Source organism: Malus sylvestris, chromosome 16, assembly GCF_916048215.2.
Source record: "Malus sylvestris chromosome 16, drMalSylv7.2, whole genome shotgun sequence".
Classification (NCBI taxonomy): domain Eukaryota; kingdom Viridiplantae; phylum Streptophyta; class Magnoliopsida; order Rosales; family Rosaceae; genus Malus; species Malus sylvestris.
Window position 1 is genome coordinate 36,974,775 of NC_062275.1, and position 72,089 is coordinate 37,046,863.

Here is a 72,089-nt window from a genome sequence, read left to right on the forward strand (position 1 = left end):
AAGATCACTCTCAGTTGGACTATAGTTTATTTTGAATAAACACAAGTCCGAATACTCTGCAAAAGGTTTCAAAGAATTCAAGAAATGTAAGTTGATGAGTAAGACGTCTAAAGTATTTGCCTCCTTAGATTTGATCCAAGGAAAGATAACACTTTAGAACAGTTTCCTTGAAAAATATCAAGGGAAGAAGCATCAAAAGATAATGGATTTCTCCATTAGGAGAAGAACGAACTTGAATAAAATTTAGTTCGTTGGATGTTATCAATTACCCATATATAGGATATATGCTTTTAAGACAATATGATTGTCAATTAGAAGATCTTCCAAAATTTTCATGACTCCATAAGATGTAGTTGGAAAGAAAGACAAATCTTAATCATGTTAAGATTTGGGGTTGTGTGCTAATAAGCAATATTTGTTTGAGAATTATCTTGTGGGTATCCTTAAATTAACATTTGGATTTCACTTCTATAAACCAACTAACAAATGTTGTTTGTTGGGTAGTTCATTGTAATCCTACACCAGGATTTGCCTAAGATAGAGCAAATGAACGAGAGATAGAACTCAAAGAATGGGTTCTTTGAGAGACAAGATAGTAATCAACAAATATAACAACCTAGTTCCTATACCACAAGCTCTAAGGTAGTCGAGAAGGATTTATAAACCGTCTCAGTTGAATGGTTTGAACTTTATGACTATGTCATAGAATTGCACCTCCTAATTCGAAAGAAATAAGAATGAAAATCCTTATTAATACATTGAGTGTATATACGATATATACTCAAGGAAATGGTAAAGTACCATTTGACCCGAAATAATGAAACCTCCATAGCTAATTGGTAGCTTAAGATGACTACAATTAAAGAGATTGGTTGACTTGGAAGAAACCATCTTTAACGTAGTCTTGGTTTCAATTAATTCGAAGATTGCTAGCTACAACTAAATGGTGATTCAATGTTTGGACATAATATGGGTTTCCGAAAACATTATTAAGATAGTCTTGATAATATATGTCTAAAACTATGAATCACAAGACATGTAAGTTGTAGAGATCCATCCATCATGGATCTTAGCAAGCTAGTGGGAGCTATAAGCGTCTTATGAGAGAAAGATCAAATCGTTTGATTTCTCATAAAGATGTAAATGAATCTTTTGTTTACTAGGTTTACAAAAGATTAATGGGAGTTAATCATGTTCCTAAAATTTAAATATATATGATCTATTAATTTTGGAAATGAAAAGAATACTTCTTCATTAAAGTTATGACTTTAAAACATTATATGAAGATAGAATGTATATGGGAGACATAGTCTATATACATGGGATGGAAATCTATATTGATAGATTTTAGGATATAATTGGATTATATCAAACCCTAAATATAGACAAAAGATGATAGGAAGTTTCTCATATGATGATGAACTTCAAACAAAAAGGACAACTCTAGTGAGACTAAGAAGTTGCTCTTCTCAAAGAGAACGTACTCTTTGACTCCCAAAGAAATAATGCGTAAATAGAATCCTTTATGCATACGCAGAAAGGTGATTTATGTATTTCATATTGTATGAAAAACATTGATATGAGTTGTACCTAGAACGGTACAAGACGATATTAGTGCAAGCCCAGGATCAGAACCATGGCAACTGTCAAGTGAGTCCTTAAGTATTTAAGAAATACTAAAGGATAAATTCCTCAAAGATCGAGGAAGAATTAGAGTAACGTAATGGAAGCATAAATGTATTAGATTATGAATCTAATCCATCATTGGATGTTTCTTCATTATGAATGAAGAGATAAACAGATATCTCTTTATTATAACTAAAGAGATATTTGGATGGAAACATTAAAGTAATGACTTTAGTGTGTTCCATTATGAATGCAAAATATATTCCCATATAGAAGTTTACAACAATGTTGTTTGGATGGGAAAGTTCATTTATGAACTCTCTATTCGGTTCCAACCAGAAAGTGTCTGACACTAATGGGGCGATAGCTCAAGCCAGGGAATCAAGGTCTCATCACGATCCGAACTCAAATGAGAGACTGAACCACATGATTAAGAATCATGTATAATGGTGACGTCGTTATTCTCAAGGTTGCTTCTATGGATAACATATAGATATCCATTGTCTAGGCCTACTACTTAGCCATTTATGAAATGACTACATAAAAGGTATCATCACTGATGACCAAGCTGATTGGCTCTAGTGCAAGTGGGAGATTGTTGGAAATGTGCCCTAAAACCAATCATATGATGATACTTTACGAACATTTCACATGTTAAACTAATCTAGTTTAATATCAAGGGCAAAGATTATTGTTTGAGCCGTCTCATATAAATGTTATACGCTTAAACGATAAGTCCAAGGAATATGTGATTGGGAGAATGCGATCTAAAGAAGTTAGATTCATGAGACCATTCTTTCGTAGACACATCCTAAATGTTCCTGATCATAGGATTGCCAATTGGGCATTGACAGTCCGTTAGGATCAGTACGTGTTGTGTCTTCTCTCATGGAGAGTGATTAGTCTCGAGTCATTGGTGTGTGTGACATCAAGACAAGTACGTAGGTGCCCAATGGAGAATGAGTTCACTGAACACGATCAACAAAGAGTTCTCATATTCATGTCACATGAGAACTCATGGTTGGGATAATGCAAAGTAGTCATTTGACCTGAGGCATCATAGTTGTCTTGTGGTTAGATACTTGATCTTTGATTATGTCAAAGTCACCCCATCCACGGGTGTCCACGGCATCGTCGGGGTTAAGCCACTTAGCCATGGAGGCAAGTGAATGCGCAACAAGGGATCTCTAACCTTCAAACCGTTTGGGGGAGAATACTCTATGATATGATTAAGAATCTCTGGCCAGAGTAGAATGAGATTTAGGAAGTCGTTCCAAATCACATTCAAGGTCATCATATAAGCACACGAATCACATTGGATAGTAGACATGAATAAACTATCAAACCAAACAATGTGGTCAAGAGTATTGTATTAGAGAAAGACCGTATTGCATTTGTAATCCTAAACTGAATAGGTTCTCCACCTCTTCTGATTAGCTTGAGTAACCATGATATGCTGCTAGGTGTCACTCATGGTTTGTGGAAGCCCTAAACGTGTATAATCACTAAAGGGAGAATTGAAAGTAAGTTTCAATTCACAATAGATTTGAAATGGTTTTAATCGCCCACTGCCTCGCTAAAAGGAACCTAATGGATCGTACACCGTGTAAGGTGGAGATTGAAGAAACAATGGAGATGAGTAAGAATAATTAAATGGTTTAATTATTTATGGCAAGGATTAATTAATATGTTAATTAATCAAACGAATAAGTTCGTTAAAGACCTCGGGATAGTTTTGGACCTTAAGGCCCAATGGGCTTCGAACGTCAAGCCCATTGAATTAAGTTGTATGACAACTTAATGAATAATGATTCACAAAGGCCCAATTAGCCCAATAATACCCTAAGGCCGGCCATTTAGAGATGGAGTGAGTTTTGGACTTATTTACATGTTTGCCACTCCAATGAATTAAGGTATAAATATGACTTTATAGCCAAAATTCATTTAGGGTTTTCTTTTGGGGAAAGGATGAGAACATAAGCTCTCCTTTCTCTCTAAAGTGGCCGGCCTCCTTGGAAGGTTTAGCTAGCAATCCTACTACTCCAAGGTCACTCATTTCTTCTCCAATCTAACCTTGGTAAAGAGACTTAGAGGTTCTCAATTTTGGGAACTTGGAGAACCATTTCATCCATCCAAATCCATAGATCTAAGATGCAAGGAATGAAGGCCCTCTCTTTGGGTGATTAGCCTTTGCTTATGCAAAGAGGAATCTACAAAGGTATAATTTCTCAACTAACAAATGTTGTTTTAAGTTGAGTCAAGGTTCACCAATCTACTAGGCTTTGAATTTCATGGGTAATGTTTTGTTTTTTAGTGCATACAAGCATGATTCCGCCTTTAAATTTGTTAATTGCATGCTATTGATGTTGCTCAAATGAACATGTTTTTCACAAAATTTCCTTCACTTATTGTATTTCGACTCCCTGATTTCAAATCCGCACTTAGTTTTCTCAAATTTAATCATTTTAGTTAAGTTTTATTAATGGGCCCCAATATTATGCTTAGGTGCGATTATTATCGGAGACTCTGGCTTCCCTCGTCCAATCGGCTACAACTTCGCAATTATTTGTGAGTGGGTCTTTTCTTTTATATATGTGTATATATATATATATATATATATATATATATATATATATATTGTTGAGTTTCCATATATACATCTAATAACAAATTTTCTAAGTGATGCCGTAATTAAATTAACGATTAGATGAGATGTCGTAATGATGCCTTAATTAGTTTTGCGGCCATGAATAGTGTTATGGTTGTTTAGAATTATTGATTTACTGTTATAGGATCATAATTATATTATATGCTCATCGTGTGCTACACTGGTGTTGTACTAACCCGGGTCAAGGTCAGTCTTTCACATCTATGTTCACATTGTACCGTACGCTCACTTTGGATCCATTATAGGTGCCAGTCCTGCCCTAGTTTGACATAGACAATTAGGACTCGTATATGATGCACATAGCGCCAGTCTTCACATGATTGTAGTACTAGAGCGTAAATCATTATTACACCATGTCTTGTTCATGTCAAAATATTACTACATGAACTCATGTGTCAGCATGTGTCGATGAGCACTCGATGTGATATGTTTATGTAACAACTCGTTCCAGATTTTACGGTTTTTATAATTTTAAAGTGTGAAATTACAAAAATGCCCCTTGAGGCCAAACATCAATTTTTGTTGACCCTAGTGTCGTGTCGTGTAAGATTTTTTTTCTTAGGGTATCCCTGTATGACTTGTCGTTACAAATGCGTGGACATTTGTGGAATCAAAATTGGAGCTAACACAAAGATTTTACAGAATTCGAAACATAAGGGCATTTTGGTAATTTTCCAAGTAAAGACATTTTCCACCTTGGATCATTCCTAGGCTGACATGTGGCAGTTTCTCTCCCATTTTATGGGGTGTACTTTTTAGCCTGTGTGTCCCTCTATGGTGACATCTCTCTCTCTAGAACTCTCTCCCTCTTTTTCCTTCAGTCCCTCTCATCTCTCCCTCAGCTATGTGTCATTTCCTCCTTCCCCCGAGTACACCCACATGCCACCGTGATCATCACCATCGTGGCTTACTCTCTAGCGAACCACTAAACCACCTACATTCTTCTTGCTCATGTCAAACACTCTCGGATTTGATACTGTGCTTGATACACAGATGCAGCAATGACAATCACCATCATCATACTTCCTAGCGAGATTTCATGATTTTTCGATCAAGGTAGGTCTTGGGAATCCCTCTCTCTCTTCCTTTCTCATCATTTTTGAAAGATTTTGAAGTTATAAGCCTGTGTTGCTAAAATGTAAAGACATAAATCATGCAGGGATGTTTTCCCAGTTTTTCCGGCGAGAGGAGTCTGAGAGTCTGAGATTGTCTCTCTGACTTATTTTCTTATCCTATATTTCCTCCTAAATAGTCTCCTGATTTGATGAAGATTACTTTCCTACAGAAACCCTCAAGATCTCTATGTACACATATCTGGGTATTTATCAAGAACGGTCACTTAATTCACCACAAGACTTCTACAAACATATTCTCTTTATGCCTAACATAGGCTCATACACCGCTGTTTACGCATAGACACACATGGAGAACTCATCTCCTTAACGCCCCGCTTTTGGTTATTCGTCAAGGATGGACCACACCATTCTTTCTTAAAACTACACCCATGGTTTGATTCTCTTCCCCGGAGATATGTAAGCAATTCACATCCCAATCAACCTCAATCTCCCCTCATCGGCGATCATAGGCTGACTGGATTTCAACTCTGTCCGTGGATGTACGCAAATTTAGTTCTGGGTTGCAAAGAAATTGAAAACCCCTAAAAACAAATTCTCATTTCACTATGATTGTGAGATCAATAACGACAAGTTTTGAATTGAAAAATAGCTCCAACAAGACTAACTCGTAAAGCTGTACAATTTTCTCTATGCTAAGATGCAACGACAACGGCAGGAAGATGACAAAAGAAGACAACTACAAGATGACAACAGGAAGATGAAGGAGTCAGAGGGAAATCCGTTGAGATTTTGGTCTGAATAAAAAACCCGACAAAGAAATTGACTAATTCGGTGACTGGAGAAGGGAAGCAGCCTTTACTGATGATGTGCGAATGAGAATGAGAAAGCGGATTAGAGGGCACCTTAGTAATCCTACACAGACGAAATTCCTCATCACCATTGTATTCTTCTTCCTCATCAACAAAGTTTGCAACTTTGGGTTTCGAGTTGTGGTGTGATTTTGGATAAATTTAATTTTTGGTGAAATTGATTCAATGGTGGGCGTGATTTGTGTTGGGACTTGAGAGAGACCATAGTTTTGTAAGGAAGAAGCCTATAATATAGGGGTGTGATATCCACACACAATTTTTTACTTCTCACACACCCTTCTAATTTTGGATCGTCAAATCAGATCAATTAAAGAAGATCAAATGACAGAAATTAATAAAGGGTGTGTGAGAAGTAAAAAGGGGTATATGGATAGCACACCCCATAATATATGGATTAGATTGGATTGCTGGTTGTATATAACTATTCTAAAAGATTAGCTAATCAAATGACAGTGGCGTAGTTTGCTTGGCTAGGGTCGGGGTTGGGATGAGAGTGGGTAAAGGCTAAATGAGGTCGACAAAATTCTGGAGGCTGAAGTTTTAAATCTTTTTTTTTATTAGTATTATTATTTTTTAAATGATTTTTAGCCACGTAATACAAATTTGGATTCTAGATCTGCAAAATATGGGTTCTTCATTTGCCATGTCATCACTTAACGGCCAATTTAACGGAATGACTAACGGTTATATGATATTGAAATGAAATAATAAGTAATGTCTTAGATTGAAATGTTTGAAAGATGTTGTATGAGATTGCAATTGCAGACAAACCTGAAGACACAAATTGTAATTTACCCTTTATAATAATAAGAATATTTCATGTTTCTATGTATCTTAGTTGACAAAAATTTCTCTCTTTTGATGTTCCATTTCTCTCCCTTTGGGAGACTTTCTCTCTACTTGAGGGTGTTTTTCACTATTTGTGTGAGTGATTACAATTTCGTTCAATTCTGATAGCGCCGACCCTAGTTTCGGCTAGGGTCAGTGGTCGTTCCCTTTTTTCTTTCTTCACCTCTTCTTTCCTCCTTTCTGTATTTTGTCCCCTTGATCTCCATCTCAATTTTCCCTCTTCTTCTTATCCCGCATGCATCCCTCCTCCTGTTCATCTAAGCTCTGATTTGTAGTCACAATCAAGGTTCTAAAAAACGCTAGGCGCTAGTCGAACAGTGGGCTAGGGCCTAGCGGCTAGGCGGATTTAAGTAAATTTAATATATTTCATGTAAATAAGTGTCTATTTATACTTAAAATATATGTAATTTCATCAAAAACTACAAAATAAAATGACATATATATTATGAAGTATTGGAACATAATGAAAACATAGGGAACAAGCATATAATGTGTGTTTATTTAAGTATTCAACAAGTCTCTTACAATTTTTTGAAAAAAAAAATAACATGCAAATGAAAGTTATCTATTTTCTTCTAAGTGAGTCGCAACCTAAGCGAGTGCCTGGGCGGGTCTAGGCGGGTGCCTAGGCAGTCTAGGTAGGTGCCTCAGTAGGTCTAGGCACCATTTCTTAATTTTCAAACACATGGGCATTAATCAAGGCGGTGACCAATCGTCTAAGGCCTAGGGGCCTAAGCAATGCTAGACGGGAATTTTTAAAACAATGGCCACAATTCCCTGCTATTTGTTGTGGTCCGCAAGATAGTGCATAGAGCTTCGGTGCTTCCACTGACTCGGGGTATTCTCAACACCACTACCTTTTCTCTGTCTGCCTATACTGGCAGTGTTGCTAATGGAATCTCATAGGCTTATTTCACTTGGTTGCTGGCCTTGTTGGAAGTATGCCCACAAAGCCACTCATTTGATGTAATAGCTTTTGGAATACTTAGGGGGCGTTTGTTGCGCCGGACTATCTCGGACTGGACTAGCTTTAAGGACTAAGCTGGACTGGCTTAGACTAGACTAAGCTGGACTAACTTAGTGAAGCGTTTGGTGCAGTGTTGGACTAAGAAGCTGGATAATAACAAATTCTAATATTATATTATTTAATATATAAATTATTAATATTTTATTATGATCTAGGTGACCGGAGATGACGAGGAGTCTATCAAGAGTGGTTGTTGAGTATGACGAGGACGAGAGGAGATAGTCTTAGCTAGTCCCATGGTTATTGGGGGGTCTCGCTAAGACCTCTTAGTGAAGGGTTTTGTCCATGCTAGTCCCCTTTAGTCTCATTAATGTTAGTCCCAGCATGGAACAAACACCTTATTGGACTAACAGCTAGTCCAGTCCAGTCCAGTCCCACTTAGTGAGGGCAAACAAACACCCACTTAATGTATTAAACTTTTATATGTTTAATGAAGGGCAAAGCTTATTGTTAATCACTATTTATTATATCATGTGTTTAAGCAATAAGGGAATCCAAGGGATGTATTTGATCTAAGAGACAAGTGATCTAAGTGAGTTAGATTATCGAGACCATTCTCTTATGTTCATTCCTAAAACGTTCCTAGCCATAGTATTGCCAATTGGGCATTAACAATCCGCTAAGGTTAGTATGTGTTATGTTGACTCAAGCGTGAGTATGACTAGTCTCAAGTCATTTAGTGTTGTACACTAAGACAAACACATAGGTGCTCGAAAGAGTAATCGAGTACACTGAACAACGATCAAAAGAGAGTTCGAACATACATGTCATGTATGAACTCTAAAGTTGCAATATGCAAAGTAGTCCTTTGACCTGAGGCATCATAGATGTCTAATGGTTAGGTCCTTGATCTTTGATTATGTCAACGGCATTCCATCGGAGTGTCCATGGCATTGTTGGGGTCAAGCTATCTAGTCGTGTAGGCATATGAATGCACAACAAGGAATCTCTAACCTTCCATGGTGGAAGGAGAATACTCTAAGATATGATTCTAAAGTCTTTGGCCAAAGCATATGAATATGACTTAGGAAGTTTGTTCCAAATCATATTCAAGGGAATCATATAGATATGTGTCACATTGGATAGTAGACATGAAACAAACTATCACTTAAACAATGTGATTAAGAGTATTGTATTAGAGAAGGACCGTATTGCATTGTAGTTGTAATTGGATAGGTTCTCCAACCAATTCTACTTAGCTTGGGTAACCATGATATACTGCTAGGTGTCACTCATGGTTTGTGGAAGCCCTAATGACTAGCAAACACTAATCATAAAGGGAGAATTGAAATGTGGTTTCAATTCACAATCGATCGTTAAGAGTAACAATCGCCCACTACCTCGCTAAATGGAACCTAATGGATCGTACACCGAGTAAGGGTGATAGTGAAGAAATTAAATGAAATGGATATGCAATTAAATGGTTTAATTGAAGAATGGTCAAGATTAATTAATTAGTTAATTAATTTTACGAAAGGTTCGTATTGAGCTTTTAAGTTGGTTTTGGGTTTCGGGGCCCAAAAGCGTTTTGGTCCACAAGGCCCATTATATTTAAGTTGTATGACAACTAAAACAAAATGGGCAATAAGCCCAATCACTTACAAGGGGCCGGCCATAAGGGGTGAGTGTGAGACTTTGCTTAATTGCAAGTTTGCCACTCACCAAATGTAATGAAGTATAAAAGCAACTTTATAGCATTATTTTCATTAGGGTTTTCTTTGAGGCAAAGAGGTGAAACATTTTCTCTCTTTCTCTCTACAAAGAGGCCGGCCACTTAGGGAAGATTTAGCTAGCAATCTTTTCTTCTCTAAGTCATCCATTTCATCTTCACACCTCACCCTTGGTGTGGAGACTTAGAGACACCAAACCTTTGGTGTTTTTGGAGATCCTTTCCTCACATCATCAAGGAGCAAAGGAGCACTAAAAGGGAAAAATCACAAGCAAGATTCAAGGAGCTTGGAGGTGACTTGAAGGCCCTCCACTTGGGTGAATCCCTTGTGTAAACAAGGATGAGCTTCAAGGGTAAAGAAACTCTAAATCTTTACTTCTCTTTAATGTTGTTAAAGAGTCTTTTGGTTCACCATATACTAGGCTTTGAAAGTCATGGGTTTTATGAATTGTTTTTGGATGCATGCCTACTTTAAAGTGTTTATAGCTTGCATATGTATTCAAATGTTCATACTTGTTCTTAGCTAGGACAAAAATTTTCCTTCAGGCCTTTCCACTTTATGGATGTGCTTGGAGAGGTGCTCGGGGTTGGATGTTGCAATCGGTGAGGCGATGTCCGGTTGGGGGCGCAAATTTGCGCGATTCAAGATCTACTGTTGCGATGGCAATTATAGCAAAATTCTCTGTTTTCTTTAGCTTTGTTTCTGTTTTGGGCCTCAACTTATAGTTAGGCTCTTGTTTGGTTGGTTTGGTTGGCCTATTTTTACTTGTTTGTGTTTCATATCTTTGGGCCTTTGGTTTGTAAGTTTGTAGTTGGTAATGATTTTACCTTTGTCTAAAAAAAAAAAATAGTGCTCTCTTTTGTTTTTTTAGGAAAAATTAGTATCCGGTCCTTAGTTCTTACTGTTCATTGACTAAGACCTTATTAGTTCTTAAATTTTGATTCAAGTCCCTAGCAATAATGTGATAATGAATTTACATGTTTATTATATAATTTTTTAATATAAAAATTAGTAATTAATTTAGGGTTTAATACTCACACCTCTATTAAACTTCTAATTAATTTTCAATTCAAACATTTCCAAAATAATAAAAAATTAAATTAAATTAAGTTTGTACCTATTAGTTTTTTTTTATACATAAAAAGATTCTCAATTTTTTAATCTTAAATGTACCCATTCATATAATTTTTCAATTTTTTTAATCTTAAATGTACACATTCTCAAATATATCAATTTGTTATATGTAAAATGTACCCCTTTTTTTTAATATAAAATCCATTCAAATTTTTTAATCCATGTTTAAACTTATATGGATACATTCTTTTTCGTTAATTTGAGAATGTATCCATGTTTTGGTACAATAACTTTTTTTGTTAATTTTGGTTAATGTACCCATACATATATGTATACACACACACACACACAATATAATAGAGAGTATAATTTATATTTTATTATTTTTAATCCCATAAATTATGGGTTTTATTTAAAATCTCATTAATATAAACAATTACAATTTTCAATTTTTAATTTTTAATTTTTAATTTAAAAAATATAGTAACTTACATTATTACATTAATGTCAGGGACCTCAATAAAAAAACTAAAAACTAACAAGTTTTCAATCAAAGAATATTGATAGTTAGGGACCGCATCCAAAGTGTCCCTTTTTTTTTATTACAGTTAGTTAATACATTTTCATTTTGTAGTGGGATTTAATTAGTTTATAGAAAAATGCTCTAATCTATTAATAAATTTTGCTTGGTATTTCATTCAAAAATTCGGCGGCTCATAAGTTGGAATCTTGCATTTCTCTCATTTGAATGAGAAAGAGACTGCAATCTCATACGGAGGTTTAACAAAATATACTACTACTTATAAATGAATGGTTCCACTATTAATAACATGTCGAGTTGCGTTATGAGTAAATTGAGACAATAAGAGTATATGATTCATAGAAAACCACTGACTTAACTATAAATCATAGAATAAATTTGGTTATAAATTATGAAACTAATATATATAAGAAGGATATTCTTCGAGAGATAAAGATTATATCGGGCTCACATCATCACTGAAATTGAAAAGAGAAAAATATACAAGAAACCTGCTCACATGTTTTAGGGCCCTTCAAATTGAAAATTAAGCCTAAAAGGATTAGAAGAAAGTAAGGAGAAAGAGTGGGTGATGCAGCTGAGCAGCTCAACGCACATTTAGTATGCTAACTAACAAGATATGTCCCTATTGAGTAAATTGACTTGTCTTATGTGATATAAGATATATATTTAGATGAAAGAGAGCAAAGTGAGGGAGGGAACATGGTTATGATTGCCATCGATCAAATCTCGTTCTCTACATGGCATCTCATTGTGTGTGGCAACGAAAAATAAAGGCTTTTTAGATTTTTCTATGTATTCAAAACACAAGATCATACACTACTTGTTATAATATAAGAAATTTTAAAAAATATTATTTAGTAGTAAAACATATCAGTTCTATTATCCAATTGTACCATAACACGTAATGTACAACTTCTGTTCCAGAGTCCAAATTTGCTCTGTCTCTCTCTCTCCAATCATTCATCATTTTTTTGACAAATGCCAAAAAACAATGTGCATGATCAATTCAGTATAATAGATTGTTGAGTTCGTTAAAAAAAAATGGAAAACTAACCAAAACACCCTCAAAACTTTACTTTTAATCATCAGGACAGATTTTTTCAAAAATGTCGATCCTACCCTTCACACATATGTACAAGATTGGGTCAGTTTTATGCAAAGTTCATGTGGATACATCCAAAAGAAGAAAAAGGAGATTGACATTTTCAGAAAGCATTTGCATGCAAAAGGATATGTGGCAAACATTGCAACAACCAAGACAATATAGATTCACATGCAAAAGAAAATGTGGCAAACACTGCAGCAACCAAGACAACATAAATTCACATGACATTCAAGTAAAGACAAGACAACCAACTTTCAGAAACAGTGCTGACAGTTTTCAAAAACAGTGTGCTGTCACTATTCAAAAAATTGTAAATAGATGAAATATTATTTTGTCTTTGAAGAATTAGATTTTGTATATAATGGAACCTTTCCTCCCATACAGAACACACCTGAATACCACACAACTCTCTCAACATCTGAAAACACCATACTCACTTCATACACTCTAGCATTCGTAGCCTTCATAGCATCCTTGTAAACAGTTCTTTGTAATCACTTTCTTGTAAACAACTATCTCTGTAAACATTTCATATATCAATAAAAGTTCAAGTGTACATATTCAAGCAATCTCCAAGTCTTAAGTAAGTTTTCTTTTCCTTACTTAGTGTGTTTGTTTAATTAGACTTCTAGTCCAAAACAGGGAAACACTATTGTGGTTATATTATTAACCTACTAAACTGACGATCATACTTTGTTCGAGCACTCTGTTATAGTTGAATGTTTGCCATGCAAATAACTAGACATTAACCAGGGTACCTCTGAGTTCTTTGTACCTCTGAGTTCAGCCTTTAAGGCCTTATACTTGTACTGTGAGTGGCCGTCATGCTGAAACATGTCGAGTTCCATGTGCAAGGTTCTATGTCTAGTTGTTATAATGGTCATCCGACTATTTAACCGAGCACGCGTTTCAAATTTGGTATCAGAGCCAAGTTTAGCATTTTAATAATATAAGCATAATAGTAAAGTACCTTGAGGATAGAAGTCATTGATACAACTGATATCATATTTGTTTATTGTGTATGACCAACAGATATTATTGTCCCTGTAGACCCTATCAACCACAATTACCAGGTATTTATTGTCCCAGACATCCAACTATAACTAGCATAAAGAGAAGATTAGCATATATATCCAAAAGAATTATCAGTACTTTGAAGAAGCAAAAGTTTTATCTTGGCTATCTTGAACATCCTTCATTTATTCGTAAATATAATAACACAAAAGTGCAGCATAAAGTTTTAGAAGCAAAAAGAACAACAGATCAAGCTTTAGAGACCTTGAGAGAAGAAAGAGAGTTTTTAAGAAACCAGTTAATTGTAACTCTAGAGAATGGTAGACTGTAGTTTATGATAGATTATCTTGATTTAGAAATTAGTGAACCTCAAAAAAGAAAAATAACTTTAGACCAAAATAGTTTAGTTTGTTATTTTCCATCAAGAAAGCATAATCATATTTTGCACAGTGAAGAAAATCTACAAGCCAATAGTATTGTAGATCTTATTATTAGTCAAGCAGAAAATATAAAATTAGAAAATAATAAGCATAATCATTTGTTAAACCAGTTGTTAGAACATTTTCAGAAAAATTCCATAAAGATAATTAGACAAAATTTAGATTATATTACATCTCAGTTAGAAGATAATAATAAAAATATTCAAATGTTTCCTAGCAAAAGAGAGATAAAAGAGCTTGTTGACCTCATAGATAGTAAGCCAAAGCAAGTAGAACTTAGGTCATTAGAAATAGTTGAACAACTAAAATTAGAAGTTCAAAAAATTCAATTCGTACAAAAGGAGTTGAGTGAACAAGTAGATAAGTTGCATAATAAAATAAATAAATTATTAGTTTAATGACAGATTCTAAAACTAGCAGAAAATATATTCAAGCTTTGATAGAAATTAGTAAATTAGATAAAGAACCAGTAGGATTAACAGATTTTTCAACACAAGTATCCAGTAGTAATATACCCATTAGGAAAAATAATTTGATTATCCAATTAGTTTTAAGTTTAGCTAAAAAATTAGATCAAGTTGAAGAACAAATAGCAGAAATAAACCAAGTTTTACATAACGCATCTTCATCACTTCCACCATCCTTGCTAAATAAATTAGAAAATTTAACTTTGAGTGCAAATAATAATAGAACACCTAAGCTAAATCCTTTTGATAATAGAAATGGAACTCTTTAGTAAAAAAAGGAAAAGAAGTAGTTAAAGCGGAAGATATTTATCCAAATGAAGAAGAAGCACAAGAATTTATTCGAAGAGGTTTTGAGAGAACACAGAAAAATAAATATAACTTGTATTAATTAGGTTTATTTGAAAACAGAAGTAGAATTGTAAGCAGCATCAGTCAACACGAAGTTAGTTGTATTGATAAAGAAGTCACATTTAATCTAATTAGTAAAGAAGCAGTTACTCATTTGAGAAAATCACATTTTAGTCAGATTCATATAAGAACAATATTAATTGGAATAGCAGGATTAACCAGAGCACAAGTAGGTACAAAAGCTTTAGTATACATATATGATGATAGATGGGATAATCACCAACAATCAGTAATAGCAACAGCTGAAGTAGACTTAAGTTCAAACTTAGCAGTCATAGGTTGTATTCCAAATTATGTTATGACGATTAATGAATTTAGTAAATATATTAAAGTGAGCATAAGAACAAAAAATTATAATATGAAAGGAGAGTATAAAAATTTGTGTATTAACTTAATGTATATAGGTAAAGTGTCTGATAGATATAATCATAAGTTTAATTTAGAGTTTCAAAATTTAGTTCAAACATTTGGCAGTAAACATGTAAATATGATAGAAGCAAAACCCGTAGATAATAGCTTTTTAGAAGGAACTCAGTGGACATTGCCAAATTTACAAGTAGCACAAAATAGGCAACCAGATAAAGTACAAATATATGAAACTAGTACAGGTCAAGCAACAATTAGGTTTAGTAATTATAAGCAACTAGAAAAAATAGAAGAAGATGAGAGTGAAATTGAAAATGAAAGTATACATATGACTTTTGATAATTTAGATATTAATTTAGTTGAACAAAATTTTGATCATATTGTAGATAAACTTAAAGAAGATATTGATCATTTAGATGAAGAACAATATTTGGAAAAATATAAGACATATGATTTAGGACTACATAAAATTTCAGATGAAGAAATGAAAATTTTAATCTTAGAAATAGGAGTAGAACACATTTTAGGATCAAAGGAATATAATAATTTATTAGAATTGAAAGCAGAATGTAATCCAGCAGAAGAAAGTAGTACATCAGGAGTAGAAAATCCAGGACACGCAAGCAGAACCGATCAACAATTTTTGAGACCAACAAATGAACAATATAATGAAAAAGCAAAAGTAGACTATATAGAAGAAAGTATGTTAAAACCTAGAAAAAATAGGATTCCATATTTGAGAGGGTTAGAACAAATTAATATAGTTGGTAATATATTAAATTTAGATAATGTAGATCCACAAAATTGGGAAAGAACGATTGAGAGATGGGAAAAAGGCTGCGTACATGCAGCATTAATGCTAGATTTTAGAAATTCACAAAACATGTTAGATTACTTTGAACATACTTTGGATGGTTTAGTTTTTGATTATTTCCAATCATGGAAAGTCCAAAATCCAGAACAGCATCAGGCAGCTAAAACACATTTCAATATTGATGGTTTTGTTACTTTGATTAAACAAGAGTTTTTAGATCATAATAGGTTAGATGGCAGAAGTGAACAAGAACAAATAAGAGCAATTAGAAATTTTGAACAATTACAAATTTGCGATTTACAGTATATAGCTAAGTATACAACAAATTTCTTTAAATATTTAGGAAGAACAGGTAGAATTAGTGATATTAATTTATTAGATACTTATATGACAAAAATAAAAGGACCAATAGGTGAAAAAATTTGGAATGAATGGCAAAAGCATTCGAAGAAAAATGATATTGCTATAGGACCTAGAATTCAACATGTATATGATATACTTAGACAAGAGTGTAGTCAAATAAAGGCTAAGAGACAAATTAGGAAACAATTTTACATGAGTTGTAAAAATATAGATTTACCACAACAGTATGGTTGCCATAAGAAAATATACAAAAAAAAAAATATAAGTCATATAAACCCTACAAACAACATAAGAATTTCAGTATAAGACCTTCAAAAACATATAGGAAAAGAAAATATATTCCAAAACAATTTAGAAAAAGAAGTGGCAGACCTTGGATTAGGAAATATAAAGCACCAAAAGATAAGAGTAGTTGTAAATATTATTCATGTGGAGAAGCTGGACATATTAGACCTAAATGTCCAAAATTAGGTAAACAGTCGAAAGAAAAAGTACATTTGATGAAGTTGTTTAAGTTAGAAGAAGATGAAGATATTCAGTCAATATACAGTTTAGATAATTTAAGTGATAATGAGAGTATTTATAGTATAGAGAGTATTAACATGATAGATTCAGACTCGAAAGATTCAAGTAGCACAAATAGTGATCTAGAAGAGTATATGTGTGCATTAATGGAAGAACAGCATGAAGAAGAATATAAATACATTAATTTAGGTTGGCCAGAAAAATGTCATAAGTGTAATAAATTAATTGCAAATAAATACTACAATACATACTCAATATTATGTGAAAAATGTTATAGTAATAGGTTATTAGAAGTTAATTCAGCAGAATCTGAAATATTAGGAAATATTGTTCATAGTATAGAAAAACCAAAAAATAGTTCTTTAATCACTATAAATTGTGAAATAGAATTAGCAAAAGAATATAAGATACAAACCGTAGCTATGATAGATACAGGGAGTACAAAGAGTGTTATAAGAGAAGAATTAGTACCAGAAAAATATAGACAAAAATTAGCAAAACCAGTAAAAATAACACAATTTGATGAAAGACCAGTTTACTTAACACATTGTATAAATAATGAGTTTATTAAAGTAGACAAACAACAATTTAATTTACCATTAACATTTGTTTCACCAGTAGGATCATATCCATTTATTTTAGAATTAAACTTTTTGAAAAGTTTGCAAGGTTTTTTATTTATGAACCCTAACATAACATTTTTCAAAAGAGACATTACAATAACTGACCAAAGTAATACTGTAGAAGCATACAAAAACATAAGTATAGAAGAGCCAAGTGGCCAAGATAGTTATCATTTAGAAAACTCAAAAGAAAATTATGAGCATAATGACGTAGAAGAGTTTGATGAAGACATTTTTGAACATGAATACCCGATTTTAGAAGAAGGAACCTGTATAGAAATATTACAGTTAGATAGACCAAAGAGTTTAGAAGAATTGTTACAATTAGCAGAACAAACTAGGATTATAGGAGAAGACCCACAGTTACATTGGAGTAAAAATAAAATACTAGCAAAATTAGATATAATTAACCCAGATTTAACCATTAAGACGGCTGATATGCCTTGTAATCTAATAGATAAACAAGAGTTTGAGCAGCCAATAAAAGAGTTGTTAAATTTAAAAGTAATTAGACCATCTAAGTCTAGACATAGATCAGCAACATTTATTGTAAGAAAACATTCGAAACTAAAAAGAGGTAAGGCTAGAATAGTTTATAATTACAAGAGATTAAATGATAATACATACGAAGATAGTTATAAATTACCAAATAAGGATAAGCTTATAAATAAAATTCAAGAGAGTAAATATTTTAGCAAATTTGATTGTAAATCAGGTTTTTGTCAAATAAGATTAGCAGAAGAATCAATTGAGTGGACAGCTTTTACTTGTCTAGAAGGACATTTTGAGTGGCTCGTTATGCCATTTGGACTTAAAAATGCTCAATCGATCTTTCAAAGAAAGATGGACCAAATTTTCAAGAAATATGATAATTTTTGTAGTGTTTATGTAGATGATATTTTTGTACATAGTAAAAATAAAAATGAACATAGGAAGCATTTAGAGATAGTATTACAAGAATTTATCAATAATGGAATTGTGATTAGCAAAAATAAAATAGCATTAGAAAAGCAAGATATAGAATTTTTAGGAATGTATATCAAGTCAGGTACAATACAATTACAAGATCATATAGCTAAAAAGGTGTTAGATTTTCCAGATAAATTAGAAGATAAGAAACAATTACAAGCGTTTTTAGGATTGCTAAATTATGCAAGAAATTTTATCCCTAATTTAGGAAGAAAAATAGCAGTATTATATAGTAAAACTAGCAAAACAGGACAAAGATATTTTAATAGTGAAGATATTAAATTAGTTCAAAAAATAAAACAAGAAATTACTAAACTTAAGCCATTAACATTACCACTAGATAATAGTTACAAGATAGTTGAAACAGATGCTTCATCATTAGGATGGGCAGGTATACTATACCAAAAAAAGCATAGGGAGTCTCCAAAGTCTAACGAACAAGTTTGTAGATATTCCTCAGAAAAATTTAGTGATATCCAGTCAAGATTACCATCAACAGATTTGGAAATTCTAGGGATAATTAATTCACTTGAAGCATTTTCTTTATTTTTACATAATGAAGTATTTACGATTAGAACAGATTGTCAAAATATAGTTTCTCATTATAACAATATACATGCTAATAAACAGGCAGCTCGAAAATGGGTTAATTTTGTTGATTCAATTACAGGAAATGGTTTTAAACCAATTTTTGAACATATAAAAGGTAATGACAATACATTAGCTGATATCTTATCAAGATTAATTTGTTGAACAGGTATGGAATATCGTGGACCATCATCAGCAAATAGCACAAGGCTGCAAGGCAGAAGAGTTTCTTTCAATGACATGATTATGCACCATCAACCTCCACCATTCAGTGGATTTCAAAATAGCATGAACAGACCAGCATCACCACCAGTACCTACGTTCAGCTTTAATGGCAATATTGTTGAAGGAATCAGAAATCCAACTCTAAGATATAGGTCAAGGGTACCAAGGCTTTCTGATAAGCAGCAGGTTCTCTTAGATAATTTCTGGAATATCCAAATTAAGCAGCCACATGAGGTTAGGTCATGAAAAAATAATTAAAGCCTTGGAACAAGAGTTTGATAGCTTTAATTTTAATTTCCATCAAAACCAGCAACATATTCATTCTCTTGAGCACAACCTTCAAGCCATTTCTAGGGACCATGAGTCATTACTTTGTAAGTTTACCAAAATGAACCAAGAACTCCAATCTCTTAGAATGCAGCAAAAGGCAAGTGACACCTTGAAAAGAGAATTAAAAATAACTTTAGAAACTGATCATCATAAGAATAAAGGAAAAGAGGTTATTGAACCCATAGAACAAGAGGCTAATGAGCCCATAGAAGAAATTAAGATTGAGCTCTTAGAAGAAGATGTTGAAATGGAGCAACATCAAAGTAATGATCAGCATCAGGTTCTGAGTGACAAAGAAAAACAAGAAAAATATGAAAGTTTTCTTAGGAATATATCTTCAAACTTAATATTATATGATGTCTTATTAGAAGAAATTTCAAAGACGAAACTAAGAATAATGCCAACAGATATGCAAAATGAGATCCTGAGTAGAGCATCACAGTCCATGAAAGAGTTATAATTACAATTACAATGCGCCTTGTATCAGTCCATCTTTGATCCAAAACCAGGGATGGATATTATTACAAAGATGTATCCTCCATGTCTTTGTGATAGTACAGAGAATTGTATTTGTAAACCAGAGGTTAGTGTAGCTGTGGCCAGGATTAACATGAGAGATTTTAAATCAAGGCATTTTAGTTATGAGCATCAGGAAAAGCATAATGTGGTAGAAGTTACCCCTGCCTTATTATTAGAGTTTGGTTATCTCGATAAAATATTTATTAACCATATTTCTCAACTAGAATCATTTCCTGAAAAACTTATAAAAGTAGCAGAAGATTATCTAGAAAGATGGAAGGAAATTTGCATAAGTTTTATAAGTAGTCCTCCAGATTGGTATGTACATATGCATAAGGAGAAAGCTAGGCATATAGTCATGATCAATGAAGAGTCCTTTAGACTAAACCCTATCTCCTCACTTAGGTGGACTCCTTCATACAAAGATATTTTAAAATTTAGAGGGATCCAAATGTTTGCTTTAGATGAGTTTGAAGATTTTAGGTATGACATGGTACTAGTAGCAGAAGAAGAAGAGATGTATATTTACAGCAAGACAAGAATCAGTCATCAGCCTTATTGGAAACCCCAAAATTTCAAAGAAGAAACAGCATAAATATATTACAAGGTGAAAGAAGATAGAGAAAGAGATGTGGAGCTAGTAGAAGGCATATTGGAATAATTTGTCAGAAGAAGAGTTGCATAACATCGACAACATGATGGAAGCCTGAAGAGCTAGCTGTAAAATTAGCATAAGTTTAATAGCATAATGTAAAATGATGTATTCCCAGACAGAAATGTCAACATCTTTGTGGACCCCGCTGTAATGGCATAAGAGTAAATAAAGAAAAGTACTTGATCCATTATGGACCTTTCATACACAAAATGTCCTTATAATTAAGAATGAATAGTTCCAGACCCTTTTCGTTAAAACTCCCAAAAAAAAAAAAAGATTGTCGAGTGTTGTGGACGGCAAGGCTGTCTGCATCTTGTTCTTGTATAAGCTCCCTTGGCAGGCAAACAATAATATACTCAACTCAAGGGGAGGGCTAAATTTTGCTACCTCAAACCTTCTCTCTTGTGAATTTATGGAGGAAAGGAAATTCAAGGGGTTGGAAACTTGGACTTTTGTCATTTTATGAACTTCAATAGGCATTTTGGACTTTTGAAATTGAAAAAGGGAGACCGTTTAGGCATATAAAAATCACTCAAAGTGCTTCTACTTCTTATTCAAAGCATTTTTTAAAATTTTGCAAACAACTGTTTTTCAAAATGAAAGCGCTTTACGCCTTAGGAAGCACTTTTAGCTATTTCAAAAGTATATCTGAACGAATCCATATATGATTGAACAAAGAGTTTTACAAAATGCCTTTCTTGGTGAGAAACAACTCGTCCGTGATCAACCCTCTACTGACTAGGGAAAAGTTCAATAACTCAAATCCCATTACCAAGAAGCACATCCAACACCCAGCGAAGGACACTGACCAAGCGTCCATCACATTGTACAAACTTCGTCCAAGCAAACCTCAAAAACGACCGAGCTCCTGATTTGAAACACCATATCTCCCAGGGTTGATTCTGCTACTTCCATAAGCTGTAGTGGTGTCTAACCTAGGACAATCTCTCGCCCAATTTCCAAGTTAGTGGCATTTGAACCATTCAATTGAAGTATTGTTGATACCGGGCCTAGAAGACGCTCTACTGCTATAGCCCACTCCCGATGACTGTCCCGGGCCATTCTTTACACTTAGGCAGTTCATTGAGCTATGGCTAGTATCCCCACAACTATTACATGTTTGATACTAACCAACAGAGCTCGTTGAAAGAAACTTACTGCCATACTAATTCCCATTGTGACCTGCTTGATTTTTTGGTGCTCCAAATTCTCTACTGGCATTGTTACTGTAACCAACATTCCCAGCTGTCGTGAGCTGTCTACTTGTAACGTTCCCAAATCTAGCAACACTCATTCCGGTAGGCATTACATTGTCCATTTTGGAGGCAGAAGCACTAATATTTTCCATCTTAAGCTTATCTATCAATTGTAAAATGAACTCCAACCTCCGATGAAAAGTTCACCTTCTCTGCTTTGATAACTGTTGATTTTACATGTTGTTCATCACTAAAAATCTCCTCCTTTACTTTCAACTTGAAAATGAAGTTACCCATGTTGAGCCAGTATAGTCTTGTATCCGTAACTTGAGTATATATCTATAGTCGCATTCTTCTACAAACTCATTGAGTGTTGAAATGTCCCACATCGACCATATCAATGAGAAAATATGAGTTTAAATATCTTAACCCCACTCCAACTAACACCAAGGCTTTTGTGATAAAACCTCACACCTGACGGATTGTGCAGGTGGTAATTACCAAGTTGGGGACAATATCGGTGTTGTTGGAAGTGGCCTGTATGGCCCGTCTCTCTGATAATTTTACATGGTATCAGAGTCAGGAAGCTGGCCCGTACTATACTGCCACATGATGGGTGGGTCCCCTTGACCTCACACGATTATGGTAGGTCCCTTGGCCCCACATGTAAGGTGAGTCTCATTGGCTCCCACACCTAATGAATTGTGGCCTTTTGTGATAAAACTCCACACCTAATGAATTGTGCAGGTGGTAATTACCAAGTTGAGGACAATTTCGGTGTTGTTGGAAGTGGGCCGTATGGCCCATCTCTCTGATAATTCTACATCTTTCACATCTTTAATTTCCATCTTCATTATTTGTAACATTTTTGCTGCATTGCCGATCACCAATCATGATTGGGCATGTCAAATAACATAAACTATCAATCCTTACAAATGAAATCCTTGCACCAACTGTGATCCAATCTAGCTTCTCGGAAGTCCCTAGCTTCTCATCTTTAATTTGGGATAGAGTCTTTCGGATATCTGCTCTACCCACACCTGTCGTTTCCCTGGAAATGGAGATACATGGGGTATTATTTCCTTCTTTCTCAAACCAATTCCTCACCTCATAAGCCTTCTCAATATTAGGCTCTATTAGAAGCTGACTTGTAGAAATGGTCCCCATCACCTTCCCATTGAAATCATTGACTCTACCACCTTTTACAGCAAGCACTGGGAATAGACCAAAAAAACACACATATTCTGCAGTCTTTGCCCTTCTGAATTGCCCAAATTTCCCGAGAGAGTTACTTCAAAACTACGACCAGACATATACTTCAACTGGAGGGTTCTCTTCCGAGTCTCAACGCCAGTTTTTTCTCATTATAGAAGTAGGGGGACTGATGGATGTCATGATACCACACCTATTACATCCACAATATAGTTGCTCTCCAAGCCTTTAGCAAGATTTATTGGCCTGAAATGGAAATTATGATATTGTAACAACATCAATCCTTTGTTAAATGTAAGGACACGTGTCCGAAATTAAATAAAAAACACATACAAGACATGCATTTCGGGACAGCAGACCCGCCGCCATACTATTAGCATAATAAATATTTTTGATATTGTAATATTTTATTAATTTAAAAGTTTACTCACACGATAGTTTAGAATTACGCAAAATATATTTTTTGGTTTTTATCACAAATGGTTCCTGAACTTGACTATCACCATGAAGATGTCCTTGAAATTGAAAATCAATCAATGTAGTCCCTAAAAATAAGTATCGCAAATTAATGTCGTCATTCCGTCATAATTCTGTTAAAAAAATATGTTAAGTGCTGATATGGCACAAAAATAATCCTCATACGTCTTTTTTTTCCTCACAAATGGTCTTTGAAATTAACCCACAACATCAAAATGGTCCCTGAAATTGACCCGTGACGTCAAAATGGTATCTGAAATTGAAAATTGATCAATGTAGTCCCACAAATAAGCATCTCAAATCAATGTAGTTCTTCTGCCACAATTCTGTCAAATATTTTGTTATGTGCTCATGTGACACATAACTGGGTCACACAAGTCTAATTAAATTAACAAAATTACAATTAGGCTTAATAATTTAACAGTTAATAAAAACACTGTCAACCCAAAAACCCAATCCTACAATCACTCTGATCCCAGTCCACATTTATATACCTCATTTGCTATCTATTCTCTAAAAAAAATCTCAATACACTCATCTTTACACACTTCGACACCTTTCACCAAATAGAACTTGGATCGAGATCACCAATGGTGACGGCTTGGCCCATTCGCAACGACTTCTGAGACATCACCGTTAACATTTAGGCGATCAACATCCTCACAACCTTAATCTTGGAGAGCTTGTTCGGCTCTTCCCTAATGGTCTGGTGATGCAAAGAACGACGAGGTCTGCTTTGAGATAATGAGGTTATAACCGAGATGCGTCCATTATTGGTTGAAAACTACTACCACTCCCCCTCTTAGCTCTTGGTTAAACCTTGTGTATTTGAGAATTTATGGAAGGGATCTTTCTTCGGAGTAGGCCCTACTACAAGAAAAAAAAAATTCGTTGTACAAAAAGGTGTTTAGACAACTTTTTTAATTAATTATTAAACCCACATCAACACATAACAATTTTTTTTTACAGAATTGTGGTGGAATGATCATATTGATTTGCAACACCTATTTTCAAGGACTACATTGATTGATTTTCAATTTCAAGAACCATATTGATGGTGTGGGTCGATTTCAGAGACCATCTTGATGGTGTGAGTCAATTTCCGAGATTGTTTGTGATAAAAATCTATAAATCTTATGGAGCCCATTTATGTACCACATCAGCACTTAACAGTATTTTTAACAGAACTGTAAAGGAATGACCACATTAATTTGCAACACCAATTTAATACTCCGGTGGTCTCTGGGTCTCCTTCTCCTTATCGTTGTTTTCTTTTCACTATCGCTGTTTGTCGTAGCCAATCTGGATAAATCATGTACATATTGTGTTTGCTTCTATGTCCCTATCCATTTACATACTTATTCATACTAGTGACCGGAGCAATCTAGTGAAGGTCACAAACTTAACATCTTACCAAAGTCCTCACTGATTTTGCGCATCAACAACCTTAATCTTGGAGAGCTTGTTCAACTCTTCCCTAATGGTCTGGTGATGCAAAGAACGATGAGGTCTGCCTTGAGAAAATGAAGTTATAACCGAGATGTGTCGATTATTGGTTGAAAACTATTACCACTCCCCCTCTTAGCTCTTGGTTAAACCTTGTGTCTTTGAAAATTTATGGAAGGTATCTCTTTTCGGAGTAGGCCCTACTATAAGAAAAAAAAATTCATTGTACAAAAAGGTATTTAGACAACTTTTTAATTAATTATTAAACCCACATCAACACATAACAATTTTTTTTTTTACCGAATTGTGTTTGAATGATCATATTGATTTGTGACACATATTTTCAAGGACTACATTCATTGATTTTCAATTTCAGAAACCATATTGTTGGTGTGAGTCAATTTTAGAGATTGTTTGTGATAAAAATCCGTAAATCTTATGGGGCCCATTTATGTACCACATCAGCACTTAACGGTATTTTTAACAGAATTGTGATGAAAGGACTACATTGATTTGCAACATCTATTTTCAGGGACTATATTGATTGATTTTTAATTTCAAAGATCATTTTGATGGTGATGGTCAATTTCAGGGACCATTGTGATAAAAACCCTATATATATATATTTTTTTTTTTTGTCAAACAATAAATTTTGTTAGATTAAAATATTAAATCTACCACAAACAGAATTTAAGCTCAACACTTTTTAATACTGTGTAAAAGGCCACTGGGGGAATAAACAAATTAAGAGGGGAAAACATGATGGAAGAAGAAGAGAGAAGAAGCGAAAAAGAAAAAAAAAGAAAAAAAAGACTAACAAAAATCTGAAAAAGAAAAAATTTAGTTTTAATGAAAAATGGCAAATGAAGGTGTATTGAATAGTATAAAAAAAAATGTAATCTTTCATTAAAAAATGTTTGTTAAAACTCCAAAAAAAAAAAAATCAATAATTCCTCTTCTTCCTTGTGTTCAGTGCTCTTGGACTGGGGTTTCCATTCACCGGATAAATGGTTCCGGTGGCTGGACCTTTTGCAGAAAACCCCACGAATGCCCTTTAATTTACGCCAAGTACCAAGCTTAATGGATTCTGAGGAGGTCTCTGTGAAGGGCAGCGTGGCCAATTTAATACTCCGGTGGTCTCTGGGTCTCCTTCTCCTTATCGTTGCTTTCTTTTCACTATCGCTGTTGGTCGCCTTCGTCGCCGTTTTCGTCGCCAATTCTTCAATTCCGAGCTCAATTTCAGTGTCCTCTCAGTGCAGGATCGTCTCAAGCAGTAAGTTTATTTATTTAAATAATTTTGATGTTCTTGAAAATCACTGTTTGTTGACTTGGAAATGAGAATCGAATTGCAGAATAGAGTTCTTCAAATTTGTTTTTGTTTGTTGAGCTGTAACAAAAGGAGCTTGTTTTGCTGTGGTTGCATAGCATATATAATGATTTTAATGCAAATTTGTTAGTTGGAAATTTGGAATCACCATTTTGTGTTAGAATTGTGTAGATATGTGTTAAGTTTGTGGAACACAAGGATCTGTAGTTAGTTTATTATCGATCACGAAATCATAATAATCGAGTGGGAGCGGTTTTTCATTTTTGCAGGTGTTGATCTTAAGTCTTCTAAAGTGTGTGAGCTTGGACTGTTCAATTATAAAGCCAAGCATGTGTTTTATCCTTTTCAAGGAAGAAGGTTTCGATGCCGTTATGATTACTACTGGGCTTCAATTTTTAAGGTACTCTAACTTACGGTGAAACTTCAAACTATATTTATCAGCACGAACCTGTGTTTTTTTAAATCAGTTTGTATGCTAATCATAGTTGCAATTTCTGATTGCATAGCTTTAGCTTCCACGCACAATTTGTAGTTGGAACTTTATTTTGTTAGAGATTTGGATTTGAGTGCGTCTCTGTTAGGTTTTTCTTCAAGTTTGAGGTAAGTGCAGTTTATCCGTGAACCAAAAGAGTACTATGAAGATTCTATGTAGTGGTAGGATGGCATTTGTGAAGCCTTCTTTTCTTGAAAAACAGTTGGTAATTGGCAAGTTGGCTTTATAGGTAAACTGATAAAGTCTCTGTTGTGTAGTTTAAAGAAATTATGCTTTACGGTCATGCTACCATGGTTCCTCTAATTCTTGATAAACTTGACTGGAGTCAAACCACGAAAGATTAACACAAGTTATATCTGTTTCTAGATGTCTAGTAATACAAGATAAACTTTATAGAGACTCCATGTGTCAGAATAAAACCCAAGGGGTTCAGAGCAAATTCTCTGTTTTTCCCTTTTTCTTGTTTAGGTAATTTCCTACTTCATGAACTGGACAATGGTATGTAGCAGTTTCTGCTTTGCATGTCTGTTCATTCAAATATTAATTCTTGGGTTTCCTGATTGCAGGTGGAATACAAAGATCAGTCTTCCGGTCAGACTCAGCTTGCATTGGCTGAGGCTCCAAATGAGGCCCTTCCTCTTAATTGCAGACCTAATTTTGGTGCTGCATGGTTGACCAAAGATAAATTCAAGGTATCGTGCAAGGCCTTTCAATTGTTTACACTGTGGTCAGCATAAAAATCGTTTTTGAATTTTGGTTGAAACTAATATATATGAATATCACTTTTACCATCGAAGTAACATCATAGTTGAACATTATGGTTCTTTAACTCCGTGATAGAATTTTCTTAATTTCTCATGTTTGTTAGGTCAATGAAACTTATGACTGCTGGTACACGTATGGCATTTCCAAAGTTAGCTTATATCATGATGGTTTCTTCAGTTGCCAAGCTAAAGATCCGTCTACATTTGAGATGATTAGAAGATATCGCATCCTGTGAGCAAACTGACTTTTTTCTTATTTCTTTTAGCTTATCAGTTTGTTCTATTTGTATGGATATTGTTTCATGGACTAAATTAGTTCCAAAATGTGAGTGTTTAGATAACTGCACTTAATCACATAAATACGTTAGGATAGCCTTTCTAGATAGATTGCTTATCTCAAAAAGAAGGTAATATATCAGCATGGATGGATATATTGGTTCCGAAAACATGGAAATAATATCATAAAAATTCAAGAAACGATATATGAAAGTTCCGAATGAAATTCCGATCTACTATTTGATTAGAACAGTGGTGATGGGCGAGGTGGTTTGGGCGGAGTCAATATGGTATGTGTATGATTACTTGTATCTTAAAATTTTAAATACATACAAGCCACAGCGTCTTATCAAAAGAAGCAGTTGGAGCTGATGCTGCATACCTGTAAAAAAGGTTCTGTGGAACCATGACAGCAGAAGAAAACTTGTAGAAGGAAAATATCTTTCATGCTTCTGCTTGCACTACATTGGCACATAGTTTCATAAAAGACTAACTTCTGAAGGAATGGAGGGAGTATTTGTGTTGCAAATCTGAGAAAGAGAGGACAGCACCTTCGTTGTCACTGTTATATAGTGCATGTACTCTCTCATTATGATTGTTCCCTACAAAAGAGTTCTAGTCTCGTCCACTCTTTGTCCCATGTCAATCTATTGCATTTACATTTGTCACTTGTGTAGCCAGGCCATCTGTTTAGCGAAATGATTGTTCCAGCCTTTCATAATCTCTAGTGTTTACTGTACCGTGTAAATTTATTTGTAGCTTTATCCACTTTAGTATTCACTCCCATAGGAGATAATCTTAACTAGTCCAACAATTCTCCCTTGGGCGATGGTAGTACTTTTCATGTTCCAGAGTCCAGACTATCCCTATGTTCTTTCTTCCATAGAACATTATATCAATCAACAATTTCTTCTTATTTAGGAAAACTTTATCCTGATAGTAGTATATAGAGGATTAAGTGGAAACAGTTGTGATGCTATCTTTCGTTGAAGGCTTTTGACAACGCACTAAACCATTGTAACCCGCCTTTCTTTTTCTTTCCTCTTCCTGTCACCTCTGATAAAAGTTAGACAAAGAAGGAATTTAATTCTATTAGCTAAAATGAAAAATAGAGACACTATATCTCTGTTCTGATAATGGAGTAGAACTTGATTAAAGCCTATGTTTATGTTTTGTGTTTTGTATTTTGTTCTTGTATGGTCTTACTTAGTAACGGTGTCTCTTATATTTCAGGGCGACGAAGATTTTACACTCCTGGATTGTCAGCCAGAAACGAGGTGGGTTATGGAGGTGGGAAACAATAGCTGGAGTTATTAGTGGGTTTTTAACTTCTTTAATCTCCATAATCTTTGTTAGACTCCTGCAGCAAATGAAATTTAGGTTGCCTCAGATTTTAGCCGCAAGAGTGCTTACTACCGGCTTCAGGCGCACTTGTTTACTTGTGGCATACATTTCTTTTGCGGGTTGGCTGGCTGTCCAGTATGGGAAAAGGCTTGGCCTCCCGGAGATAATCGTACTTTTTAAGAACTCTTGAGAAGTAGGCAGCACAGTTTTTTGAGAAGTTGTAATTCCCTTTTTGTCTGCAAGGGGTCGGTCTTGGATTCTACAGATTTGGAGTTGCAGCAACGGAGTGTATCGTTCATTCTCTGTACAATGATATACAAATGACGATTGAGTGGGCACCGAATGCGCTTAATCATCGTCTTCGTCTTGTCGGATAGAAGCATATATTTATATTGAGCTAAGGTAGAGATTGTATACTATAGGCAACTTACATGGAAGTAAAAGAGCGATAATCTTATATGTGATTTGTGAAAAGTATCTCACAGAATTGAATCTATTTTTCAACATTGAAATTTGAATAATCTTTTGTTTTATGTTTTATTTGGGCTACCTTGTTAAAATTTCAGACAATAATACTGCTGATGAATTGTTCATGCGCTACAAAGCTAATTACTAGAAGCCTCTACTCAACATCCGAACATAGGGTGTGGTTCGTGATTTGACTTCATCAAATAATCGCAAGTGGCCCTCTATCACAACGGTAAAGAGGAGTGTTGTCTTTGTACTACAGTGTGGGTTCAAACTTCAATGACTCTTTAATCTAACATCTATTCTTCGACAAAAAAAATTAAATAATAAATAATTAGATAATCAATCATAATTTAAATTTAAATCGATAAATTTACTTTATTTAAGTTAAAACTAATCAAAGAATTAATAAAGAGAATTCCTTAATTAATTTTAGTCAAATGTCGACACGTGTCACTTTTGATGACTCGTCCAGTTTTGATGAGTCATATGCCTTGTGTACGATATGTGAGACTCATGGTGCGTGCCACGTAAGCCTTGACATGTCGAAATTTAATGTATTAGTGAACATTTATTTCATCAAAATTCTGATGTTTAAAGGTGCCTGCTCCAATTGAAAAACTGTGGATGAATTATCTTTTGAACGTAGAAAGAAGAATCAACACTCGGAGGTGATCACATTACATATGGAAGAAAGTATTTGCAGAATTTGTGGCACATTTGAAGGCAATTTCAATTTAAAGAAAACCATTTATTTCAATTTAAAGAAAACCATCAGAAATGATTTATAAGTGTCGGCCCATGATTTTCTAGGGACTGAGTAAGGCTAATCCGAATACTATTACCTCAGAAGTTCGACCATGGACTCACGGAGCTGGTTCAGATGGAGTAGCGATGCCAGCATGAGTGTTCGGGGGCATTAGGCAGAGTACTAGCGGCTCCGCATGATGACCATGCTTGTTTTGTAAGATACGTGATTTGATCCGGATATGGACAAAATCAAATCATTTAAGTCTTGAAGTTCCTACAATGTAGGAATTGGCGTACACCACAAGTAATCATAACTCCTAAGAGGGTGCAATATCTACTTCTAGATATCCTCTAGGATTCTGCCAGCTTTTTTTTTTAATTTTAATAAATGATATTATCTACACTAGGAGAGGAGAATAGGCTTAGCCTCACAATGAACTATTAATAATGTAGTTCAAATTCACATTTGACGAGAATTGAACTTAAGACATCTCACTTATAAGTGAAAATGAATACCAATCCGGCGAACCTACTTATGAATTACACATGCAACTTTGAATGTTAGGTTTTCCTAATGCATATTATACTTGTGGCATTCAAGATAGAATGTATACAAACATGCAATCCGTCTTTGGCATTCCGATCAAATGTAAACATGCATGACTCATTATATTTTGTGAAAACCTTTGGAAAACCATCAAACCCGTAAGACGTGACATTCGTCCTAAGTGAAATTATAATTATTAATCACAATGAGCATCCATCAATTTATGGGTGGCATTCCAAGAAATTGCATCTAATTACTTATCTAAACATCCTAATAATAATCAAGCATCAAGATATAGAGATAGTTTAAACACAGTGATTAACAATTCAAAATATGCATACATAATTAAAATCAAAGGAAGTACTATTAAGAAGAAAAGATTAAAAACACCTTGTATGAAAAATAGATTAGTTATGCATATTCATAATTAAAATCATATGAAATACTATTAAGAAGAAAAAATAAATAAAAACACTTTGTATGGAAAAGTCTGCAAATCTCCATGAACTCTAGCCAAATTATCTCTCCAAAATTGTATAGAGAAAACCTCAATGTCCGGCCACTTTATTTATATTACTACAAATTAAAATCCTTCATAAAAAAAGGTCACTACCCCAAGTGCCTATGTTATGAATACAATCATTTATTTATGGCCAAACAGAATGAGCACGGTATATGATGCACAAGTTTATTTGTCCTTTGTATAATTGATTTTCAGAATGACAAGCTATATGATGTGATTTTTTAGGGCGCAAAGTATAAGTTATCTGTTTTATAGGTTAAATTAATTAATTTAATATAACTAAACTTTGTTGGGAAAAATTTTGGCTACTTAATATTATAAAAGACAAGGAATAGTTCCTCAAAAGGTTCCATGATCGGAGGACGAACCTTCATGTTTTTTATTGAAACAATTAATATTATAAATTATTCTTTAAAGATCGTTTTTGTCAAAAATTAATTAAAACTAGTAGAGAACACATATTTTGTATATGTGAACAATTTCTTTTAATAAGTACATTTTTTTCTATACTGTAGAGATGCATGTCATTGATGGGATTCCACAGCTAATCTTTGTCAGCTCAAGCTATACCATTGAGGTTAGGCTTATTCATTATTTTCTACTCTAAAGTTATTCATTATTATCAACCAGGGTTTACTGAGACGATTTTGTTCTTATTTTTTGTGTATGTGTTTGTGTGTTTCAAAGACGGTGGAAGCTGAGCGCATTTCAGTTGATCATGTTGCCCATCTTAAACCATCTGATGGAGGTTCAGCAGCAACTCAATGTGAGTCCTCAGTTGATCATGTTGCTCATCTCACAGCGGTTCTTCCCCACAAAAGATAACTGGACGTACTCATCTATTTCTGGTACAAACTAATACAACATGGGTTGTGTGCAGTGGCTGCTCATCTTACAGGAATCCACAGTGCTATCAAGATGCTAAATAGCAGAATTAGAGTGCTTCATCACTATCTTCTTGCTATGCAGAAAGGTACGCACATACTTTTAGTATAAGTACAAGTACTTGCTTTTGTGTTGGCGCTTTGTGTATACATACTGCTGGGAGCCATGTTTTAGAAAGGTCCAGAACTGATAATAATTGCTCTTGTTTCTCTACTAGCAGGTGACATACCTTGTGAAAATTCACTGCTACGACAAGTATCAAGTCTTTTGAGAAGGTTGCCTGCCATAGAATCGGGGAAATTTCAAGATGACTTTTTGATGGTGAGTGTTCCTCATTTCAATTGCGAATTCACTAGTAAAGGCATTTGTTATGCACTTAATTGTACTATTAGAGAGATAAACGTTAATTAAAAATGGGAAGATGGCATAATAATTTTGGATGGTGTTGGGAAAATGGTAGAAGATTTGGTCCTTCCCTTATCAGTTATATATGTTTCATCAGAATAAACTTGTTATATTATTTGTAAGAGCTGTATTCGGTAGAGCTCATTACTTATGCTTCATGGCTCAGAAAAGCTCTTAATTTAAGCTTCGTAGTTCCAATTATCAATTTTATCTTGTCGTTAATTTGGAATGGAAGATTTTGTGATCCATAACTGTAAGTAAGTAAGGCCTGTTTGTCGAGATTTTTTCCTCTCTTTTCACATAATGTATGATTGTGGATAGTGGCTGCTGATTAAGCTGACATCTTTATCCCGTGGATGCTGACCTCTTTTTTTATTTTTGGTAGGAATACAATGACACTTTGTGTTGGATTTATCCAATATAAATCAACCTTAAGTGGTCTACTCTATGTAATAGGAATGTAATATTGGAGAATAATGTTAATTGTGATTTGATCTCTTAAAGATATCAATCCTATATAAGGTGTCTTATATTGGAAATAGGATTGATAGAATCCTTAATTGAATATGATTATGATATTTTACTTGAGAGCCAAGAAAGGAGAGTTTTAGTTTTCCCTTATGGACGGAATCTAAGACTTTTTGGCTAGTATATAAACACCGGTCCCTGCTAACCCTAGACACGACAACTAATGTTTCCCATAGAGCATTGTCATAAAGCTAGGAGTTTACAGAAGAGTTGGTGTTTCCGTTTGTCACGGCAAACATAAAGATTGGAGTTTTATCGATCACGTCTTGCTTGCATGGCTGCTGCATCTTAGATAACTACCATTGAAATCAGGTCAGTCACTCCTTCGTTTGTGTTTTAATTGTATAACCTTATAAGGCTAACAATTGGTATCAGAGCCACTGGTTATATAATTAAAACCTATTAGGTTTAATGTTGGATTATATAATATTATCTTGAACTACGCTTATAGGTGCTTTTGATCAAGCATGAATTAAATTATGGAATTGAAGCATAGAATTTATATAATATTCTTATAGTATTGAAGCATGAAATTTATTCGTGACCTCAACGAGAGCGTAGTCTATCAGCTCGCACAAACTACAAATGAAAGGGGTTGGTTGATTCATGTCAAAGAAGGAAATGGGGCAACAATAAAACTCGGATGTTACATCCGCTCTCTCAACTTGTTGTAGGACGATTGGGCCCGAGTCTTTCCCAAAGATAAAGGTATTCAACCTATTGGAATTTTGAGTGTTTTTGGAGTGTATAGCATCGACCAGGGTTGTTGGGGTACTAGGGGTTATGATAAGGTCGACTTGTGCTTAAATCTCGATTTATTCCCTGCGTCATGGTGTATGTTTAATTGGTCATGAAACATTACACCGTGGAACATTGAGTTTTGACCCTAAAAAGGGCATAAAAGTTCCTAAGCTGGATCATGAATTATGAAGACGTTAATCCTATAATCATATAGGAACGTAAAGAAGCATATATGTAAGGCTTGGTATTATATTATGTATTTTACAGTGGAAATCATGGCGCTAAGAAGAATAACAGTTTTGTTCTATTTCAATCTTCATGCTAGTGTTTTGGTTGAATTGATTTACCATGTGCCACTGATGATCTCAATTTTTGTAAGCATGCTATATTTGTTCTGACCTCACTGAAGAGGTCCCTCCGATTAGCAAGCAGAACGAAGTCATCTACCAAAGCAAAATGGTTTGTTTCATTGACTTTTAATTTCCATGATGGTTTATGGTATTTTGGTTGATATATATTCAGGTTGATCCCTGAAAGCTTAAATTGGTAATCAGATAAAGATATAATTGCATGAGTGATGTGCTAATTATTGAGCATGTAAATACATTGATTACCATGTATCGGTTAAGTATGTCATGAATATGGATCCAATTTTATATATTTTCCATGAATTATATTCTATATGAATTGCTATGGGTGATACGCTAATGTGACAAGAAACAATTGCATAAGTGCCAGCAATTGTTTGATCAAGCAAGTATACATAATTTTCTAAAGCCAATTATGTATCTACAGTTCGCATAGCATGTATATGTATTTACATTCGTTCTAACCTTGCATTGAAGAATTTCTTAAGATCCCTCAGTCGAACAAGCCCAATGAAGAGGTTCGTATTACATCGGTTATGAAATTCTAGTATGATCTTTCTTTTTGGTCTTCATGATAAATTATATAAGGAATGGTTATGTTGGATTCATGAAGTGTTATATTGTTCCTACAAAATCCAACCATGTCGTGACATCTTTCTGATTGTAGGAGACGAAATTAGTCATATCCTATAATTTATCAATACTATTCGGATATATTGTGCCTATGATTGTGATAACATATATTAAAGTTATGTTTCAGGGATGCATATGTTAAGTTCTCCGCATATCAACTTTATACATGCTTGTCAATGAATATAAAGTATTTCTTATACATGAAGGTAATTTAATATAAATTTTGGCAACATAATTAAGCAAATGGCGTGTTGGTTCAAGCATGTATGGGATGATGCAATTTTAAACATTGTCGTGAGCTTGGAATGTGATGCATTATAATTTTTGGTTAATCATGTGATTATACATATGTTTATAAAGAAGTAGTGAACATATGAAGGCATGAGGTATGTATTTCATTCAAAGTATGTGACTAAATTGATAAGCATGAATTTTCAAACATGTATTATTGTTTGTGGTTTTTCCTATGCCTACAGAATTTAAACAGTGCTTTAATTAGTAAATTTTTATGTGCCATAAGGGGAGAAGAAAAAGAAACTTTTCAAGGCTAATATAGGGCATATATTGGAGATATTTTCTATGGAAGAAAATAATTTTGGTTGTTCCTTTTATTTAATTTGGTATTTACAAAGCTAATGCATGATTTTAATGCTCTATGTTTAGTAGTTTTGTACTACGGAAAGAAATATATAAAAGGAAAGGAACCCGTTTGATTTGAGTGATTTAGCTTTTAAATTAAAGGAATGTATTGTTCTTTCCCATTACATAAAGTATTTCTATTAAGTAATTGACTCCATAATGATAAGTATTGACATTCTTGTGGTGGAATAAAACTTGTTCTATATGTGATTAATCTCTTTCAAGTATGCTGTCAGGTTTTTGAGATTAATTTAATGTCAAAGGGAGTCATGAAGGAATTAGTGCCATTTGTTGGCAAAAATTCAAAGCTCGAATCAGGTTATCATAATTTTGTCACTTACAGTTAATTAATCCATGTGACTTCTTGTATTGTTTCAGGGCGGAGTTTACCAATGCCTTTTCAACTAAGCAAGATGCAACGGCTTAGTTTGCAATGGGACTATGTTTTTGAGTTACTTCGGTCAACTTTGCATCTTAATTAGAATAAAAGGGATAATCTTCTTGCCTACAGGTGTGGATTACTTCTTTTAGTTTAATTAAGATGGCATAGTATGGGTTTTATTTCACAGAAGTTGTGAAAACCTTCATCTTGCCTACAGGTGTTGAAGTTTTTCATGAAGGAACTTTTGTGACATAAAATCTAGTACTAGAAACTAGTTAATTTTCTTGCCTACAGGTGTAAATTAATTTAGTTTCATGAAGTTTATTGGGATAAAGTTCCATGTCATTAGTGACAAATATTTCCACAATGAGCCCCATAAAAGGTTGTGGTTTGAAGGCATGGAAATCGGTTGCATCGTGATGTATTTTGTATCACTTTATGAGACTTGTTGATGCAAAGTATTGGACCCATGGAGGTTAATCAAGGATTGCTAAGGTACGCATTGTTTAAGTCTTATGCTTGAAAATCTTTTCAATTTGAACTATGATGTCGGTTTAGAGGATGAAATTTGACTACTAAAGTTTCCTTTGGACATCGAAATTGAAATGATATGAAATTGAATTTGTTATGGAAGCATAAATTCATGATAGAAGCACATAATTGTTTCTGGCAGATTACGTGTCTTGATTTAAATCGGGTGAATGATATGTCTAATGGTCACCAAATGACCTGAATTTTGGATATGTTTAACATATAGATGTCTAATATGTGTCTGCAAATTTTCGTAATTTTATGCCATGTATGTTAATTATGGTGAATTTACTAGTAACCCATGCTCGTATAGACAGTTTTTACTGGCAGATTGTGATGTTTTTTGAGATGTGACTTTAGACTACTATTTTGACCCAAAATGGCTCTGTATTTCTATTTTATGAAGATTAGTATGTCTATTTTGATCAGTATAAATTTGGTAGCAATCAAGCTTGTAAATTAATTATGATAAATTCTAAAGTAAGTGTAACTCATTGCTGAAATTCTGTTTGACAACTTTATGTTGGTTGTGATGTCTATTTTATTATGTCTAATATATAAAGACATTTTCTTTAGGTACATCTTTGAAAGAATATATTAACGAGTGTTTGCCCAAGTGGGAGAATTAGTGAACGAAAATTGGGCTTCACACTCATTAACTTATTTGCAAGCATAAACTCTGATAACTTAGTGGGAGTTGTTCTAAAATTTTGAGCACTAAGTGAACTTGCATGAATCTATTAAAGCATTATTCTATCTTCCATGAATTTGTGTTACTTAAATGTCTATAATATGTTTAAGTTGCACAAATGGATACTTGGTATATGCGTACATTTTCTATTACTTGCAATCATTTAGATTTCTCGATTGATCATATTGTTTTGGGGCTCATAAGGACTTAGCATAAATGTGGACTTATTAATACATATAAGATGGTTGTTGGATGCACATTTTTTGTGTAAACAGCAGTGAATGCTTTCATGCTTAGTTATACCTTTTATTGAGGTAATATGCATTCATTGACTAAGTAAGGCTATTCCCAAAGGCAGTATGATTTAAGTGACTTTTGATTTGCAAATTAAGTAACGATGTTGCAGATCAGTGGGAGTTTGAGTTTCGTGTTAGTAATGCCTTACATTTGCAGATGACCTATAAAGTATGTATAGAATCCATGTATTTATATTAATCTCCAGTTGGATTCATTAAGTCACATTTTTCGTGTGCCAGTCAATCATCTGATGAAATATATATCAGATTTCAAGTTGTTATCAAATTGCATATTAAATGTCATGGCATGGTTTGTGCACTACCTCAGTTGTGAGGATTTCCATCTTGCCCGCAGGTGTTGGAAATCACTATGAAAGTAACTGGTATGGTGCATAGATTAGTGTCAAAAACATATTAATTCATCTTGCTCACAAGTGTTGAATTAATTTGTTTTATGAAGTTTTTGGGATATTTTACTTGGACATGTGCCTATTTGGTATTTTCAGTTGTGTCCGTTGGCTACAAACATCGTTTGTATTATTATTGATCTAATGAAAGTGATGCATGATTGTTTTGGAGATGTATTCACACCTGCAGGTTATGGTGGTTTCATTAGATGAAGGATATCTGCATTGGCAGATTTAAGGCTTCGAAGAAGCATAAAGTGTAACTTGTGAGTTACAATAAGGTGGACCTGAGATGATATAAAGTAAGACATTTTGATTAATTTAAAGTTTAGTTTAAAGTTTCATCTCTTGATCATAATTTGTGTTTCATGTGAATGAGGATCTTAGCATGTGTGATTATGAAGGTTCTGGGTTGTGTCAATCCTACAACCTTGTTAGTTCCATGTTAAGAAATGCATTTGACATAAGCTGCATTAAGGACGAGATGTAATCACTGTTACATGGCCACTAAAGTGACATTAGTCTCCAATCTCAAGTATAAACGTGAATATTACATTTTGTAGACCAAGTGGGAGAATGTTGGATTTATCCAATATAAATCAACCTTAAGTGGTCTACTCTATGTAATAGGAATGTAATATTGGAGAATAATGTTAATTGTGATTTGATCTCTTAAAGATATCAATCCTATATAAGGTGTCTTATATTGGAAATAGGATTGATAGAATCCTTAATTGAATATGATTATGATATTTTACTTGAGAGCCAAGAAAGGAGAGTTTTAGTTTTCCCTTATGGACGGAATCTAAGACTTTTTGGCTAGTATATAAACACCGGTCCCTGCTAACCCTAGACACGACAACTAATGTTTCCCATAGAGCATTGTCATAAAGCTAGGAGTTTACAGAATAGTTGGTGTTTCCGTTTGTCACGGCAAACATAAAGATTGGAGTTTTATCGATCACGTCTTGCTTGCATGGCTGCTGCATCTTAGATAACTACCATTGAAATCAGGTCAGTCACTCATTCGTTTGTGTTTTAATTGTATAACCTTATAAGGCTAACACTTTGTTGATTACATATTTGGCTGTTCTGACCAACTGCTCAAGGTATGAGATGTGGCATATCTTGCACTAATATGTTTTCTTTCCATGTGATTCTTATGAACTGAATTAAACTTTTCAATGTCCATCGTTTTATTACAAAGGAAGTCCTGTAAAAAAGTTGTTGCAGCAAAAAGATAAACAATAGAATGTAAACATAAACTTTTCCAGATCAATGACTTTCATGTGAAGATCAAATGGGGGATCCGTCAGAGCAGCTTAGGCACATGGGTTTGATACCCATGTATTCTCCTGTTTGAAACCCGAGGCTACCTATCTAGAAATTGCTAGTATTTCCTGCCCTGAACGATTTTAGGGTTCGGGGTGGGGGTGATTTTACTGTCTTTTTTCAGTTGATGTGTGGTAACGAATTTTGTTCCTACGCCTAGAATAAAGTTGTTTATAATACGGGTGTTGTCGTAAGTTGAATTTACGAATTACATTCACAGTTAAGATCATAATCCAAACCTCTGTGTGATACTAATGCACTCACCAAGTTTGCGTAGCTCTGTACCGCAGCGTGCGTATATTTTTGTTGGGGTAAAACAGTAGAGTAGTTGAATGTGGCATTGTATCAAAATTTCAATGATACTAAAGAAGTTCGTAGCTGAATATGACAATTGTATTCTCATTTCCTTATCGTTTATTTCTTTTTTTTTCTCAGTACAACGAATGAGCTAGTCGACAAGTTCAACACCGCATATGATAGGCACAGTCGAAGAGGTGGACGGACTGCTTATTTCTGAAAGTTTCTTTGACATATTTTTGGGTGCTTCTGGTTTCGTTTGACTGCATAGAGGCGTAGAAATTGAAGTCTTAATGAGACCTACACCATTCGGAATGGAATATAAATTTCAGTCACCCCAACTGTCAATGCCCATTATTGTTTCGTTTTGGGTTGTAGTTTTTAAAGGGTAATATATGAGTCGTTTGATAATCATTTTGTTTTTGTTATTTATTATTTATTATTATTTTCTGCTATAGATTGATGGAATTGGAGAAAGATTGATGGAAGTGGTGGGAGGACGAGAGGGAAGTGATGGAGAATGTACTAAATAAAAACTCGAAAGTAAAAGCCACTCTAATTAAATTAGGGTTAGGATCGGGGAGCCTATTTTTTTGACATACATTCTGATTCACTTTCTTAGAGCCCAATTTATAATTTTTTTTTCTACGATCCAAATCATTTATATTTCAATTCAACATTTATTGAAATACAAAAATCATTTTTCGTTCAGTTTAACGGCCATTTTTATTGGCTGAAAAATTATTAAAAAACGGCCCTTCTTTTTTCTGAAAGCTCAAAAATATCAAAGGAAAAAAAAACACCAAATCGAAGGAGACCAGTTCCGCGGAGAAGTGAACTAATCACGGTACAAGGTTAATTAGGCTCTTAAGGAAATGAGCTTGCTTGCTAACAGAGGCACGAATGCCAATCGAACAAACAGCCACCCAAACGAAAGGCATAATTCCATGTAGGAAGTCGATGTTCACACAAGAAAGATATTCAGATTCTGTAACATGGTTAATTATGCTCTAAGGACATGAGCTTGCTTGTTGACAGTAGCAATAATAAATTCACTCATAAAAGTTGCTGTTATTCCTTTCTCTCCACGGAAAGTAAATCGCAGAAGAGGGAGACGTGTATAGAGAGAAAAGAGAGGTGCTTAGGCCTCTATCTTTCACGTTCGTCTTTTTTTTTTTCTTTGGTACCGTATTCCCGTCTTCGTTTCGGTAATTCACTCAAAGAATCTTGCTTTACAGGTGTGTATATATATGTATTGTCTATATAAACTAGGTAGAAGAAAAGCAATAGCACACAACGACATCCTGCGTTTCTCTAATTCCTATACACTTTCCTTTTTCCAACTATTCTCTTTTTATCCTCTGTCAACCAATTTCTAAGTTCCTTACCCTAAAAATGGCCGATGCCCTTATCTCCACACTACTAGAAAAGTTAGCTTCAACGGCTTATGAATACGTAGCCGAAGAGGTGAAACTTGTTTTGAATGTTAAGAAAGAAGTTGAAGAATGTTCTCGCAATCTAAAAGCAATTCGGGCTGTGCTTGAGGATGCAGAGCAAAGGCAAGTGAAAGAGGCCAACGTGAGAGACTGGTTGGATAATCTCAAGGAAATATCCTTCGACATGGTAGATGTGCTGGATGACTGGAACGGTGAGATTTTGAGGCAACAAGTGGAGAAGCAAGAAAGGGAAGGCACAAGTGCTGTTGTTGCTAAGAAAAAGGTATGTTTCCCTGTTGTCCCCCGTTGCTTTTGTTGTGGTCATGTTGGGCGGGTAATTCCTCGTCATAAAATCGCTCAAGAGATTAAGGATCTGAATGAGAGGTTAACTGCGATCTATAAGCAAAGAAAAATGTATAATTTTCAACTTATAGATAAAGGCATTCAAAAACCTCAAACCTCGTCTTTTGTCGATGTATCTGAGATATTTGGCCGAGAAACAGAAAAGGATAGTTTGGTAAGGAAGTTAGTGCGTGACGAAGAAGGGAGGGGGCTCCTCATCATTCCTATTGTAGGGATGGGAGGAATGGGGAAGACAACTTTAGCCCAACTAGCCTATAATGATGCCAATGTGAATGCCCATTTTAAAAAGAAAATATGGATTTGTGTGTCAGAGCCTTTTGATGTCATGAAGATTGCAAAAAAGATTATTGGTGATGAGTCCATAGGTTCAAATGAGTTGGATACTGTCTTACACCGTATGTCTAGATCTATTGAGGAAGAAAAGTTTCTCCTAGTATTGAATGATGTGTGGACTGAAGACAGTACACAGTGGGACCAGTTAAAGGTACCACTGATGCGAAATAGTGCTGAAGGCAGTAGAATATTGGTCACCACAAGAAAAGAAAGGGTTGCTAGTATGATGAGATCAACCACTTTCACGATAAATCTTGGAGAGTTGGGTGAACAACATTGTTTGTCAATCTTCAATCACATGGCATTTTCTAATAGGGAAGCAGATGAGGATGGGGTGTTTGGAGATATTAGTAGGGAAATTGTAAAGAAGTGTAAGGGCTTGGCTCTTGTTGCAAAGACTTTGGGTAGTCTCATGCGCGATAAGAGAACAATGAAGGAATGGAAAGATGTTTTGAATAGTAAGATATGGGATTGGAACGAAGTGGAAGAAAAAGTTTTCCGACCACTACTTCTAAGTTATTATGATTTGATCCCTATAGATAGATGTTGCCTTTTATATTGTGGAATTTTTCCCAAAGATTACGAGTTAGAGAGGGATAAATTGATAAATCTTTGGATGGCACAAGATTATCTTGATTCGGAAGAGAATAAAGATAAGGGTATAATTGGCAACATTGTTTTTGATAACTTAGTTGCACGGTCGTTTTTCCAAGATTTTAAGAAAGATTATAGTGGTAAGATTATAGGTTGCAAAATGCATGATATTGTACATGACTTTGTGCACTTTCTCACCAAGAAGGAATGTTTGATTACGGAGGCTAATCAAGGTGCTAACAGTGAGATAGAGGTATTGGCCAGCAAGGTTCGCCATTTAACCTTAACATATGTTCCCGACGGTTCAAATTCACTTCCTACCTCATGTTACAATTGCAAAAAACTACGTACCCTCGCAGTTTTTTGGTCAAGATCATCACTGCGATGCATAGACGCAAGTTTAGTTTTGCAATTGAAATGTCTTAGGACATTAAATTTGATTGGTAATTCCATTAAAGAACTTCCAGGGGAGATTGGTCAATTGGTACATTTGAGGCATCTTGATTTGTCTGGGAATGAGCTTTTGGAGAAATTACCGGACTCTATTTGTAATTTATACAATTTGTATACCTTGGTCATTTGTTTTCGCCATTCACTTTCAAAATTGCCTCGTAACATGAGCAAGTTGATTAACTTAAGGCATCTTTATGTGGCAAACTATTTTGGTCTGGAGTACTTGCCAAAAGGGATAGGGAGATTAACAAGTTTGCAAACATTAGATGAGTGTCGTGTTTTTTTTGGTCGCAATGACGAAGCATTCAAATTTGGGGATCTGAGAACCTTGAACAACCTTCGGGGCAGTCTCAACATAACATTTAGGGGGTATTTGAATGATGTAAGCGAGGTTGTGGAACTACCATTGGTTGACAACAAACAAATTTTTAATCTCCGAATTGAATGTGATGTTGGGGGGTATGTGCGGTTTCTGCCCCATATGACTCCAAAGAGTAATCTTCAAATACTGAATGCCTTACAACCGCAAGAAGATCTGGAATCTTTAGGCATTTATGGGGTTGTGGCTCCCACCTGGCCGAAATGGTTGACGTGTTTAAACAGGTTGAGATTCCTTACTCTTGGTGATTGTAGAAATTGGGAAACTTTGCCTCCTCTTGGTAAATTGCCCTTCCTTGAAAGACTGGAGCTATTGTTTATGGGGCGTATAGAAAAGGTTGGTGGCGAATTTTTGGGACTAGAAGATGACCAAGCAGCATTCAAATCATCCTCCTCAGTATTCCCAAAACTGAAAGACCTCTGCTTTGAGCGGATATGGGCTTGGAAAAAGTGGGAAGGTGTGAGCGGGTGGACGAAAGAGGATTCTAAATTTCCTACAATCATGCCTTGTCTTTCTTCCTTGACTATTCAGGACTGTCCAGATCTAAAAACACTGCCAGACTTCCTCAGCAAAATACCACTTCAGAATCTTACCATCAAGTCTTGTTGGACACTTTACGATCGTTGCACAGAAGCCAGTGGAGAGGAGTGGCCTAAGATTTCTCACATCCAAAAAATCATCCGGTAATTGAGATCATCTATTTTATTTTATTTGATTTTTAGATATACATTTATGTATCGACTGTGGCTTAACATCATCATTTTTTGGGTTTATTTAGCCTCTAAATCTTCAATTATTAATTACTAATGGTGGCTCGCAAAGACATATTCTGTGTGTAATCCTATTTGAAAAGGTACTGTTCTGTGCATATTTGCTTCCCACAACTAAATTCATGTAATCTGTTGTGCGTTGCTATATTAGACTAACATATTTTAGTAAAAATATTTGTTCATATCGTTTCAGGGAATCTCGTGATGAAGCTAAAAGGGTGATCATGTAGAGACCACTGAAGTATGCCTCCCGAGGTCCCGGGCTGTTGCACTGTGTGAATTTTATTATTTGGATTCCATCGATTTCAGGGTTTCAATGTGAATTCACAATAATGTCTTTTTTTATTACAGTTATGCTGAAGTGGAAGTGACATTGTTGTTTTAATTTAAAAAAGAGTTTCAGTGTGGATTTGTTACATCTTGTATATACTGGTTGTTTGAGGTTTGTTTGTTATGATTGTTGTCATGATCAATATCGGACTTTATGTCCCCTTTGATAGATTGTACTTCCCTTTTTTTATTATAAATAAATCTACTATTGAGAATTTTAATGTGAATCTAACATTGTGGATGTTGAATGAGTTTTTCTTCATTATTGTTTAATTTCGTGATCGATAAATGTTAGTTTATATTCGTAGATTTGATCAAGTTTTTCCTTATAGTTTGGTTTCAATATTTAATACAAGTGTCATGTGAAACATGCCACAACTTGTCAAATGATAAGCAAATGACACATTTAGAGAGATAAAAATTGCTATTTCTCTTTGAGATGCTCTTATGAAACGAAAACCCGACAATATTCGAGTTTTTTAATAATATTAATAATTCGGAGTGATACTACATTACTCTATACCAAAGGTCAAAAAACACTGTTCAATAACAGCATTTGACGAATATGCATTTCAGTTGCTGCGCTTGCTTGGATATTTGTTTTGTTTATCAAAGTTCGGATTTCTTCCGTTAAAAGACTCAGAATCAAGTGATTCGGATCGTTAAAATTTAATCCAACTGTTATAATTATTATAATATTTAAAGAATTTCCTATTTGTAATCGTTTAACTCATATTCCAACGGTACAAATTACTAAATCCGGAGCTTTTAGGGCAGCAAAGTACTTCTTGGGTACTGTCTAGTCCAACACCCACTTCTTTTATTAATCATGTGACCAAACATATCCCTTCGTCTTTTCTCCAACGAATCTGCGCATCTTCCAACCATGGCAGCCATGGCTTGTCTTCTCCGGCGACACCAATGGCACAATTCCTTCCCTTCTCCGGCGTCCCAAACCTCTATTTCCTCTCTTCTACAATAACTGCGGCTCGTCCTCGGTGGTGGAGGACGGTGATTAATGAGGCCGAGTAAACCATTACTGACAAAGAAGCCTATGATGCGGCTGAATCGAATCGGAATTCGAGATCGTCGCGTCCTGGTGGTTGATGGTGGACCGAGGCCACACTTGAGGCTCCGAGCCATAATCCTTTCCGCCAACATCCGAGCTTTTCATGCACGAATCCGTTTCGGATTGGAAGAAAATCAAAAACCCAGAAAAAGTTGGGTTTCCGGGTGACTTCTCCGGCCGATTTCAGGTGGCTAATTTAGCGATTTACAGTTAATTTTGTGTGATGACATTGTGGTCATTTAGTCCATTAAATTCACACTTAATTTCCTCAGAAGCCGGAGATGCAACGTCGATGTCCATGGGAAACACCGAAACAGGGAGTCCGATTGGGGAAGTGCTTCAGCCAATTCAGGGAAACTGAGATCAGCAGAAGCACCTTTGAGGGCTACAGTTGCTGCATCATAAGCTGGATTTTCCATTTGAAGGTATGACCCTAGCCATAATTTCTTCCCTTTCTGCCGGATTTCCAACACCCAAAGTTGTAATCTTTCAATTTCCAACATGACTCTTCTGATCCCTCGTTTCCCTTCGCTACTCCTCTTTTTCGTTTTTTTATTTTATTTTATTTTATTTTTGGGTTTTATTGCCAAGAGTGATGTTGTAAATGGAAACATTGTCAGTGAGAAAGTATTCTTTCGTTTAACTTTATATACGATGCTCACTCTCTGTTTGATATGTTTCGTCTAATAAATTACTAGTTCCTGCAACTCTTATTTGTCTCATGAAATCATGGCCCCCAGTGAAATCTTTGTGCAATGAATTTTAGGGTCTCAATATTTGTATGTCAAGAGGCTTGCTAATTATTTTTCTGTTGGCTAGATATTCTACATCCATATCTTATGGAAAACTTGTGGGATTTGTACAGTTTTCTTGGTTTCTATTAGAAGCATTTATTGGGGTTTATCATTTGTCTGTGTTGTCTCTGAGTGTTAACTTTTCAAAGACGGTGGAAGCTGAGCGCATTTCAGTTGATCATGTTGCCCATCTTAAACCATCTGATGGAGGTTCAGCAGCAACTCCGTTCCGTTGCACTGCATCTTATTTCCTACAGCGACTCAGTTCATTTCAGTTGATCATGTTTCCCACAACTCCATCTTGTTCAGTTGCACTGCATTATCTTTTTGGTTAAATAAAATCGAACCACCAGGACGCCGATTCCTGGAATTTAGAACTAAATTCATATTGTTTCAGGGAGTCTAGTGATGAAGCTAAAAGGGTGATCGTGTAGAGACCATTAAAGTATGCCTTCCGAGGTCTGGGGGTCTGTATATTGCCTTGAACGCTTTGCTGTTGCACATGGAGAACTAATCTCCCCAGGAGGAATACCTATGCGTATATACATGTGTATATTATGACTCTGAATTTTACTATTTGGATTCCATCGATTTCAGAGTTGAATTCACAATAATGTCTTTTTTCATGATAACAATTTTTTGAGTGGGACTGGTATTGTTGTTTTAATTAAAAAAAACATAGTTTCAGTGTGAATTTGTTATATCTTGTATTGGTTGTTGGAGGTTTGTTCGTTATGGAACTAATATTGTCATGGGCAATGTTAGGCTTTATGTCCTCCTCGACATATTGTACTTTTCTTCTATTTTAATAAATCTACCTATTGAGAGTTTTATTGTAAATTTGACATTGTGGATGTATAATGACATTTTCTTCATTATTATTTAATTTCGTGATTGATAAATGTTAGTTTCTATTCATAGATTTAATCACGTTTTATATAGTTTGGTTTCAATGTACAATAAAAGTCTCGTGTGAAACATGCAACAACTTCTCAATGGGTAAGCAAATGACATTTTTAGGGTGGGTTTGTTGCACCGATTATCTCGGATTAGACTAGCTTTAGAGATTAAGATGGACTACCTTAAATTAGATTAAGTTGAACCGACTTAGTACAGCGTTTAGTGTAGTATCAGACTAAGAACTAAAATGCCTCCCGAGGTCTGGGATCTTGTCGCGTCCTGGTGGTTGATGGTGGACCGAGGCCACACTGCCAGACTTCCTCTGCAACATACCACTTCAGAATCTTTACATCTTTGGATGTCCGAAACTTATCCCTCGTTGCACAAAAGCCAGAGGAGAGGAGTGGCCTATGATTTCTCACATTCCAAACATCATCTGGTAATTGAGATCGTCTATTTTATTTTGTTTTACTTTTAGATATACATATGTGTATCGACTGTGGCTTAACATCATCATTTTTATGGTTTATTTGGTTTCTGAATCTTCAGAGCTTTTAGATATACATTTATGTATCGACTGTGGCTTAACATCATCATTTTTTGGGTTTATTTAGCCCCTAAATCTTCAGTGTGTAATCCTACTTGAAAAGGTACTGTTCTGTGCATATTTGCTTCCCACAACTAAATTCATGTAATCTGTTGTGCGTTGCTATATTAGACTAACATATTTTAGTAAAAATATTTGTTCATATCGTTTCAGGGAGTCTCTGGTGACGAAGCTAAAAGGGTGATCATGCAGAGACCACCAAAGTATGCCTCCCGAGGTCTCGGGCCGTTGCACTGTGTGAATTTTATTATTTGGATTCCATCGATTTGAGAGTTTAAATGTGAATTCATAATAATGTCTTTTTAATATAAAAAGAGTTTTAGTGTAGATTTGCTACATCTTGTATATATTGGTTGTTTGAGGTTTGTTTGTTATAATTGATGTCATGGTCAATGTCAGACTTTATGTTCTCTTTGATAGATTGTACTTTTAAAAAAAATAAAATAAATCTACTGCTGAGAATTTTAATGCGAATCTAACATTGTGGATGTTTAATGAGTTTTTCTTCATCATTGTTTAATTTCGTGATCGATAAATGTTAGTTTCTATTCGTAGATTTAGGGGGTGTATTCAATTGGGATTTTAAGGGATTTTAATTCTTTTAACGAATCTAGGAGTATTCAATCAAGATTTTAAGTGATTATCTGAAATTCTGAAATTCTAGGTGTATTCAATTATAATTTTAAAATAGTTTATTAAAATCCTTAGAAATCCAGGTGTATTCAATTAAGATTTTAAAGAAGTTTATAACATTCCAGGTGTATTCAATTATAAATTGATTTTAAAGAATTTGAGAAAGTTGAGGAATTAGAGGGAATTGAAGAGATTTCGTAGTGTATTTTAAGTATCCACAAATCTCACATCTTCCCATGAGATTTCGAGGGAATTGAATTAAAATTTTATTGAAATCTCTACAAATCAATTAAACTCCATAAAAATCCATGAATTTATAAATCAATTAAAATCTCTCACATTGTCAATTGAATACACCCCTTAATCAAGTTTTTCCAAATAGTTTGGCTAACTCTCTTTTACCCTTCTCAAAGGGTAAGCAAATGACACTTTTAGAGAGATAAAAATTGCTGACTCTCTTTGAGACGCTCTTATGAAACGGAAACCCGACAATTCCTTCCCTTCTCCGGCGTCCCAAGCCTCTATTCCCTCTCTTCTACAACAACTGCGGCTCGTCCACGGTGGTGGAGGACGGTGATTAATGAGGCCGAGTAAACCATTGCTGACAAAGAAGCCTATGATGCGGCTGAATCGAATCGGAATTCGAGATCGTCGCGCCCTGGTGGTTGATGGTGGACCGAGGCCACACTTGAGGCACCGAGCCATAATCCTTTCCGCCAACATCCCAGCTTGGCATGCACGAATCCGTTTCGGCTTGGAAGAAAATTTAAAACCCAGAAAAAGTTGGGTTTCCGGGTGAGTTCTCCGGCCGATTTCAGGTGGCGAATTTAGCGGTTTACAGTTAATTTTGTGTGATGACATTGTGGTGATTTAGTCTATTAAATTCACGCTCAATTTCCTCAGAAGCCGGAGATGCAACGTCGACGTCCATGGGAAACACCGAATCAGGGAGTCCGATTGGGGAAGTGCTTGAGCCAATTCAGGGAAACTGAGATCAGCAGAAGCACCTTTGAGGGCTACAGTTGCTGTATCATAAGCTGGATTTCCTATCTCAAGGTACGACCCTAGCCATAATTTCCAACACCCAAAGTTGTAATCTCTCAATTTCCAACCTGACTCTTCTGATCCCTCGTTTCCCTCCCCAACTCCTCTTTTTCGTTTTTTTTTTTTGGGTTTTATTCATTTATATGAATTTTATTATATTTTGATTTTTTTTGGGATAATTCAGAAGAACTGGATACAGTTTTGCGGAGGAACACAACTATTTTTGTGAAAAATGATTTGGAGGCATTCAACAGAAATGAGAGCCTCCAAAAGAGCTCACTGTTCATTGTGGCAGAGTCATATGGAGGCATATTTGCAGTCAATCTTAGACTTCGAGGTAATTAAATTAATTTAACCGATTTTTTGCATTTGACACCACTGCATCGGAGATGGTGTTGGGGTTTGAATAGCGTTCTTTTGTAATTTACAAGCACAATCTGCAATTTGTGAAAGTTACAAAATATCACTGCTCTGCTCCTGATAATCATTTTTAATGGGGGTTTTCAGGCAATTTAATTATGATTGCAAGGTTGATAGTTTTGCTTCATTGGTTGATGGAAAATATCACTGCTCTGCTCGACTATTCCTTTCAGAAGCAACTCCTGAATTTTAGGGTCTCAATATTTGTAAGTCAAGGGGCATGCTAATTATTTTTCTTTTGGCCAGATAGTCTACATTCATATCTTATGGAAAACTTGTGGGATTTGTACAGTTTTCTTGGTTCCTATTAGAAGCATTTATTGTGGTATATCATTTGTCTGTTTAAATTATTTGTTGTCTTCTGAGTGTTAACTTCTCTAAGACGGTGGAAGCTGATCGCATTTCAGTTGATCATGTTGCCCATCTTAAACCATCTGATGGAGGTTCATCAGCAACTCAGTTCCGTTGCACTGCATCTTGTTTCCTACAGCAACTCAGTTCATTTCAGTTGATCATGTTTCCTACAACTCCATCTTGTTCAGTTGCACTGCATTATGTTTTTGGTTAAATAAAATTGAACCACCAGGACGCCGATTCCTGGAATTTAGAACTAAATTCATATCGTTTCAGGGAGTCTAGTGATGAAGCTAAAGTGGTGATCGTGTAGAGACCATCAAAGTATGCCTTCCGAGGTCTGGAAGTCTCTATATTGACTTGAGCGCTTTGCTGTTGCACATGGAGTAGTTCTCCCCATGATAAGAATGCGTGTTTCCAATGTCGCAGCTGATGGATATCAAGGAAAGCCCTGTTTATGTTCTTCTCAACCCTATGATCAATGCTGCTCAAAAGGATCTCCCAATCACTATTTACGAAAGTGGTATGTTAGCTGCATTGTTATCTTGTTGTGTGTGTGAGCTTTTGTGGGCATTTCCAGTTAATTGTAAACCTATGCATTTCTAATTTTGTGAATTTGTATGCTATGTGGTATCATATCTACGGCTCAAGCACAAATTTGTATTTTTATCATGGCAGCATGTGCATGTAGTGCTTTCTCTTTCTTGTATATACCATGATTGCTTATTTTAGTTCGCTGGTTGGTGGTTATTTGCTTGAGATGTTGTATATTCGGCCACTTTTAATGTTTCTTAGGAAGCCATCCTTGAGAACTGTGGCAAACAAACTAAAAGTGCCCTGCTGCTGGTTCCAGTTCTTTCAATACTCTGTTGAACATAAGGCTGTCTAAAAGATAGTAGAAGGTTGTTTGAGCTTCTTAACAACCCCACATTGAAGGTGTTGTACCGCAGCGTTATCTGTTGTTTGCTGCCATTTTCTTAGTTTTAGTTAAGATTGTAGTGTTTCTTTTTTCCTTGCCTTCTACTGTACAATTAATAGTTCCTGCAACTTTTATTTGTATCATGAAATCATGGTGAAATCTGTTGTGCAATGACTTTTAGGGTCGCAATATTTGTAACTGCATTGGCTTGTGAATTATTTCTACTGGCCAGAGTCTTATGGAAAACTTGTGGGATTTGGACAGTTTTCTTGGTTCCTATTAGAATTGCGGTTTATCATTTATCTGTTTAAACTTTGTTGTCTTATGAGTGTTAACTTTACAACTGTAGAGATGCATGTCATTGATGGGATTCCACAGCTAATCTTTGTCAGCTCAAGCTATACCATTGAGGTTAGGCTTTTTCATTATTTTCTACTTTAAAGTTGTTTATTTTAATCAACCGGGGTTACTTTACTGAGACAATTTTGTTCTTTTGTGTGTGTGTTTCAAAGATGGTGGAAGCTGAGCGCATTTCAGTTGATCATGTTGCCCATCTTAAACCATCTGATGGAGGTTCAGCACCAACTCAATGTGAGTCCTCAGTTGATCATGTTGCTTATCACGCACCGGTTCTTCCCCCACAAAGATAACTGGACGTACTCATCTATTTCTGATACAAACTAATACAACCTGGGTTGTGTGCAGTGGCTGCTCATCTTACAGGAATCCACAGTGCTATCAAGATGCTGAATAGCAGAATTAGAGTGCTTCATCACTATCTTCTTGCTATGCGGAAAGGTACGCACATACTTTTAGTGTAAGTACAGTACTTGCTTTTGTGTTGGCGCTTTGTGTATACATACTGCTGGGAGCCATGTTTTAGAAAGGTTCAGAACTGATAATAATTGCTCTTGTTTCTCTACTTGCAGGTGATATACCTTGTGAAAATTCACTGCTAAGACAAGTATCAAGTCTTTTGAGAAGGTTGCCTGCCATAGAATCAGGGAAATTTCAAGATGATTTCTTGATGGTGAGCGTTCGTTTCAATTCCGAATTCACTAGTAGAGGCATTTGTTATGCACTTAATTGTACTATTAGAGAAATAAACATCAATTAAAAATGGGAAGATGGCATAATAATTTTGGATGGTGATGGGAAAATGGTAGAAGATTTGGTCCTTCCCTTCCCAGTTATATATGTTTCATCAGAATAAACTTGTTATATTATTCATGGTTCAGAAAAGCTCTTAATTTAAGCTTCATAGTTCCGATTATCAATTTTATTTTGTTGTTTACTTATGATTCATGGTTCTGAAAAGCTCTTAATTTAAGCTTCATAGTTCCGATTATCAATTTTATCTTGTTGTTTATTTGGATTGGAAGATTTTGTGATCCATAACTGTAAGTAAGGCCTCTTTGTCGAGATTTTTCCCTCTCTTTTCACATAATGTATGATTGTGGATAGTGGCTGCTGATTAAGCTGACATCTTTATCCCGTGAATCACTATTGTTGCTGACCTCCTTTTTTATTTTTGGTAGGAATACAATGACACTTTGTTGATTACATATTTGGCTGTGCTGACCAACTGCTCAAGGTACGAGATGTGGCATATCTTGCACTAATATGTTTTCCCTTGCATGTGATTCTTATAACTTAATTTAACTTTTCAATGTCCATTGTTTTATTACAAAGGAAGTCCTGTAAAAAAGTTGTTGCAGCAAAATGATAAACAATAGAATGTAAACATAAACTTTTCCACATCAATGACTTTGACGTGAAGGTCAAATGGGGGTTCAGTGAGAGCAGCTTAGGCACATGGGTTTGATACCCATGTAGTCTCCTGTTTGAAACCCGAGGCTACCTATCTAGAAATTGCTAGTATTTCCTGCCCTGAACGATTGTAGGGTTTGGGGGTGGGGGTGGGGATGATTTTACAATCTTTTTCAGTTGATGTGTGGTAACGAATTTTGTTCCTATGCCTAGAATAAAGTTGTTTATAATACGGGTGTTGTCGTAAGTTGAATTTACGAATTACATTCACAGTTAGGATCATAATCCAAACCTCTGTGTGATACTAATGCAATTACCAAGTTTGCTTGCTCTGTACTCTGCATCGTGCATATATTTTTGTTGGGGTAAAACAGTAGAGTAGTTGAATGTGGCATTTTGTATCCAAAATTCAATGATACTAAAGCTGTACGTAGCTGAATATGACAATTGTATTCTCATTTCCTTATCGTTTATTTATTTTTTTTTTCTCAGTACAACGAATGAGCTAGTCGACAAGTTCAACACCGCATATGATAGGCACAGTCGAAGAGGTGGACGGACTGCTTATTTCTGAAAGTTTCTTTGACAACTTTTTGGGTGCTGTTCGACTGCATAGAGGCGTAGAAATTGAAATCTTAATGAGACCTAGACCATTCGGAATGAAATATAAATTTCAGTCTCCCCAACTGTCAATGCGCATTATTCTTTCGTTTAAGGTTGTAGTTTTAAAAAAGTAATATATGAGCCGTTTGATAATCATTTTGTTTTTGTTATTTATTATTATTTTTTGATATAGATTGATGGAAGTGGAGAAAGATTGATGGAAGTGGTGGGGGGACGAGAGGGAAGTGATGGAGAATGTACTAAATAAAAACTCGAAAGTAAAAGCCACTCTAATTAAATTAGGGTAAGGATCGGGGAGCTTATTTTTTTGACATACATTCTAATACACTTTCTTAGAGCCCGTTTTATAATATTTTTTTGCGATCCAAATCATTTATATTTCAATTCATTGTTTATTGAAATACAAAAATTATTTTCCGCTCAGTTTAACAGCCATTATGATTGGCTGAAAAATCATTAAAAAGGGCCCTTCTTTTTTCTGAAAGTTCAAATATGATATCAAAGGAAAAAAAACATTACATCGAATGAGACCAGTTCCGCAGAGAAATGAACACCGCAAGCAACAATTAAAATAAACTAATGACCGTACAAATTCTCCACCCGAGAAGGACTAATTAACAAAGGCCCAAGAGCCACACAAAAAGAAGAGGCACAAACGAATGTCAATCGAACAAACAGCCACCCAAACGGAAGGCGTAAACCCATGTAGGAATTAGGAGCTCAATCTTCGTTCAAGAAAAGACATTCAGATTCTGCAACAAGGTTACTTGGCTCTAAGGAGATGAACTTGCTTGCTGACAAAGGCACGAATGCCAATCGAACAAACAACCACCCGAACGAAAGGAGTAATTCCATGTAGGAAGTCGATCTTCACTCAAGAAAGACATTCAGATTCTGTAACATGGTTAATTATGCTATAAGGAAATGAGCTTGCTTGCTGACAGTAGCAATAATAAATTCACTCATAAAAGTTGCTGTTACCTTTCTCTCCACGGAGAGTAAATCGCAGAAGAGGGAGACGTGTATAGAGAGAAAAGAGAAGTGCTTAGGCCTCTATCTTTCACATTCGTTTTTTTTTTCTTTGGTACCTTATTCCTGTCTTCGTTTTGGTAATTAACGCAAAGAATCTTGCTTTACAGAAAGCAAACGGGAAGACCTATGCGGTAATATATATATATATATATATATATATCCATTGTCTATATAAACTAGGTAGAAGAAAAACAATAGCACACAACCACATCCTGCATTTCTCTAATTCCTATACACTTTCCTTTTTCCAACTAATCTCTTTTCATCCTCAGCCAACCAATTTCTAAGTTCCGTACCCTAAAAATGGCTGATGCCCTTATCTCCACACTACTAGAAAAGTTAGCTTTAACGGCTTATGAATACGTAGCCGAAGAGGTGAAACTTGTTTTGAACGTTGAGAAAGAAGTTAAAGAATTTGCTCGCAATCTAAAAGCAATTCGGGCTGTGCTTGAGGATGCGGAGCAAAGGCAAGTGAAAGAGGCCAACGTGAGAGACTGGTTGGATAATCTCAAGGAAATATCCTACGACATGGTAGATGTGCTGGATGACTGGAACAGTGAGATTTTGAGGCAACAAGTTGAGAAGCAAGAAAGCGAAGGCACAAGTGCTGTTGTTGCTAAGAAAAAGGTATGTTTCCCTGTTGTCCCCCGTTGCTTTTGTTGTGGTCATGTTGGGCGGGTAATTCCTCGTCATAAAATCGCTCAAGAGATTAAGGATCTGAATGAGAGGTTAACTGCGATCTATAAGCAAAGAAAAATGTATAATTTTCAACTTATAGATAAAGGCATTCAAAAACCTCAAACCTCGTCTTTTGTCGATGTATCTGAGATATTTGGCCGAGAAACAGAAAAGGATAGTTTGGTAAGGAAGTTAGTGCGTGACGAAGAAGGGAGGGGGCTCCTCATCATTCCTATTGTAGGGATGGGAGGAATGGGGAAGACAACTTTAGCCCAACTAGCCTATAATGATGCCAATGTGAATGCCCATTTTAAAAAGAAAATATGGATTTGTGTGTCAGAGCCTTTTGATGTCATGAAGATTGCAAAAAAGATTATTGGTGATAAGTCCATAAGTTCAAATGAGTTGGATTATGTCTTACATCGTATGTCTAGATCTATTGAGGAAAAAAAGTTTCTCCTAGTATTGGATGATGTGTGGAATGAAGACAGTACACAGTGGGACCAGTTAAAGGTACCACTGATGCAAAATAGTGCTAAAGGCAGTATAATATTGGTCACCACAAGAAAACAAAGGGTTGCTAGTATGGTGAGATCAACCACTTTCACGATAAATCTTGGAGAGTTGAGTGAACAACATTGTTTGTCAATCTTCAAACACATGGCGTTTCCTAATGGGGAAGCAGATGAGTATGGGGTGTTTGGAGACATTAGTAGGGAAATTGTAAAGAAGTGTAAGGGCTTGCCTTTTGTTGCAAAGACTTTGGGTAGTCTCATGCGCCATAAGAGAACAATGAAGGAATGGAAAGATGTTTTGAATAGTAAGATATGGGATTGGAAAGAAGTGGAGGAAGAAGTTTTCCGACCATTGCTTCTAAGTTATTATGATTTGATCCCTGTAGATAGATGTTGCCTTTTATATTGTGGAATTTTTCCAAACGATTATGAGTTTGAGAGGGATAAATTGATAAATCTTTGGATGGCACAAGATTATCTTGATTCAGAATGGAATAAATATGAGGGCATAATTGGCAACATTGTTTTTGATAACTTAGTTGCACGGTCGTTTTTCCAAGATTTTGAGAAAGATGATGACAGTGGTAAGATTATAGGTTGCAAAATGCATGATATTGTACTTGACTTTGTGCACTTTCTCACCAAGAAGGAATGTTTGATTATAGAGGCTAATCAAGGTGCTAACAGTGAGATAGAGGTATTGGGTGGTAAGGTTCGCCATTTAACCTTAACTTCTTTTTCCGACGGTTCAGATTCACTTCCTACCTCATGTTACAATTGCAAAAAACTACGTACCCTTGCAGTTTTTAGCTCAGGATCATCACTGCCATACATAGATGCAAGTTTAGTTTTGCAATTGAAATGTCTTAGGACATTAAGTTTGATTGATAGTTCCATTAAAGAACTCCCAGAGGAGATTGTTCAATTTGTACATTTGAGGCATCTTGATTTGTCTCGCAATCCTTATTTGGAGAAATTACCGGACTCTATTTGTAGTTTATACAATTTGTATACCTTGGTCATTTGCTATTGCCCTTCACTTTCAAAATTGCCTCGTAACATGAGCAAGTTGATTAACTTAAGGCATCTTTATGTGGCATACTCTGTTGTTCTGGAGTACTTGCCAAAAGGGATAGGGAGGTTAAGAAGTTTGCAAACACTAGATGAGTGTATTCTTTTTTTTGGTTGCAATGACGAAGCATTCAAATTTGGGGATCTGAGAACCTTGAACAACCTTCAGGGCAGTCTCAGAATATTACTTACGGGGGATTTGAATGATGTAAGCGAGGTTGTGGAACTACCATTGGTTGACAAAAAACAAATTTTTAATCTCCAAATTTCGGAGGGTCTGGTCTCTCTGACTGCAGAGAGTAGTCTTCAAATACTGAATGCCTTACAACCGCAAGAAGATCTGGAATCTTTAGACATTAAAGGGGTTGTGGCTCCCACCTGGCCGAAATGGTTGACGAGTTTAAACATGTTGAGATTCCTTACTCTTGGTTATTGTACAAATTGGAAAACTTTGCCTCCTCTTGGTAAGTTGCCCTTCCTTGAAAGACTGAAGCTATCGGATACGTGGGACATAGAAAAGGTTGGTGGCGAATTTTTGGGACTAGAAGATGACCAAGCAGCATTCAAATCATCCTCCTCAATATTCCCAAAACTGAAAGACCTCTGCTTTGAGGGGATGTCGGCTTGGAAAGAGTGGGAAGGCGTGAGAGGGTGGAAGAAAGAGGATTCTGAATTTCCTACAATCATGCCTTTTCTTTCTTCCTTGACTATTGTGGACTGTTCAAGCCTAGAAACACTGCCAGACTTCCTCTACAAAATACCACTTCAGAATCTTACCATCAAGTATTGTCCGAAACTTACCGATCGTTGCACAGAAGCCAGTAGAAAGGAGTGGCCTAAGATTTCTCACATCCCAAACATCATCTGGTAATTGAGATCGTCTATTTTTATTTTATTTGATTTTTAGATATACATTTATGTATCTGTGGCTCAACATCATCGTTTTTTTGGTTTATTTGGCTTCTGAATCTTCAGTTATTGATTACTAGTGATGGCTCGCAAAGGCATCTTCTGTGTGTAATCCAATTTGAAAAGGTATTGTTCTGTGCATATTTGTTTCCTACAACTAAATTCATGTACTCTGTTGTGTGTTGCTATATTAGACTAACATATTTCAGTAAAAATATTTGTTCATATCGTTTCAGGGAGTCTAGTGATGAAGCTAAAAGGGTGATCATGTAGAGACCACCAAAGTATGTCTCCCGAGGTCTCGGGCTGTTGCATTGTGTGAATTTTATTATTTGGATTCCATCGATTTCAAGGTTTCAATGTGAATTCACAATAATGTCTTTTTTCATGATAGCTATGCTAGAGTGGAAGTGACATTGTTGTTTTAATTTAAAAAAGAGTTTCAGTGGCCTTTAAAAAAAAAAAAAAAAGAGTTTCAGTGCAGATTTGTTACATCTTGTATTGATTGTTTGAGGTTTGTTTGTTATGATTGCTGTCATGGTCAATGTCGGACTTTATGTCCCGTTTGACAGATTGTACTCTTTTATTTTTTTAATAAATCTACTATTGAGAATTTTAATGTGAATATGACATTGTGGATGTTTAATGAGATTTTCTTCATTATTGTTTAAATGGAAAACTAATGAAAAGGGCTTGAAAACTTTGAATTTTAACCAAAAACCATGTTATAAGTTTATTTAATGGTTAGGACAAATCCAACATCAAACAAGCCCAATAAGACTGGCCCAAGTAATGAGTTTCCAGTTTTGCCCTTGACAGCAAACCTTTGCCGTTTAATCACTCTCCCCCTTTCTGGAAATCTTCGCCCAGTCTCTATTTCTCGATCTTTCTTTCTCCCTTTCTCGATCTCTCCATCTAATCTTTGATCTCTTCTTTGCACAGAAACAATACCTCCATTTTTGCAATTGAATCGGATCGAATCTGTCTCTCTCCCTCTCGACCTAGTCACTTTTTCGTTTTCAATTTAATTAGAATTCCACCATTTTTGAATCAATTGAATTGATCGAATCCAATAAGAACAAGCGAGCTTCAGCATCAGCAGGTATGCATATCGCTATGGACCGTTAAGATTTGATTTCATATGGACTGGCATGCATCAGCAGACATGCATACACAAGCGAGGTTTCCAATGTTGAGATTTGCAGGTTGGTTAACGTTTGATTTCATATGGATTTACTGTTGTAGCTATTAGCTAGAAAAACAATATGTGGAAAATATAAACTAAAGGTTTTAGTTTTTGGTGAATTATTTTCGAAAATTTTTGTAGTAGTTGAAGTTTGGCAATCATTGTTTTATATTTGAACTTATTATACGAAGACAAATTCGTACTACTACTATTGAAGGCTTGGAGTTTATTCTATGCAGTTTTTTGGAGTTTGAATGTGCCCTTTCATTTGTTTTTGTGTGTATTTTGGATGAATGTGGACAAACTTGTCATATGCGGTTTTTGTATCTGCAGCACTAGAAGGACTCAAGGTTCATTTGTTTGAAAAAATGTGTAAAATAGCAAATTTGGGGTTGGATAAGAGAACTAGGTTGTTAATTTGGGAAAGTATCAGATATAAAATCATTATATTTCTTCATTTTCTTACCATACAAATACTGTTTATGATTTGGACAATGTTGTTCAATTCTATATGCTTAGGTTTTTCTGAATATTATGGTGTGAACCAAAAGCCACACAAAGACAAGTTCATGGTTGTATGAGAAAGTGAAGATAACGCTTTATGTTCATTCTTACAAGACAATGTTTCTGGTCAGCATATTGCAGCCAATCATGATGTCCGTTATTTACAAGACAATGGTTGCTTTCATTTGCATAACCTCCTCTTTTCTTTCTTTTTTGGCAATTCAATGGAGGCATCAAAGAATTGTTGTGTGAAGGTGGCTCTGCAGTCTGCACATTAGATCGGTTATCGGCGATGAACGCCTTCAGGGTTGCAATGGGTGTGTTGTTGTTGAACTTGGTTTTGTTTCATAAATAGTGTTTACTTATGGGTCTAGTTTCATAAATAGTGTCTACTTATTGGTCATATTTCATAAATAATGCCTAGTTCTTGCTCGTTTCATAAATAGAGTCTAGTTATTGGTCCAGTTTAATAAATAGTGTATAATTCAGTTTCATAAATAGTTTCCACTATTGGTTTAGTTTTAGAAATAATGCCTAATTCTTGGGTTTGTTTCATAACTAGTGTATACTTATGAGTCCAATTTCATAAATAGTGTGTACTTATTGGTCATGTTTTATAAATAGTGTCTAGTTATTGGATTTAGTTTCATAAATAGTGTATAGTAATTGGTACAGTTTCATAAATAGTGCCTAGTTATTAGTCCACTTTCATAAATAATGCCTAGTTCCTGGTCGTTTCATAAATAGTGTCTAGTTATTGGTCTAGTTTTATAAATAGTGTATAGTCCAGTTTCATAAATAGTTTTCACCTATTGGTCTAGTTTTAAAAATAGTGTATAATTCTTGGTTTCGTTTCATAAATAGTGTCCACTTATGGGTCCAGTTTAATAAATAGTGTCTACTACAGCAAAATAACAAACATTATTTTCGAAACTAAATTGAAATAACCCACACTATTACTGGAACTACAGGAAAATTACCCACACTATTTCTGAAAACTGAGACCAATATATCTCACACTATTTTGGGAATACAACAAAATAAACACTATTTTTGAAATAACAACAAATAACCCACCTTATTTTTAGAACTATAGCAAAATATTCCACACTATTTCTGAAATCAAACCAAAATAACCCACAATATTTTTAGAAGGGAACAAAATAAACACTATTTCAAGAAATACAACAATATAACCCACACTATTTTAGAAATTGAACCAAAATAACACACACTATTTCTAGAACTACCGCAAAATTACACATTATTTATGAAACTGAACTTAAAATAACTCACACCATTTTTGTTAACTAGTTTTTTTTTTTTTTCTCAAAAGAGAAGGAGTGCAAAATACATTATTTCTAGACTTGAAATACATTTTTATCTAAAAAAAACTAGTGTAAAAGCGTGTTGGGCTTTCAAAGAGAAGTAGTGCAAAAGCGTGTTGGGCTTTTAATTCAACCCATGACTTTGATTCAGCCTGTGTCCTTATGGTTAAAGTTTAGGCCCTTTTGGTTAAAGAATAGTTGAATGTGCTTTTTGGTTAAATTAAAGTTAGTCCAATCTCTTTGCATTAAAACTCTCTTTTTTTTAGTCGAAGAATTGCGAAATGTCAAATTTTTGGTTCATGTGTTTCAGGTTGTTGCTAGGACATAACAAGGCTACTTTGTAAAGCTGCAATCCAAGACAATTAATTCGTTGTTGTATATCATAATTTAATGGGATATTACTGTTATGTAATTTTAATTTAATGGCAGTTTACATAACTAGTTGTCAATAAAAAGATAAAATTAATCGAAAAACTATCTTATAGTGGATGATTGAGTAATTTAGTGGAAAAAATAATTAAGAAAGTGAGTAGGACGAAAGTAGCAATAATAACAGGACAAATATAATTTGATGTATGAAATAATGATAACCCCATGCCCAATTGCAAATGCAATTGCAAGACAATAAGACAAATTACATGCCATTGCAAGACAATAAGACAAATTAAGCAAATGATAACCACATTCAAAATTCAAAACAGTTTGGCTGACGGAAGTGGTGTTCCGTCGGGCAAGGATTGGAAAAAAAAAATTGCTTTGCACGCTGGGCTTGCTTCCAGCTCGTGGGCTCTTTAGTTAGGCTTGTTTTCTTATAGTTTGTGTCCTTTTTCATTAAAATTCATGCCCTTTTTATTAAATAAAGTTATTATGTGGTTTTTTGTTAAATAGAAGTTAGCCCAAGCCCTTTTCATTAAAGCTCCCAATTTCGTGATCGATAAATGTTAGTTTCTATTCGTAGATTTAATCAGGTTTTTCCTTATAATTTGGTTTCAATATTTATTACAAGTCTCATGTGAAAGATGCCACAACTTCTGAAAGGGTAAGCAAATGACACTTTTAGAGAGATAAAAATTGATAACTTTCTTTGAGATGCTCTTATGAAATGGAAACCCGACAATATTGAGTTTTTTTTAATAATATTATTAATTTGGAGTGATACAACATTACTCTATACCAAAGGTCAAAAAACACTGTTCTGTTGTAAACTTTCCTAGTTTAAATGTGATTGTGTAAATCCTAGACTAGATTGGATTCTAGTTATCACTAGCAATAGTGCCCGCGTGTTGCTGTGGGTGTTGAAACTATTGGATGTAAAAATGCATAAAAAAACATGAGAATATGTTGTAAAATGATATGTAAGCCAGTTTTGTACTGAGAAGGCAGACACACATCTTAATCAAAGTGAAAAATGATGTCTAAGGATTAGATCTAGTATATTTCAGCTAATGATACAACTGCCTCTGAATTCCATGTTGCAAACTTGCCTATTGAAAAGCCTCTAAATTTAGCCTAAATCGGCATCGCACCATTAAATCACATTATTAAATCGGAATAAAAACATTGAAAAACATATCAACTCATGCCCAACTTTGATATCTGAATTCAATAAAAACAAAGCCTTCAGATCAAAGCAAAAAACTGAAGATGGTTACCTGAATTCAATAAAAACTGAAATATGATTACTCTTAAGCATGCTTCTTTTTAGGAATCAGTAAAACTTGAAAATATCCCAAACAGACTCTTATACCTCATGTATCCAATAGAGCTTGAATTTCTAAGGGAAAAACTTGAAATCATACACGTAAGAGTTGTGTTCCCTCTGCCAGATAAAAGTGCGAAAGACAAAGTTTTCCAAAATTCTAATAACCTTGCACAATATTAATTTCGCAACAAAACACATTGGTTCCAGCACTAACAACATAAAAAGTTTTAAAATTGCAATCTAAACTAATGTTTTCTTTCTTCCTCTCCCTGTTCGTAAAACATGAAGACAAAGATTTCCAAAATTCCAATGAATCCTCTCATTTCTCCGCAAAAATTATAAATCTATTTGAATCCAACAATTATCAATGCATTTTAAAACTGGAAAAAAGCAGGACATAAAACTTATCCAAAATATAAGAAGAGCGTCACAGGTGCCAGCAGATCTCAAATTTATTAACTGAGCAACCAAAATGCAAAATACTGTTTTAGTCGGGAAAGGCCCAACAAAAAAAAGCCAAACCATAAAATACATACTGAAAAAATTTTCCAGCCCCCTGCTGCACCAACAAACTGTGTATCTACAATTTGAAAGCGTTTGTACCAGACATATACCAAATCGCATTAATGATTATTAAACTTGACCCTACACTACATATGAAAATTTACTCATTGCTATGACAAATCACTCTCACAAATCCAAAATACCGTAGATATCACTCTTCTAATTTTATCACGACTACCTCAAATCTTATGAATCAAGCATAACCATCACAGCAAGTCAAATGAAAAAAAGCAGCTGTGGATTTAAATAAAATTGCTAGCACAAAAATCAGCAAGAAAATATGCATTACCAATTAACAACCCAAACATGCACAAAAAAGGTCCCAAATCACCAAAACAAAACCAAAAAAAAATCAAATTCAGCCGCAAAGAAAACAAAGGAAAAAACAAATAATACATTTATATACCTTTAGCACAAAGAGTTCCAAGAATTAGAATCGAAAATCCAAAAATCTGAAAGGGACGGTTTCCTGAATCTGGAAAACAAAATGCATCAGACACGCACAATAACGATCCAACGAAAAACAAAAGATCGAAACCATATAAGCTGATACACATGCAGAGCTCACCTGTAAACGCCGGATTAGATCAGTCTCAACCAAGTTCGAAGTGAACCAAGATGGGCACAAAATTTCTGAAATCAAAGAGCGAAGCCCATGAGATATTAACAAAAAAGCGTCCAAAGGGCTTCTTTAGCCAACTCACTTTGCAGCGCACACATCTTAAGTTTAAGTATGTAAAACTGAAATTGCAATTTAACCATTCTACATCACCGCCCTTCATTTTTTTTCTTCTGAGTTTCTTTCAAATCAAACCTAAAGCAGCCAAAACCCAAAAAGAGCATGAAACAGAGTTTACTATATCTGTCTGCAACTTAATCCATGCAGTCTAATAGAAAATCAAATAAGCAAACGAAATGAAAACACCAAACTAATTATAGAAATTTAATTAGTACAAAAAACCCAGGGACAATGTCAATTCATAAATCACATGTACTCACAGATAAATAACGATCTTGGTATTTGTGAACTAAGGAGAAGCTGATTTAGAATCACGATTCGTAATATTAGTCTTCAGACCTGTAAGCGACCAACAATCTGTCAGAGCAATACCATTTTGTTTTTCCACTAATCCACATGAGATGAAACCCAAACATATCAAAAAAATTTGTGCCTTTCAACACAGTCAACACATGGATTAGTCCATTGACATTTAGATTAATGAACCATTGTTCTTTACCACATGGCTGCAATTTTTATATACAAACATTAGTCTTTTAACACAAATTTTCAAGATTGTCTACGTGTTCACCAAAAACACAAAGGCTTCAAAAATTCCAACAACCCTTTTAATTTCTTCTCAAAAATTCAAAATCCATTTTAATCCAAACTGGAAAAAAGCAATACCATAAAAAGCACACGCAAATAATTTTAAAACAACTGCACTCACACAATTTATATCACCAAGAACATATAAAAAAAATTTAAATCACAATCTAAACTAATGTTTCCTCTCCTCCTCTCCGTGTTTGTAACCCCCTGCAGCATAAAACCCAGAAACAAAAACCTTCACACAACCTCAACAACTCCTCTCATAAAAAACTACGAATCCATTTAAATCCAATAATTACCAATCCATGTCTGAAGCAGAAGCACATAAAAATACCCAAAAAATTACAGCAACGTTGCAAATACCAGCAAATCAGAGATTTGCCAACTGAAGAACAAAAACGCAAAATTCTCCTTTAACAGGGAAAACCCAAGAGAGCACCACAATTGACAATAAAAGGAAACGATTAAGGTTTCATCAAAACAAAGGAAAAACCAAAAATAAAAACCAAACGAAAATGATTATAAAATATACCTTAGTTGGATCACACTTGTTCCATAGCGGGCTGCAAAGACGCCACCCTTGAAAATAGGTGTAAATCGGCCAAAAACCCAGCCACAACCTAGAAATCCCAAACGGAAAAAAGGGGAAACAGCAGGAATTCTTTACCCCAATTAGAGATGTCGAAACCCTCAGAACGCAAAAAATCCCAAATCTAAATAGACGCACAACGGCCCGACAACCACAAAATCCCTTAAACCACGAAAATCAGCAACCCTTTCCGCGAAAGAAAGCACGGATATCATAGGGAAACAGAGGATTGGAAGAAAGAACGGCAAAACGAAAAGAGCAGAAGCCGAAATCAGGAAAAGCAACGAAGGAACAAAACCCTAACTCATTAAGAAGACTCTCGAAGTCGAGAGAATAAGATGAGCGACGCGTGGAAAACAGGGACATAAAGCACAATCTGCAAACCCATTAATCCAAAATCCATAAATAATCCAAATACTAATCAAATCGGCTAAAAAATAAATAAAAACCCAGATCATAATTTTCATAAAGGAAAAGAAAATCCAAAACAGATGAAAGCTTTTGCAGTAGTATTTTTCATACCTAGACGCCATTGAGGAATGGGATCATTCAATACCTCCCATTCCTCTCTCTGTGTCTCCCTGAGGCGCGGCATGTGCTCCCATCCCTGAAACCCTCACTGAATGACAACAAAACCTAATCCCATCCCAATCCGTCCAAAATCCTACGGACAGAATTACCCTCCAACCTTTTGATAATTACCCTCCAACCAGCCCCATTTGGCTGTGGCATTGTGGTAAATAGCGTGAAATCGAGTGACAAAGGTTTCACTGTAGATAAGCTACAGTCACATTGCTCCTCAATTTTAGAATAGATAATTTCCTATTACATCTTGTATTCCTTGGGGATGAAGGAATATCTTCTCTCCTTTTACTACTATAAATAAAGGCACTATTTAGGAGGGATAACACACACATTCCCCTACAATTCTACAAACACATCTATCTCAATCTCTCTTCTCCTTGCTACCGACCTCCTTAACCCTGTCAGATAAAATAGGCTACAACATGGTTATCAACACGCTCCTACCGCTGCGCTTAGGAATCTAATGTTGAAGATTTTTTCTGCATCAAACCAGTTCATCCATATCATCAAGTAATCAGGTTTTTTCAAAACAATGGTTTTTTATCTCGATATTTTTGCAGCCCTGATAGCATGAACATTCACCATAATGCATGACCCAACTTTACGTTTTTTGGAATTTTAGATTCTACATAAATTGTGTATGCATTATATTCACAATTGTTGAATTATGTGAATTTGATATTTGCCATGAATTGAATCAAATATATGTACATGCATTAAAATTATTTGAATTGAATATGCATAGAATTAAATTGAATTGAAAAAAAAGGAAGAAAAATTAAAATCGGAAAAGGCAGCGCTAGGGTTCTTCGAACCTAGGACCTCGACTCGCCCAAGCCCGCAGCCTATGTGGCTGAGCCGAGCCACGCCACCAGCCGAGAATAGCCAACAGCTCTCTCTCTATGAAAACCAGAATGACATTGTCGATGGCGTCGTCCTAAAAACCTCATTCGCCTGCAGACGAGCCACGGCACCACCGTCGACTTCCATTGAAAACCACGACCTGCAGTTATGATTTTTGGGACAAATTCATCGTCTCCGATGATATTCATTGAAATTCTCGTCGAATTTCATTAGGTTTTCAAGGATTTCGATTCGAAATCCTTATGGTTTTTCAAACCCAAACGTCGAGAAATCAAAATTTCTCCGTTCAATATAGGGTTCCAGTTCGAACCCTTGCTTCCCCCGACTGATATTCACCCAGAACACGACCACCAGAAATGGCGGCGCTCTGGTGACCTCACAAACGCTGTGATGTTTTGGCTCTGACCCTAGCCCACTTAGGGCTCAACTGCATTAAGACCGCACACCAGCCCCTTGGGCTTTGATGTACTTTTCTTTGAAGCCCATTGGAGATATAACAATCTGGGCTACCAGATTGTAGCCCATAACCTGAAACCTGGCCTAAAATGTGACACCAGCCCGAGGGCTATGGTGTTCCATATGCTGCTCTGTACCGGATCATACCCTTTTATGGGCTCCTACTTTAGATCTGGCCTCCCCATCTGGGCCACCCTTTTGTCCTAATCGTTTCCTCCAACCCGTGTGAGAGGGAAAAAAATAAAAATAAAATTTGGGCCTGCCTGAAGCGGGCCGTGTGCATTTTTTTTGGAGGGGCTCGCTTTCAGCGGCCCAATGTTTTGTTTCCTATCCCTGGGCTTGTAGCCCCACCCCGAGACACCCCAGCCCAATTTTAGGCCTGGGACACACGGACCAAAATTGCTCAGCCCACCCGTGGGCTTTGGCCTATATTTTTGGGCCCAGAGCTTCGATGGTTTAAAATTTTTAGACAATTTGGGTTTTATATTTTTTCACCCACACTTTAAATTTGGCCCGAAACCTAAATAATTAATTCAATTATAATTGTAGACCTGAAAGTTCTATTTGCATATTTTTGTGTATATATTTGTGTATATATTTGTGTTTGCCTGTAAGAACATATGAACCTGAAGTTCATAATTATTTTGAAACCTGAAGTTTCTTATAAACATGCCTTGTTCGAAAACATGAAGTTTTCACTTAAAAACATCACCCATGAAAACATGAAGTTTTTTCATGCAAAATTAAACCAATACATGTTTATTAGAACCTGTATGTTCTACTTTTATGTGAATGGATTGATTTTTTCTCCATTACACTAACCACATCTTGTCCATCTATTTTGTGAAAGGAACATGTCGAATTTGAACAAACTCGACTTCACCGCTTTAGAGGTCTCTGGAAGGAACTACCTCAAGTGGGTCTAAGATGTGAAGCTTCACCTCACTGCAAAGAACTTGCGTCCTGCCATTGAAGAAGAGACGGACAACCTCGTTGTTGAAGCTGAAAAAGCCACTACTATAATCTTCATCCGAAGACATATCCATGATGCCTTGCAAACTGAGTACCTTGTTGAGGAGGATCCACGTGCACTATGTGTCGCTTTGGCTGATCATTTTGATCACCAAAAGGACATATTCTTGACTGAAGCAAGACATGACTGACAGCATTTGCACTTCCAAGACTTTAAGTCTGTGAATGAATATAATTCTGAAGTTTGTCGAATCTGATCACTTCTCAAGTTTTGTGACGAAACTTTGACCGAAGACAATCTCCTAGAGAAGACTTATTCAACCTTATATGCTTCTAATATTGTCATGCAGCAACAATATAAAGCTCAGAAGTTCACTAAGTTCTTGGATTTGATCTCTGTTTTACTTCTCGTTGAAAAGCAGAATCAGCTGTTGATGAAGAATCATCAAGCTAGACCTACTGGGGCAACTGCTATGCCTGAAGCACATTATAGCACAAACCAACTTCCAAAACCCCAAAAGAAGCGTGCTAGGGGTGGCCAGAAGCCGCCTCGTGAAGGTCAACAGAGTCAAGGCCCATCCAAGGGAGGAAACAAAGCCCAGAAGTGCTCAAACCTCGCTCTCAAGGCCCCGAACTTCAAGAATAAAGGAAAAGCACCTGAAACCATGGATGCGGATATGTGCTATCGCTGTGTTTCAAAGGACCATTGCCTCGTGTTTGCCGAGCTCCCCAGAAGGTTGTAGCTTAATATCATTCTCGTTGAAAGAAGTTTGAATCAAACTTCATGGAAGTGGACGAACCGAAGACTACAAAGATGGAGGTTTTTGACTTTCAAGAGGATACCACCCCTATAGAAGATTAGAATTCTAGACATAAACAATTTTAGATAGTTAAAATTGCACATTGGGGCCGAATTCCACCTAATGGCTGAACCCTCATTGTTTTTTGGTTGATTTTTGAACAATTTTCCTTTATGTTTGGATTATTTGTTGGTAATTTATTTTTGGATATTAAGTTTTAATTAATTACCATCCTTGAATAAATGAAATTATTTTGAATTGATATTTGTTTTTACGAACGTTTGTGCATGTGATCGATTCAAATTAACTTTTCATTCTTGGTATGACTAGTAGGGAAGTTAGTTGTCTGGCAGATAGTGCAACCACACACACAGTTTTGTGTGAACGCATCTATTTCACTAACTTCATACCTAAGAATGCACATTTGAAAACCCTTTCAGGCCCATCCAACCTGATAGAAGGATACGGTAAGGCACATATAATGTTGTCCAATGGTACAATCTTAACCATTTTTTAGGCATTCTATGTTTCACTTTCCTGAAGAACGTTGTTGAGTTTCAAGGACATTAGAGATAACAATTACCACACTGAAACCCACGTAGAAAACGAAGTTGAATTTCTATGCATAACTTCTTACGAATATGGCCAGAAGCGTATTATAGAGAAGATGAAGCGAATCCCGAGTAGTCTGTATACTACAACCATACGCCCCATAGAATGCCACTATATGGCCGGCCCTACTATTAGGACCGCGCACGAAATTACACTTTGACATGATCGTTTGGGACATCTTGAACGAATAGCGATGCAACGTATCCTTAAATCATCACACGGGCATCCACTAACCCAAAGTTTAGGTTCGATCCAAGGAATCACATGTCAAACATGTTTTATGTCAAGATTCGTTTGAATATTCCCATTTTTCTACAACAGATTCAGGGGGACATTTGTGGACCAATTCACCCTCCCTGCGGACCATTTAGATATTTTATGGTTTTGGTTGACACTTCCACACGTTGGTCACACGTGTGCTTGTTGTCTACAAGGAAAGCTGCATTCTCCAAACTGTTGGCTCACGTTATCAAGCTTAGGGCTCACCACCCTGATTATCCGATTAAATTTATTCGATTGGATAATGCTGGAGAATTCACATCTAAAACTTTTGATGACTATTGCATGTCAGTTGAGGTTGAAGTTGAACATCTTGTACCCCATTTTCACACCCAGAACGGCCTGGCAGAGGCTTTAATTAAGCGCTTACAAATGATTGCTTGATCGTTGGTCTGCCTGAGGCCTGTTGCGACACAATCATTTAATTCCCTTTAATTGGTTATTGGATACGAACCCGACATATTGCATCTACGCGTTTTTGGTTATGCGGTATATGTGCTGATCTCGCCGCCCTTACGTACAAAAATGGGCCTCAGCGAAGGATGAGAATTTATGTCATATATGATTCTCCTTCGATTATTCATTACTTAGAACCTTTGACAGGTGATCTATTTATCACTCGTTTCGTGGATTGTCATTTCTATGAGACAGTCTTCCTGACGTTAGGGGGAGATAAGAACGTTAACGTTCCTGAAAAACAACACGAATTATCGTGGACGACTCTCACTTTGTCTCATTTAGATCTCTGCACCGTTCAGTCTAAAACTAAAATGCAGCGCATATTAGATCTCAAGAGCATAGCTCAGAGCATGCCAAATGCTTTTATCGATCTAGCGTGCGTGAAAAGATTACATATTCCAGCTGCGAATGCGCCTGCAAAGATGGATGTACCAAATGTACGACGGACTTCCCTCCTGGAAGCCCGGGAAGACAATCTTGGTGATCCACGTACATTAGCGGCTAGCCAATCATCTGCCTTTACACAAAAGCATGGCAGACCTCTTGGTTCAAAGGATTCACACCTCTGGAAGAGAAAACCCACGACATAAGGTCCTGAAGAGCCTACCGTGAATCCGATTATTGATTACTCATTCTACCCAACTCATGAGGAAATTCTGGATTACGGAAACGTCCTTGAAGAGACGAATCCTCCTTCCGAGAATCGTGAGATTTCGGTCTATTATGCTAGCTTAGATGGTGTATGGCGTAAAAATGAGATGATTGTCGACGATGCATTAGCATATGTAGTAGCTACTGAGATTATGTTGAGCGATGACATTGAACCGTGTTCCGTTGATGAATGTCAACGTAGAACTGATTGGTCAAACTAGAAACAAGCAATCCAAGTCAAACTCGATTCGCTTGTGAAACGTAAGGTGTTTGGACTTGTAGCTTCTACTCCTCCACATGTGAAGCCCGTTGGCTACAAGTGGGTTTTTATTCGAAAGCGTAATAAGAAGAACGAAATTATGCGTTACAAAGCTCGTCTTGTTGCACAAGGTTTCTTACAACGCCCCGGGATTGACTATGACAAAACTTATTCACCCGTTATGGATATGATTACTTTTCGCTACCTTATTAGTTTGGTATTTTCTGAAAAACTGAGTATGCAGTTGATGGACGTAGTAACCGCGTATCTCTATGGGGATCTTGATACGGAAATTTATATGAAAATTCTCGAAGGACTTACATTGACTTGCTTAAATATTTCCAAACCCCGGAACACGCTCTCAATTTGGTTGAGACGTTCTCTCTACGGTTTGAAGCAATCCGGAAGAATGTGGTATAATCGTCTGAGTGAGTATTTGACTAGTCAGGGATATGTGAACAACAAACTATGCCTTTGTGTGTTCATTAAGAAGTCACATTCTAGATTTGCGATTGTTTCAGTATATGTCGATGACATGAATTTTATCGGAACTCCTTAAGAGTTTGCGAGAACTGCTGCGCACCTAAAGTCGAAATTTGAGATGAAAGATCTAGGTAAGACTCGATATTGTCTCGATCTTGAGATAGAGCATTGTTTGGATGGAATCCTAGTACATTAATCGAACTACACTTAGAAGGTATTGCACTGCTTTAATGAGGATAAAGCGAAGCCTTCGAGTACTCATATGATCGTTCGATCGCTAGATGCAAAACGAGATCCCTTCCGTCTGAAGGAGGATGATGAAGAGATTTTAGAGCCTGAAGTTCCTTATCTAAGTGCGATATGCACTTTATTGTACTTAGCTCAATGCAGTAGACCCCACATCTCATTCGCTGTTAATCTTTTGGCAAGATACAGTTATGCATCAACACGCAGACACTGGATTGGCGTGAAAGACATCTTCCGTTACCTTAAGGGTACTACTAATTTGGGCTTGTTCTATCCTTACGGATTCTCGAGTGATGCCACACCCCCTGCTTCTCGAGTTGATTCTCGCCTTGTTGGTTATGCCGACGCAGAATACTTATCTGATCTGCACAAGACGCGTTTTGAAACGGGTTATTTCTTTACCGTTGGAGGCACCGCAATCTCTTGGAGGTTAACTAAATAGACCTTAGTT

General features: G+C 35.5%; 4 protein-coding genes, 1 long non-coding RNA gene and 1 pseudogene across 15 annotated transcripts; 4 read left to right on the top strand and 2 right to left on the bottom strand.

Annotated features, from left to right (window-relative positions):
* Window positions 1–21,979: 21,979 nt before the first annotated feature.
* Window positions 21,980–23,500, bottom strand: LOC126609342 (replication protein A 70 kDa DNA-binding subunit E-like; annotated as a pseudogene).
* Window positions 23,501–26,060: 2,560 nt separating this feature from the next.
* On the top strand, window positions 26,061–29,889 carry LOC126607386 (uncharacterized). The gene is made up of 5 exons (XM_050274945.1): window positions 26,061–26,418; window positions 26,742–26,872; window positions 27,532–27,657; window positions 27,834–27,961; window positions 29,239–29,889. The coding sequence occupies exons 1-5, from the start codon at window positions 26,193–26,195 to the stop codon at window positions 29,537–29,539; spliced, it is 912 nt and encodes a 303-aa protein (XP_050130902.1). The 5' UTR covers window positions 26,061–26,192; the 3' UTR covers window positions 29,540–29,889.
* Window positions 29,890–31,763: 1,874 nt separating this feature from the next.
* LOC126609343 (COP9 signalosome complex subunit 6a-like) lies at window positions 31,764–40,200 on the top strand. Its single transcript, XM_050277278.1, has 8 exons — window positions 31,764–31,785; window positions 32,153–32,214; window positions 32,325–32,403; window positions 32,518–32,610; window positions 32,743–32,843; window positions 33,313–33,322; window positions 39,207–39,252; window positions 39,911–40,200. The coding sequence occupies exons 1-8, from the start codon at window positions 31,764–31,766 to the stop codon at window positions 39,990–39,992; spliced, it is 495 nt and encodes a 164-aa protein (XP_050133235.1). The 3' UTR covers window positions 39,993–40,200.
* Window positions 40,201–41,051: 851 nt separating this feature from the next.
* On the top strand, window positions 41,052–58,372 carry LOC126607385 (putative disease resistance protein RGA3). Of its 6 annotated transcripts, XM_050274941.1 has the most exons (4): window positions 41,052–43,524; window positions 57,239–57,727; window positions 57,850–57,895; window positions 58,006–58,372. In XM_050274941.1, exons 1-4 carry the CDS (start codon window positions 41,168–41,170, stop codon window positions 58,012–58,014), a joined length of 2,901 nt encoding a protein of 966 aa, XP_050130898.1. In that variant the 5' UTR covers window positions 41,052–41,167; the 3' UTR covers window positions 58,015–58,372. The 6 variants fall into 6 exon arrangements, 4 of the variants coding, with proteins under 4 accessions (XP_050130898.1, XP_050130900.1, XP_050130901.1 ...); XR_007617573.1 differs by lacking the exons at window positions 57,239–57,727; window positions 57,850–57,895; window positions 58,006–58,372 and adding exons at window positions 44,109–44,183; window positions 44,267–44,651 and having other exon boundaries at window positions 41,054–44,013; XR_007617572.1 differs by lacking the exons at window positions 57,239–57,727; window positions 57,850–57,895; window positions 58,006–58,372 and adding exons at window positions 44,109–44,183; window positions 44,294–44,651 and having other exon boundaries at window positions 41,054–44,013.
* Window positions 45,241–53,696, top strand: LOC126607387 (COP9 signalosome complex subunit 6a-like). Of its 6 annotated transcripts, none has more exons than XM_050274950.1 (12): window positions 48,891–49,228; window positions 49,337–49,489; window positions 49,662–49,814; window positions 49,985–50,103; window positions 50,305–50,589; window positions 50,681–50,774; window positions 51,520–51,581; window positions 51,683–51,761; window positions 51,876–51,968; window positions 52,100–52,200; window positions 52,709–52,764; window positions 53,433–53,696. In XM_050274950.1, exons 5-12 carry the CDS (start codon window positions 50,578–50,580, stop codon window positions 53,512–53,514), a joined length of 579 nt encoding a protein of 192 aa, XP_050130907.1. In that variant the 5' UTR covers window positions 48,891–49,228; window positions 49,337–49,489; window positions 49,662–49,814; window positions 49,985–50,103; window positions 50,305–50,577; the 3' UTR covers window positions 53,515–53,696. The 6 variants fall into 6 exon arrangements, with proteins under 6 accessions (XP_050130908.1, XP_050130905.1, XP_050130907.1 ...); XM_050274949.1 differs by having other exon boundaries at window positions 50,528–50,589; XM_050274951.1 differs by lacking the exon at window positions 48,891–49,228 and adding an exon at window positions 45,241–45,686 and having other exon boundaries at window positions 49,985–50,589.
* Window positions 58,373–63,944: 5,572 nt separating the features above from the next.
* Window positions 63,945–65,564, bottom strand: LOC126607388 (uncharacterized). Its single transcript, XR_007617574.1, has 3 exons — window positions 65,495–65,564; window positions 64,916–65,348; window positions 63,945–64,131 (listed from the first exon to the last, which is right to left on the bottom strand). It is a non-coding gene; the product is annotated as an uncharacterized LOC126607388 (long non-coding RNA).
* Between the last annotated feature and the right edge of the window lie 6,525 nt (window positions 65,565–72,089).

Coding starts and splice junctions, on each gene's coding strand:
- LOC126607387 (XM_050274951.1), top strand. Junction 51,762..51,875: donor AGGTTCAGCACCAACTCAAT/GTGAGTCCTCAG, acceptor GGTTGTGTGCAG/TGGCTGCTCATCTTACAGGA. Junction 52,201..52,708: donor TTCAAGATGATTTCTTGATG/GTGAGCGTTCGT, acceptor TATTTTTGGTAG/GAATACAATGACACTTTGTT.
- LOC126607386 (XM_050274945.1), top strand. CDS start 26,193: ATGCCCTTTAATTTACGCCAAGTACCAAGCTTAATGGATTCTGAGGAG. Junction 26,873..27,531: donor ACTGGGCTTCAATTTTTAAG/GTACTCTAACTT, acceptor TCCTGATTGCAG/GTGGAATACAAAGATCAGTC. Junction 27,962..29,238: donor ATTAGAAGATATCGCATCCT/GTGAGCAAACTG, acceptor CTTATATTTCAG/GGCGACGAAGATTTTACACT.
- LOC126609343 (XM_050277278.1), top strand. CDS start 31,764: ATGGCCAAACAGAATGAGCACG. Junction 32,215..32,324: donor GCTCAAGCTATACCATTGAG/GTTAGGCTTATT, acceptor TGTGTTTCAAAG/ACGGTGGAAGCTGAGCGCAT. Junction 32,404..32,517: donor AGGTTCAGCAGCAACTCAAT/GTGAGTCCTCAG, acceptor GGTTGTGTGCAG/TGGCTGCTCATCTTACAGGA.
- LOC126607385 (XM_050274941.1), top strand. CDS start 41,168: ATGGCCGATGCCCTTATCTCCACACTACTAGAAAAGTTAGCTTCAACG. Junction 43,525..57,238: donor TATGGGGTTGTGGCTCCCAC/CTGGCCGAAATG, acceptor TGTGGCTCCCAC/CTGGCCGAAATGGTTGACGA. Junction 57,728..57,849: donor CACATCCCAAACATCATCTG/GTAATTGAGATC, acceptor ATTGATTACTAG/TGATGGCTCGCAAAGGCATC.